The sequence below is a fragment of the Herpailurus yagouaroundi genome, unplaced genomic scaffold (genome assembly GCF_014898765.1).
Source record: "Herpailurus yagouaroundi ecotype Mexico unplaced genomic scaffold, PumYag 190, whole genome shotgun sequence".
NCBI classification, from domain to species: domain Eukaryota; kingdom Metazoa; phylum Chordata; class Mammalia; order Carnivora; family Felidae; genus Herpailurus; species Herpailurus yagouaroundi.
The window spans coordinates 36,040,814-36,111,660 of NW_024412421.1; the positions used below are offsets into that span (position 1 = coordinate 36,040,814).

At 53.6% G+C, this 70,847-nt stretch overlaps 2 protein-coding genes across 2 annotated transcripts in view; both read right to left on the minus strand.

Annotated features, from left to right (window-relative positions):
* Positions 1–31,056: 31,056 nt before the first annotated feature.
* On the minus strand, positions 31,057–45,445 carry CUNH16orf95 (chromosome unknown C16orf95 homolog). Its single transcript, XM_040443277.1, has 7 exons — positions 45,283–45,445; positions 43,901–43,952; positions 43,257–43,394; positions 37,296–37,442; positions 36,493–36,529; positions 33,194–33,404; positions 31,057–31,274 (listed from the first exon to the last, which is right to left on the minus strand). Exons 3-7 carry the CDS (start codon positions 43,392–43,394, stop codon positions 31,256–31,258), a joined length of 552 nt encoding a protein of 183 aa, XP_040299211.1. The 5' UTR covers positions 43,901–43,952; positions 45,283–45,445; the 3' UTR covers positions 31,057–31,255.
* Positions 45,446–53,036: 7,591 nt separating this feature from the next.
* FBXO31 (F-box protein 31) overlaps positions 53,037–70,847 on the minus strand; it is a 45,812-nt gene continuing 28,001 nt past the window's right edge. Inside the window, exons 3-8 of the mRNA XM_040443278.1 lie at positions 70,417–70,584; positions 69,681–69,755; positions 63,157–63,266; positions 61,835–61,988; positions 60,144–60,544; positions 53,037–57,428 (exon numbers count right to left, since the gene is read on the minus strand). Coding sequence (XP_040299212.1) covers positions 57,206–57,428; positions 60,144–60,544; positions 61,835–61,988; positions 63,157–63,266; positions 69,681–69,755; positions 70,417–70,557 — 1,104 coding nt within the window. The 5' untranslated portion in view covers positions 70,558–70,584 and the 3' untranslated portion in view covers positions 53,037–57,205. The remainder of the gene's footprint in view (positions 57,429–60,143; positions 60,545–61,834; positions 61,989–63,156; positions 63,267–69,680; positions 69,756–70,416; positions 70,585–70,847) is intronic.

The window sequence follows — 70,847 nt, forward strand, 5'->3', positions numbered from 1 at the left end:
CAAAGCTTGGTCCCTACTACTTCTGAGCTGTGTGACCCTGGGCCACTTTCTTGACCTCTCTGGGCCTTGGTCTTCTCATCAGCAATATGGTAGAAATATCAGTACCTGCTTTCCAGGTTGCAAGTGAAGACTCAGGAAGACCCTTGCCTGAAGGCTCTGCTTTGGAAATTGTACACAGGATTCAAATGTGAGTTTCACCTATCGAAGGTCACTGTGTTGTGTCTTGCCATCCAAAGAACCCAAATCTTATGAAACACCCAGGTGTTCAATGAGATGTAAACAAAAGACCTTTGTTGTTTTTTTCATAATGGCAAATCCACTGGAACTCAATTCATGTCCATCAAAATTCAGTGTGACCTGTAGCCGTTGAAGAGCACAGGGCAGACTAAGGCCGGCCTTGGAGAGAACACCTACATGTTTTGTTAAGCGGGAGGGACTGAAGGCCCAGCACAACGTGCCCACAGCACACGAGTGGTGTGACAACAGGGGACCATTCCTGCTCATCAGTGAATCTGCAGCTCCTAATAGCACACCTGGCACACAGCAGGCACTCAGAAACGCTAGGTGAACCAATGAATACGCGTCGCAGTATTCAATACACTCAGTGCAGATTGCCGGCGAGTGTCCCTGCCAGGGAAGGAACCGGGAAGGAGATGTCAACCCCCTGAGGGTGTTTCCTGGGGGGAGGGGGGCAAGGAACAGCACCGTGTGCTCTGAACTTCAGAATCATTTGAATCTTTACAACGGACCCTTGAACAAGGGGTTGGGGGCACCGACTCCCCATGCAGTCAAAAATCTGCATATAACTTTTGACTCCCAAAAACTTACCTACTAATAGCCTACTGTTGGCCAGAAGCCTTACAGATGACATAAACAGTTGATTAACACATATTCTGTACGTTATATGCATTATATGCTGCGTTCTTACAGTACAGCCAGCTAGAGGAAAGAAAAAGTTATTAAGAAAGTCATAAGATGGAGAAAATACAGTTACTGTACTGTATTTATTGAAACAATCTGCATATAAGTGGACCCACAGCTCAAACCCGTGTTGTTCAAGGGCTGACTGTATATTCTTGCATGGCTTGTAAAATCTACAAAATAATCTATAAAGTAATGATTCCCCCCCCCAAATAAAAAGCAAGACAAAAAAGAACATCATGGATGACTAATGCCCCTAATTAGATGAAAAGAATTCAGGAATCATTAGAAAAAGAATATTTGGTGACCCATAACTTAAAATTAGTGAAGTCAGAGAAGAAAGCCGCACTGCTCTGACCGCCCACCCCCAGGAGCAGGAACCTGGTGGAACATTCGGAACGGGGAGATACCGCGTCCAGACGATAAACGGACTGGAACTGGAATCGGGGGGCTCCCAGCTTTTGCCTCTGTATCTTTATTAACCAAGATCCCTTTGGTTGATAATAAAGCACCCCCAGCACACAGCTGAGGACAACCCTGGCACGGAGCCACTGCAGGAACAGGGTGGGTGGGGGGTCTGGTTCCCTTGCGTTCTTTCAAAGCCTGCTTCAAAGGAGATGCAGAGGTGGGAGAGGTGCCCTCACCATGGCTGTCCTCACAGTGAAGACACGAGATGGTCGCTAACAGGAGTCAGAAGAACGAGACACTTTCTTCTTAGTTTTTCCACACACACACACACACACACACACACACACACACACACACACACACTCGAACAGCAGCCAAGGAACTTCTAAAACAAATTAATCCCAAAATTAAGGTTGGGAAAGAAATGTCCCCGAGGACAGCAATCATGTTTGAAGTTGGGTTTTCTGTTTGTTTGTTTTAGAGCTCTCTCAATCTCTCTCCTCAACAGTAGGTAAAACTATCTTCGGGGATCAGGCAAGATCTCCTGCTGGCTCTCGGTCAAAACCTGAACAGATGTTCCCACAGCCGGAAAGCCCACCAGGACCCATCATGTAGCGGGGTCTTACGGACTTGCACACCCACATAGCACTCTCCGCACACCTGTGTATCCCATCGCCTCAGACAAGCACGAACACAGGTCCACGCGGCCCCCAGCCATCTGCAAATTGCCCAAGTCTCTGAAGGACGCACCGGGCCATCGGGATCGTGCTGTGGAGACCCGCCGCCTCGCCCCAGCATGAAGCACCTCCACTATCCCCATCCCAAACTCCACCACGCGTGACGACTTTCCCAGATGAGCCATGTCCTACGTGCCTCTCCACCCCCCAAACGCAGTCCCATGTGGGGCTCCTGTGTCTTTGGTGACCTCTGCCAGCTGGTGCAGGCTTTTGTAAGCATCCCGGAGGCTTCAGAGGGGAGGAGAGAATAGTTGCTCTGAATAAGTCTGAAGAAGACACAGATGGACGGGTCCCATGGAAAGCTGTGACACTGCTCAAGACATTTACTGCAAAAGACAGTGGAGACCTGGCACCCAGGCACCTGCTGACCAATGATGTGGGGCGTGTGGCTCTGAAACGCTGCCCGCCCCCCCCCATCCCAGCTACACTCCGCTGTCTTCTTCTGGGAGCTGCTCCTCCCCCAAACCAAGCAGGTGGTCCCGTTAGAAGCTTCCAGAGCCATATGTCCCACCAGGTGGCAGCTGGTGGTGGTGACGGATGAAAAAGAGAAGCAGAAATAAAGGTCGAGTGGGTTCATGACAGTGCGTGAGCCCCTTGCTGTAGTTTGGTTGTTCAACCCCACCTTCAGCCCCACGAGCTGACGGCCTGACCTCCTGCCTGAACCTCGTTTCTGTCGCACACTCCCAGGCCTGCCACACCCGGTGTCCGTGCACACAAGTGTGGTAAAATACACATAACATGCAAGTTACCATTTTTGCCATGTTTCAAGCGTATGACTGAGTGGCGTTCAGCACGTTCTCGGGACTGCGCGACTCTCACCTCACCTACTTCCAAGACACGTCCAGCCCCCAAAGGAAGCCGCCGCACACTGCTGTCACCACCCATCCCCCTTCCCTCCTGCCCCGGCAGCCCCCAGCTTTCCGTCCCTGTAGACCTACCTATTCCGGACATTCCATATAAATGGAGCCGTTCCATATGTGACCTTTGGTCCAGATCTGGTCTCAGGGCGACCCTGAGCAGCACTCGGCCTCCCAACAAGGCTCCCCGTTCCAAGGGGATACAGAAAGCTTCACAGCCTCTCCTCCCAGTGTGCCGTTGGTGTCGGCAGCTTCCATCACATTAACTGTGTGCCTCCTGCTCGCCCTCACTCAGTCCACATTTGTGAGCATTTATGTAGCACTTCCTGGGTTCCAGGTGTCATGTGCAACTGCATGAGATGAACAGGGGCGGCCACTGCCTTCCAAGAACTCACACAACCGGGAGCACCTGGGCAAGCTGCAATCTCTGTGATATGGACTGAGTCCCGCAGTTGGCAAACTGGAATGACAGTCACGGTAAAGTGACGGCCAGGAAGAGCGTGAAGGAGCAAGGAGCCCTGGGTACCTGGTGGCGGGCGGCACTCACTCTCGGGGCCAGGCAAGTGTTGCTCAGGTGAGCACCACCTTCAATTCTGCACACCGGGCACCTGACTCTGTCCTCACCCAGGCTGGGCCCTAACAGTGCCCAGCAGGGCAGGCAAACTGACTTTGGGGGGGCTTCCTACGGGCTGCGCAGAGCATACGGACAGTTTTCTATCTTTTAACTTACCCATTACTGCAAGCCGAGGAGACAGCATGGGCTCCTCCCCTCCCTTCTGCACACCAGGCTCAGAGAGGTGAAGGAGCTGGCCTAAAGCCACAGAGCTTTTGCGTGACACAGGCGGAGCTTGGCCCTAACTCCAAACAGTCACAGGCAGGAACCTGTCATCGTAATAATGAAAATGTGTGACTTTACATGGTGTCTTAAAGTGAGGGAGCTTTCCTGAGGGCCTCACCAGCATTGACACGTCCATTCCCTAGAACCACAGAGTAGGCATTAATCTGGCCCCCCTCCTACACCTGCAGCCCGGAAGGGCTAACCAGCTCACTCGGGTAGGAGCTGGAAAGGGAGGGGGGGAGCAGGGAGTAGCAAGTCCGCACGAACGTCTGTGTTTCATCGCGGGCACAATGCTACCTGCCTCTAATTTGTATTTCGTGCTCACCAATACTTATTTGGCCCTTGTCCTTCCGAAATTCTGGGGTCTACCCAGAAGTCCACTGGCCAGGGTGCCATTTCCCAGGCCCCTCTGTCCATGGCCAGGAACACAGGTGTGGTACCTGGTATCTGCTGAGGTGGCCATGCCTGCCGAAGGAGCACACGTGCAGTGACACCTGTCTTGCACGCCCGTGTTGTGCATCACCACCCCCACGCCAGCCCCCCAGCACAAACACACAGGCTTGTTGGAAGACAACTCAAGATTCCCAGATGGTGCTAGAGAGGCACAGAGCAGCTCATCTCTGGTTTTCACAGACCCTTGGCAGCCTGAGACTGTTGTTCTCCTACAAGGTTCGAGCCTGAAGCCCTGCCCACCTCAGCCAGGGTCAGTCGGGCAGCTCTCCAAAGTCATAGGACTGACAGGAGATACATACAGTTGACCCTCAGCACAAATTCAAACCACATGCATCCACTGACACGTATATTTTTTCCAAAAAATATGGCACAGGACTGTAAATGTATTTTCCTTACGATTTTCTTAATAACACTTGTTTCTCTAGCTAACTATAAGAATACAGCACGTAATACACATAACAGACAAAAGATGCGTTACCTGTTGCATGTTCTCGGTGAGGATTCAGGCCAATGATACGCGACTGCAGTAAAGTTTTGGGGGAGTCAGAAACTATACACAGATTTTTAACTACACGGGGGTCCACATCTCTAGCCCCTGCTGTTCGAGGGTGGACTGGATACATAAAGAGATTTGCCTCAAGCAATTGGCTCACAGGATGATGGGGCCCAGCAAGGCTGAAAACTCAGGCAGGAGCTGATGTTTCAGTCTTGAGGCAGAATTTCTTCATCTCAAGGAAACCTCAGATTTTGCTTTTCAGACCCTCACCTGATCGGAGGAGGCCCACCCAGATCATCCAGTTTATGCAAAGCCTCCTGACTCAGAGGTTGACTGCACCTGCCAAAAAGCCTTCTCAGCAACAGATAGGTTAGTGTTGGACCAAAGCCCAGCCATCTCACAGCCCGAGGGGTCTCCCCAGGCTTCAGAACCCACTTAGGTGTGAGACTCCCTTCAGGGCTACACAAACCAAGAAGCCAGAGTTGAAACACGAGCAGGTGTCACCTGTGGAAGGAAGGGTGAAAGGGTCTCACTTTCTTTCTACAAAATGTTATGTGGGGGGCGCCTGGGTGGCTCAGTCGGTTGAGCATCCGACTTCGGCTCAGGTCACGATCTTGCGGTCCATGAGTTCGAGCCCCGCGTCAGGCTCTGGGCTGATGGCTCAGAGCCTGGAGCCTGCTTCTGATTCTGTGTCTCCCTCTCTCTCTGCCCCTCCCCCGTTCATGCTCTGTCTCAAAAATAAATAAATGTTTAAAAAAAAAATGTTATGTGGGATGCTCTTCCACACTGAGAAAAACACAACGGTGGACATATGTGGACGTGCATCCTCAGAAAGTGCAGACATGAAGCCATGGGAGCCTTCTAGGGTTTGCCATGCCACAAAGGTAATCTTGCTAAGCAGCTGCTTCCAAAAAGTCACTAGGCAACAACAACAAAAAAAAGCCGTGAGTTTTAAATTCTGGTGGTGAATTCTCTCATCTAGGACGAATCATTCTGTAATACAATGAAAACTCCCCAAATGCACAGAAAAACCACCTGACTCAAAACATTGGCAGGGTGACCCCACCCCACAGCAGCACAACAGCACATCATTGAGTCGTCCCCACGAGACCCGAGCCCTGGCGATAAAATGTGTGTGACTCTCGCTGAAGACATGAGAGGTTGGGACGGAAGGTCAGCAAAAAGATACCTGCACAGTGAAGGAAACAATCAGCAAAACTAATAGGCAACTGACGGAATGGGAGAAGATATTTGCAAACAACATACCTGATAAAGGGTTAGTGTCCAAAATCTATAAAGAACTTACCAAATTCCACACCCAAAAAACAAATAATCCAGTGAAGAAATGGGCAAAAGAAATGAATAGACCCTTTTCCCAAGAAGACATCCAGATGGAGAACAGACACATGAAAAGATGCTCAACATCACTCATCATCAAGGAAATACAAATCAAAACCACACTGAGATACCACCTCACACCTGTCAGAGTGGCTAACATTAACAACTCAGGAAACAACAGATGCTGGCGAGGAAGTGGAGAAACGGGAACCCTCTTGCTTTGCTGGTGGGAATGCAAACTGGTGCAGCCGCTCTGGAAAACAGTATGGAGGTTCCTCAAAAAATTAAAAATAGAACTACCCTACGACCCAGCAATTGCACTACTAGCAATTTATCCAAGGGATATAGGTGTGCTGTTTCGAAGGGGCACATGCACCCCAATGTTTATAGCAGGACTATCGATGATAGCCAAAGTATGTAAAGAGCCCAAATGTCCCTGGATGGATGAATGGATAAAGAAGATGTGGTATATATATACAATGGAGTATTACTCGGCAATCAAAAAGAATGAAATCTTGCCATTTGCAACTACGCAGATGGAAGTGGAGCGTCTTGTGCTAAGCAAAATAAGTCATTCAGAGAAAGACAGATATCCTGTATTTTCACTCATATGTGGAATTTGAGAAACTTAACAGAAGACCATGGGGGAAGGGAGGGAAAAATAAGTTACAGAGAGGGAGGGAGGCACACCATAGAGACTCTTAATACAGAGTACAAACTGAGGGTTGATGGGGGTGGAGTAGAGGGGAAAATGGGTGATGGGCACTGAGGAGGGCACTTGTTGGGATGAGCACTGGGTGTTGTATGGCAGTGATGAATCACGGGAATCTACTCTCGAAGCCAAGAGCACACTACACACACTGTATGTTAGCCAACTTGACATTAAACAATAAATATTACAACACTTTAGTAAATACTTGCACACACACAAAAATATATACCTGCATTAAACGAAAACCCAGGCAGCCGAATCCCCCTAGGTTCGGCCCCTGGACACATTCAGGAGGCCTTTGTGTGACTGCACACGCGGGAGAGAGAAATCATAAACACACTTTTCACTACGGCCAGAGGGGTGGAAGTGAGTCGGCTTCACAAGTGGGGTGGGGGCAGGGGAAGGGAAGGAAACGCCGCGGATTACATACTGTCATCTTAGTGGCACAGCTGACGAAAGGCAGGAAATTTGAAATGTGCGCCGACAACCCGCCGGCCCGGCTCTACACTCCAGGCCCCGAACAAAAGCCGCACTGTGCGGTGCCCAGGGACGCGGCTGGCGTGGCCGCCGAGGGAAGGGGCTCAGGCTTCCTTTCCACTTAATGGCTTTTCAGTGCCGGGCGTAGAAACCAAAATGTTTTCTGCGGGGCTGACACTCCAACAAGACGGTTCCGTGAGGAGAGATGGCCCCTCTCTTCGCCTAAGAACGGTCCACTTGCTTTCACCAGCAGGGATGCTGCCTGTCCCCATCTGCACAGAGCCAGGCGGCCGGGACTTCCCCACCCAGAGCCCAAACACCCTCAGCGCTGTCCTTGCCACAGTAAATCACACGCAGCCCCAGCTGCCACCCACCCCTCAACAGAAAGCTAAACACCAGCGTGCAAAGAATCCCCTCGGGAGGGACTCCAGGTCTGGACCGAGTGTGCACGTGAGAGTGTGCACGTGCGGGTGTGCACGTGTGATGTGCACAGAGAAGGAAAGAGCCCCTCAAAGTGGCAACTACCACTGGCTGACCCGAGTTCTGGGGGAAATCACAGAGTTCCTGTGTCTGTTTACCGAGTTTAGGCGACAGTCTTGGAAACGCTAGAAGCCCTCCAGGTAGAAGCCTGGGAGGGTCGGGATGGGCTCTGACAACTCCAGCCTCACTGGCGAGGCCAGGAGGGGGAAGAAGCGGAGGCCGGGAGAGGCACCAGGTCGGGAGAGGCAGGCTGGCCAGGCTTGTGCCTGAGTGAGGGGCCGGACGGCATGCTGGAAGAAAAGGAAGATGTGAAAGATGGCAGGGGGCAGGGGGCAGGGGCAGGGGAGACGTGAACAGTAGATCCTCTGCATTGGATTGTGCCTTCCCTTTCATACAACTGAAGGCTGGAACTCCCAGGCTTGGAGGAAAACCACTAGGAACCTCCACTTCTCACCATGTTTCAGGAGCTCAAATGCTGAAGCAATGTGGTTTTGTCCCCCAGCTCTGAGGGATTTCTTTGTCACGGTTTAGAAGTCACTCCTGGAGGTCCCACCCAGAGCCAGGGTCACGTGGACTCACCCTGCACCCCTGTCCCTCCCTCCAAACTGCCCCCAGGTCAACCCGTGCCAGGCCTGAAGCCTCCCTGTCTCCACACAGCTCGTCCATGATGCCTATGCCAACGACACAGCAGGAACAGATTCCTCTCCCTCCGTGTCCCCCCGGTACCTCGGCCAGATCCAGGAGGGCCATCACACACCTCCTCTCAGGTCTGGGAGGGGGGACTGGGCCTTGCATCCTGGGGAGCCCTGTAAGCGCTGGCTCCTTCTCCCTACGGCGATAAGGAGGGTCTGCGTTCTCCAGCAAAGGCCCTGGATGAAGGGAGCGGGTCAGAGGCGTCCACCATCTCTAGGGATGCCACAACCAGGACAGCCACCCAGCCACCTCACGGGCATGGGGCTAAAGGCTTCAAATTCATCATCTCACAACTTCTCAACTACCCACTGGCATCTGGACTTTAATCTCCACTTCTCGGGTGAGGAAACAGCCCAGAGGGCTCTTGTAACCTGCCCAGGGACGCAGAGCAAGGGGCACGGGCCAGAGGCCACCTTCTCAACCACTCAGAAAAACAGAATCAGGTCCTCATTCCACCAGCCTTTCCTGAGGGATTTCCAGGCAGAACTAAAAACAAGAACAAACAAACAAAAAAACAACTCTTGTAATCTGCAAGACAAGTTCTCCTATGAGCAGAACTCAAAACTCAGATACAGAATCTGAAAGGAAGCTCTAACTCATTTTACTTTCAAGATTCTTTTCTTCTTCCCCATAACCAACCCAAATGCCCATAATTTCCCCCTCATCTTAAAGCAGCATTTTGGGGAGGAAACGTGGATTGCTCTCTGCTCCGCCCCCGCTGCAGGGCCATAAAGGTGGGACAGCGCCACCTCCTGGGCAGCAGGCACGAGACAGCAAGCGTCCAGCTTGGAGGTGCCCAGGAGCAAACTGTTCCTGAGACCTGCTAAGCACCTTAGCCCCTCAGCCCCACGTGGGAGAGAAAACAATGTGGGCGCGGGTGCTCACAAGAAGAGGAGGCTGCACTGGCCTCCCCGGGCTCACTCACCTGCTTCGGGGCTGCACTAATACAGGGGCTTCCAGGGATGCCTACCAGCGTATTTTGAAGGTCGGCTACCAAACGGGCCCATGAGCCAGAGGACGCAGAGCCTCCTGGGGCCGGGAGACAGCCAACACCAGGGAGGACAGCCTGAGGCAGCCCGTCCGTGGGGGCCCCAGGGAAAGAATCAGGGGCACGGGGCAGGTGCTCAGCGTTCACCACAGGACCCGGCAGGAGGGAGAGGCCCCAATAAATGTGTGATGAAGCAAAACGAGGTAAGTCAAGCAGCAAGCAGGCCTGCCTGCCCTGAACCACAGCTGTGGGCATGCTGGGGGTCCAGCCTAACTGAGGACGCAGGGCCCCCACCTGCCCAGCGCTTACAGGACAGTGGGGGACCCCAGAAACACACAAATGAAAACATGGCTAATTTAGTCCCACAAAGTTTATTACAGTAAGTTAAGGTTTTCAGGTAAGATCTCTCCACAGAGGAGGAGCTGGGGTTTCCCAGAGACACAGGCCACTTGAAACCTTCATTTATTCATTCACTATGGACTGAGCGACTATGCAGTGCCAGCTGCTGTGACAGGCACTTGATGTGTATTGTGCCATCAGCTCTTCACCACCGCCCCCCGGGGTAAGAACAGAATCTGCATTCTGTAGATCTGGAAGCTGTGTTCCAGAGGGGCCGATTAGCTTGTCCAAGGTCAGCAGAACCAGAACTGGAGCCAACATTCAAACCCAAAGCCCATGTATGGAGTGTGCTAAGCCCCACGATGGTCCTTCATCCAGAAGGTGTTTGGTGAGTTCCCGTCACGGGGCAGGCACTGAGTCAGGTCCTTGGGACGTGTCAGGGAAGAGAGCAGGACGAGGGCCCTGCCCACCAAGACCAATGACCATCAAGTGAACAAGACAGCAAGACACAGGGAGAAAGGCAGACTGTTCATGCGCAAAGCTGGACAGACCCGCTCTCAAGCCCTGGCTCTCCTCTCACCTCTCTGAGCCCATCTTCTCGTCTGTACAACAGAAAGAGGAGCCGGTCGACATGAAGACGGAACTACCTGACACCCAGGACAGACACCACGGCAGTGGCTGTTTTGGGGAGCAGCTAGGAAGGCAGCACGCCCCCAGGGGGGCCGGCGGGAGGCCCACAGGCAGGGGATGCCGAGAGGGAAGGCAGTCGCCTGGTGCTGAATTAAGAGTCATCTGATGGCCGTGCCGGGGATGCTGGGGCCGGAGGACGGGAGCGGGCCGTGCCACGAGGCCACAGGGCGGCACCGATGCATCCAATGCCCTGTCGGTGACGCTTACCGACAGTCTCAGGTATGCTGTGTGTTTTTCATGGTGGGAAAGATTCTGTCTTCCTGTTTTTGACTTCTTAGTTTGATGCAATTTCAGACTTGCAGTAAATTCAGAAAAGTATAAAAAATCCCCACATGCCCTTAACCCGGATGCCACCAATGTTCACATTTTCCCACGTTTGTCTTATGCTTTTGTCTCTGTGTTTGTTTTTAGAGCCATTTAGAAGCGAGCTGTCATGCAGACACGATGGCCCCCTGACCCATCAGTGGGGTGTGTATGTCCCTGAAACAAGGACACTCTCTTTCTCAGCTCTGGTACTCAGCACAGCACCTCACAACCAGAAATCCACTGCAACACACATCACTAACCTACAAGTGTCGTGTCCTGACAGCGTCCTTCATACCCAAGACAGTCCCAGGCCGTGCCCTGTGTCTCCAGCCCTCCCCTCATCAGCAATATTCCTCAGTCTTCCTGATCTTTGTCAGCCCTGGTCTTGCGTAGCATGCCCTTTGGTTTGGGTTTGTCTGACACTTTGTCCTAATGAGACCAAGGGTAAGCATTCCAGGCAGGAGCTCTGGAAAGTGAGAGGTGTTCCTGCCCAGGGCACAGTGTCAGGAGGCCCACTGCGTGTACCTGTCTGTTAACGGTGACATTCCCACCAAGATGGCATTGACCAGGTTTCTTCATTATAAAGTCCTTTATCCTTTGTGATCAGTTTCTAGTGGGTAGTTCTTTGAGACCACGTAAATATTCTGTTACTCAAGAAAACTTCCACCCACCCGGAGACAGCTTCGGCGTACTAACAACCTCGCCTAAATCAGTGATGGTAAGACGCTTGCCACACGGTGGCCCTCCAGTCATTTCCTCCAACTCTATCAGTTGGTACCTGGCGTGCCTTTTCTTAGACAGATGATCACATAACAGCGGGAAATTCGTCTGCCCGCTTCCTTCTCGCCCCTACAGTCTATTTCCCATATGAGAAGCAGAGAGACCCTTTGAACAAGGAAATCAAAGCCTGTTCACATGAAAAAGGATGAATCTGGACCCCTATCTTACCTCTTACACAGACGTTAACTCAAAATGGAGAAAGAGGCTCGATATAAGAGCTAAAAGTTTCAGCCCCTAAAAGAGAACAGAGGGGTGAGTCTTCCCAACACTGAACTTTCCAACAGATTCCGAGACACGATAACAAAAACAGAAAAACTGATCAGCTGGGCTTGACCTGACATTTCAAAGTACGCTATCAGAAAGTGAACACGCAACCCCATACAGGGAGTGTACGTGGATCACAGCCCTGACGGGCACGGAGGTGTCCCCAGCTCAGGCCACCTTTCCACAGGCCCCACGAGCCTTCTGTCCCTTCCACCTGACAGCTCTGGGCTACCCTGAATGACACAAACCTGCCGCCTCTGTTGCCCCAACTGCTCCTCACTGACCCTGCAGACAGGGCCTCTCAGAGACTTCCACGTGCACACGCATCACCTGGGGTCTTTTAAGTTGCAGGTTCTGATCCAGTGGGTCTGGGGGCAGGCTGTTTCTGCGCTTCAGGGAAGCACCCAGGCAGGCTGCTGTTCTGGCCCGTGGACCACTGCCTAAGTCGCACCAAGTAACGGGGACAGGAGGTCCCTTCCCCAGCCACTGCCTTCCCGGAGCGTTGCAAAGGGCTACCGCCCTCTGCAGCCAGTGCCGGGCAGCTGGCATTTGTCCTCCTGATGTGGATTACACTCCCATACCTTGGAGATGAGGGACAGGAGAGGCTCAGGGACCACAGGTAGTCGCTTCCCCATAATCTTGCAATTCTTGTGTGTTCCAAAGTAGATACTCCACTCTCTTCTCAGGACAATGAGGTAAACAGAGAAAGTGACGTAAAAGCTTACCTGGGTATGAAAGAAGAGATCCAAGTAACAGCTAATGTGGAGCAGAGAGCCAGAAATAGCTGTGTGTGCTCCCTTTCCTCCCTGCTGGCACTTGAGGGCTGGCTGCAGCCGCTGCCCACATCCACAGGACCGCGGTGAGGGGAAGGGACGAAAGACGAGACAGAGCGGAGGATAAAGGGCATCTGAGAGCCACTCCAGGTCTGGCTTGAGTAATGAGGTCACTTGTCCATTTTTTACAGACAAAGACACTGAGGCTCAGGGAAGGCGAAAGGGTTGTCCAAGGGCACACGGCAACCGAGCTGGCAAGAAACAGTTGCCTCCCTGACTCCTAACAGGTCTCCTAAACTGAATATTCATGTCAAGAGGAGAAGAAAGGTGCGAATGGTGTTTGGGGGGATGGCAACTGCCTAAATCAATGTGTTCCAATTAACTTGGAAAAACTCACTGAGAAAACGAACCCTATACTAAGTGAGGAGAGGAGTAAAATCTATAGGCAGACCAAGGATAGTTTTCCAGATGTAGGATCTTAAGGAATGGAATGAATGGTTTAGGACAATCTGTTTGTTATTCGTTTACCTCAATAAGCAATCAGGAGTCTAGAAAGCATTAAATAAGCAGCTACTGTGTGCCAGGCCTTTCAGTAAAGGCAAGCGGGTGAAAGGGATCGTGCATTTAAGCCTTGCGACAATCACCTGCCATTCCCTTTTTATATATGAGGGAGGAAACCAGGGTTCAGAGAAGCCACTACTCTGCCCGGCCGGAATGAGAAGCCAAGTCTGCATGCACCTGTGTCCCCAACAGGCACCAGGCAAGTATCACCCCCCTTCCATCTCAGAAACACCAAGTCCTGCGGCTCTGACTACATGGCCAAAGGATGTATCTAATACTGTTCTCAATGTTGACCTAGAGCCAGGAAAACCACAGTCTTCTGATCCAAGTAAGTGGGAAACTAGTGACATGCTGTCTACAGGAAATAACCTTTAAGTAAAAAGATGCTTCTGGCAATAATAGAGTAATAAGTACCAGATTTTTCCCTTCCCATCTTATACAACAGAAGGGGAAGGAGGGGGAGGGGAAGTAGAAATAGCAATAGTGATACGTGAAGGGCCATTAGTTCAGGAGAGTTGTGCCCGAGACAGTGGAAACAGAGGAGGTGAGTTTCATGAAGGAAAATACATGGCACCCAAGACGGAGAGTGTCTTCACTGAGATCAGCACTAGGCTCTTGCAGCTGGAAAAAGAATTGGTGAAGACAGGTTGATAGAAGTTTTCCAAACTCTTAACACAAAGAGGAAGCGAAGCAGGAAGGGGGTGGGGAGGGGGTCAACGACCATGACGACAATGAGCAGTTTTAAATGCACTTGGGACAATATAAATAATTTAACATACTTGTAACTGAAACCCCAGAAGAGAGTCACAATGATGTAAAAGATATATGTGAAGAGGTGACAGCTGAGCATTTTACAAAAATAATGAAAGATATCAAGTCACAAATCCAAAAAGGTCAGAGAACTCCAAGCAGGATTATTTACTAGGGAGAAAAAAAAAACAGACAGACCTATCATAGTAAAAATCCAGAAAGAGAAAGAGAAAATCATTAAGGCAGCCCAGGGAAATTAAGGAAATATAAGAACAACAACAGACTTGCCATCAGGAACTATGTGGTCCAGAGGACAATGAAGCACTGAGACAGAAAACAACAGGTGACACAGAATTCTACCTCCAGCAAAAAACACCTCTTATAAATGAAAGCAAAATATAAATTTTTTTCCAGAAAAATAAAATCTGAGATGATTAATTACAGAAGATCCCCGCTACCAGATATTAAAGCTAAGCTTTTCAGGAACAAGGAATATAAAACAAGATGGAAACTTGGGTCTACACAGAGAAATGAAGAGCTCTGGAAACTGTTCACACAAAAGGAAGACCTTCTCAATCATTCCAAAATACTGAGTGTCTAAAGCAAAGGCCGGTGGATTTATAGCCTATGTAGAAGAAACATACGAAACCAACAGCACAGAAGGTGGGAGTCCTTATCTGCAAGGAGACTGAAAATGGAGGATGCATATCTAAACCCTAGGACAGCCAACCAAAGTGTCATTAGCTGCTTAATAAAAATATAGTAACAACGTATTATCGATTTGTAACATATGTACTCAATAAGACGTACAAGAAAAAGGTAGGGGCTGGAGGAAACGGTTAGTCACATCACTCTGACAATCCAAGCACGGTGGACCGTCCCCCACACAGGGTCAGGGAGAGAACTAAGTGAGATCGCACATGTGCAATATGGAGCCCAGTCCTGACGTGTGCTAACGCTGCGCGATACCCGTTGAAGGAATGAGTCAGCAGCACACAACTCATTCTTTGTACGACAGTTAGGGGTTCTTCCAAAGCACAGAATCCCAAAAAGCTGAATGTAGACTTTCCATGTGGTGCTCACGAAGAAGAGGGTTAACTGCCAGCTAGATTTGTGTCTTTAAGGCCTGGTCTGGAATATAATCTATAAATGATTCCACCTCCAGGAACTCCGTCTCCCTCCCAGGGCTTGTAAGTGAGACAGTCTCGTTAGCAATGGCAGTCAGGAAAAGTAAGCCAACCACAGCTTATGTTGAGAAAAGGACATTTTTATCCCCCCTACATCTGTAATGCACATTATTTCCTGTGATGAACATTTGTACTGCTGTGTCTAACCTTGGGAAGATCCTAGAGGAATGTATAAACCACCAGCAAACTCTACAGCAAACTAGCCCACAAATACTCTCCAACCTGCCTTGACACCTGAAGATTACTATGAATCTAGTAAATCTAATATTAAATAATATTACTATGAATCTAACAAGGCTAACAGAATAACAAACTCTAGGCTAAAGGCAGTAAATAAAGCCCAAGGAAAGATCTTTAACTGAGACGGTGATCAAAAGAATTACCCGTTTTTCATCTTGCACCCAGGAAACATGACCCAACTTAAGAGAAAACACCTGCAGAAAGAGAATGAGGGGGAGACCGGGGCATGACTGGGGAAAGGCCGGGGGGGTCTCTGAGGCTGGCGTGCTGGGCACTGCATGCCCTGCCTGCTGTCCCCTGCCCCACTGCCCCCCGGTTGGCTCCCACAGTTTCTGCGGCAGCCAGCTGCAGAGTCCCCGGACTGTGTGCATCCTGCTTTCTGCTCAGCTTCTCCGCCACTGCCTGCAGAGGCCCATCTGCCAGAGAAGCACCAAAGGCGCTTGTGCCTCTGTGTCTCAATTTTACGTTCTTGAGAACATGGTCGCAGTCTGTGGAGCCTCAGTGCCTGTTAGGTCTGAGATCCTGCCCCTTCCATAGCTATTCAATCTGTTATTCGTCCCCCTTGCCAAGAGACATACCGGGGCTGAGCCCACATTTGCTCGCTGCCTGGCTATGTGACCTTGGGCAGGTCACTGCAGCTCTGGGACCCTCAGTTACCTCATCTGGTCAAGTCAGGATGAATTAAGATCATGCATGTTTAGAAGTCTGTGGAGCAGGCAGAGGGAGTTACTATTATTACCGTTGGCACTCAGAAACTGTCAGTCCACTTCCCTTCCCCTTTTCCATTGTAGAAGAGCAAAACATTCTGTTAGTCATCAACAAACTGCAGCAAAGGCGGCCCGGCCCGCCAGCTCATCTCTTTTTTTATTTTTTTTAATGTTTATTTATTTTTGAGAGACAGAGCATGAGCGGGGGCGGGGCACAGAATCCGAAGCAGGCTCCAGGCTCTGAGCTGTCAGTACAGAGCCCGACACAGGGCTCGAACCCACAAACCGCAAGATTGTGACCTGAGCTGAAGTCGGACGCTCAACCGACTGAGCCACCCAGGCGCCCCTCCAGCTCATTTGTTATATGCATGTTCTCACAGTCCTGAGCATGCATTTCATCGTTTTCCCATGCGGGGTGAGTGGTAAGTGAGAGAACATCTCTGGCTCTCACTACATACAAGGCACTGTCCTGCAGAAACAGGACAGGTGTATTAGCTACCTAGTGCTGCGTAACAAACTCCCTAAAACTTAGCAGTTTAAAACAGCAAGTGTTGGAGCCCCTGGGTGGCTCAGTCGCTTAAGCATCCAACTCTGTTTCAGCTCAGGTCATGATCTCCCAGTTCAGGAGTTCGAGCCCCACATCAGGCTCTGTGCTGCCAGCGGGAAGTCTGCATGGGATCTTCTCCCTCCCTCCCTCTCTGCCCCTCCCCCGCTTGTGTGTGCTCTCTCCCTTTCTCTAAAATAAATAAAACAGGGGCACCTGGGTGGCTCAGTCGGTTAAGCGTCTGACTTCAGTTCAGGTCATGATCTCGCAGTGTGTGAGTTCGAGCCCCATGTCAGGCTCTGTGCTGACAGCTCAGAGCCTAGAGCCTGCTTCCGATTCCGTGTCTCCCTCTCTCCCTGCCCCTCCCCTGCTCATGCTCTGTCTCTCCCTCTCTCTCAAAAATAAATAAACATTAAAAAGAAATTTAAAAAAATATATAATAAATAAATAAATAATAAATAAATAAAATAAAATAAATAAAATAAATAATAAATAAATAAAATAAAATAAAATAAATAAAACATTAAAAAACAAAGCCAAAAACAAAACAGCAAGTGTCTATTATCTCACAGTTTCTGAGAGTCAGGAGTCCAGGGACAGCTCACCTGAGACAAGGTGAAGGAGGAGGGAGAGAAGGAGGGAGAGGCACCCAGATAGAAGCCACAGTATCTTTTATGACCTAATCTTGGAAGTGACACAGCAAAGTCCAATAGTCACACACACCAAGCCTAGTGCAATGAGGGAGAGGACCACACAAGGGTGTGAATTCCAGGAGGTAGGACCACCGGGCGCCACGAAGGCTGGCTGCCATGACCCACGGAGGTCTGCTCCCAAGGACACCGTCTGGAAGCACAGGCGGGGGCACCCACATATTCCTGTGATGCACTCCCACGTGTCTGCCATCAATCAGGGTGGACAGCAGGGGCCGGCAGTCCCGGGAAGGCTGGCACCTGATGGTGAGTGTTCCCGCTGGCCGGGTAATCACCTCGGCGCATTCACAGATGCAGGCCCTGTGTGCATTTCAAAAATTCGACCAAGAATCAAAGCAGCCCCACGTTCATTTCAGGTGGTCTTCAATTTTACTTATGAAGGGAGAATCTGAGATTGCACAAACAAAGGTCTGTGCTGGACCGGCCTTTACTCAGCTCCCGTCTCACCTGGGATGACAGAAACAAGAGAGGAGCCCAAGAACCCCAAGCACACTCTGTCAGGATGATTTGAGGAGACAGGTAAGGAAAGGACCTATTTTAGTAGGAAAATAAATGAAGTGATAATCGTTTTGTTGTTAATCTTTTCACTGTTTCCGGAAGCAGAAAATCAGAGCATCTGGCTTCCTGCCAGGCCAGCCCATGGAACCTGGCCCTCAGGGACCCCCATGGATCTAAAAGAAGTCACAGTCATGCAGGCAGCAAGGGTCAGTTCCAGGGTCCAGCCTAGCTCCTGCACATTTCACATGTGCATTCTGAGAGGCAAAAGAGCCACAGCGCTCAACCTCAGTTTCCTCCTCTGTAAAATGGGAGGTATCAGTACCTATTTTGGAGTATCCTATTATTGATGATGATGGCTATGGCTACATGTATTGAACACTTGCTCGATGTAGGCCAGGCATAGGGCTAAGTGTGTCACCAACAAAGTCTCATTTGGCAGGTGAAGAAACAGAAACTCAGAAAAGTGAAGTCACTGGCCTCACCCAGCTGCCTAGATACACACGTTGACCCAGAGGCAGGTTAAATAGAACAGTCCTAGTCCTGTAATGGCTGGGTAGGTGGATGGTTAGAAGAAAGGATGGATGGATGGATGGATGGATGGATGGATGGATGGATGGATGAACAGATGAGTGGGTGGGTAGGTAGATAGACAGGTAGAGGGGTAGATGAGAAGATGAGTGTGTGAATGGATAAATAGATGGATGGATAGACAGATGGATAGATAAATGGACAGATGGATGGAAGGAAGAATGGATGAGCTGGTGGATAGGTGAATGGAGGAATGGAGAGGTGGGTGGGTGGCTGGATTGATGAACAGATTAGCAAATGGGGGAACAGGACCACTGTTCTGTTGTGAAGAGTCCCAACTCCTTCCTTTAGGAGAAGCATTGGAAATTTCCATGTGTTTGCTTTCTACAGTCTCTGACAAATGTTTCACAGGAGAACAAGGTTTGGCTGCAAAATACCTCTTCTTTTTCTGAGGAAAAACCAGCACCTCTTTTTTCTTTCTTGCAAGTGACGCAAAACATTTCACATGGCCCCAAACATATCTAGCACCTCAGGGTCAGGAGCTGGGGACTTCACCAGACACATACATCATTAAAGTTGCCCTGAAATGAACGTTACCACTGTTTTGCTCCCATGAATAAAGCATTAAACAAATACTGAGACTGAGACACCTCATTACCCAGGCTTGTTCAGGAACTCAGGAAGACCACAGCTATGTTTGAGGCCAATTAAGAGGCATCACAGTGGGTGTTGGAACCACATGAGGGGCTGGCACGTCCCCTAGCACATAGTAGGCACCTCATAAAACGTGTAGAGCACGTTAACAGGATGCCCCTGTCCCAGAGATTAGCCAACTCCACCAGCGTGCTCTTAGATCCCATCCATCAGATTACCTATGACCACAACACTCAGAGCTCAGGACAACTGTGGCACACAGAGCAAATGACCCACCAATGATAAATACCAACAATGCAGTTGTTTTCATTTCTTTGTGTGTGTGTATGTTTGTGGCAAAATACACAAACATAAATCTTACCACCTTAACCATTTTTAAGTTTACCCTTCAGAGGCATTAAATACACACCTAATGTGCCACCGAGCACCACCATCATCTCCAGAACATTTTCCTCTTCTCCAATTGAAACTATTAAGGGTCCCTTGGGATTCCATGTGAATTTTAGGATGGGTTTTCCATTTCTGCAAAAGACTTCACAGGGATTTTGATAGGAATCGTGTTGAATCTGTAGATCACTTTGGGTAGTACTGACATCTTAAGAATATTGTTTTTCAGTCCATGAACATGGGATGTCTTTCTGTTAATTTGTATCTTCTTTAATTTCTTTCAGCAATGATAGTTTTCAGCATACAAATTTTTCCCCTCCTTGGTTATGTTTATTTCTAAGTAGTTTATATTTTGAATGGAATTATATTATTGACTTCCTTTTTGGATTGTTCCTTGTTAGTATACAGAAATGTACCTGATTTTGGGGTGTTGATTTTGCATCCTGCTACTTTGCTCAATTCATTTGTCAGTTTTAACAGCTTTTGTGAAATCTTTAGGACATCCTACAGATAAGATCATATTATCTGTGAACACAGGTAAATTTACCAGGCTTCTTATTATTACACTGAGTAGAAGTGGTGAAGGGGCGCCTGGGTGGCTCAGTTGGTTAAGCGCCCGACTTCAGCTCAGGTCATGATCTCACGGTTTGTGAGTTCGAGCCCCGAGTCGGGCTCTGTACTGACAGCTCAGAGCCTGGAGCCTGCTTCAGATTCTGTGTCTCCCTCTCTCTCTCTGCCCCTCCCCCCACTCATGCTCTGTCTCTCTCTCTCTCTCTCTCTCTGTCAAAAATAAATAAACATTACCAAAAAAAATTTTTTGAAAAGTGAAAGCAGGCATCCTTGCCAAAGGAAAAGCTTTCTTTCTCTCCCCAGTAATTATGATGTTGACTGTGAGTTTTTTATTCATGATTCTATTATGTTGAGATAGTTTCCTTGTACTCCTAGTCTGCTGAGTGGTTTTTTTTTTTTTTTTTTTTTTTTGAGAGAGAGAGAGAGAGAGAGAGAGAGAGTGTGAGTGAGTGGGGGAGGGGCAGAGAAGGAGACAGAAGATCCCAAGCAGGCTCCACACCCAGCACGGAGCCCAATGCAGGCAGGGCTCGAACCCACGTGAGATCATAACCTGAGCTGAAATCAAAAGTTGGACGCTCAACCAACTGAGCCACTCAGGTAACCCTGCTGAGTGTTTTTATCATGACGGTTATTCGTTTTTATTTAACAAACACCCCCTTAGCATCACCTGCCAGGCACTGTTGAAACTGCTTTATAATTGTTAACTCATTTAATCTCCAAACCAACCATAATTTTTTTTTACTATTTTTACCTCCATTTTACAGATGAGGAAACTGAGGCACAGACTGAATGCACAGGAAGCTGTGGAACCAGATTGCAAACCAGATCATCCAGCTCAGAGCCCATGTTTAAAATAACCAGAAGGCAGAGCACAAGCCAGCAGGTTGAAGAGGAACAAGTGGGGGAGACGGGGGGAGGGGGCACACTGGTTACTGAGTGCTCTCTGCCTGCCAGGCCCTTGCAAAGTAATAACATCATGCCCATTTCTCTGATGTGGACAGCAAGGCTCAAGGAGGTGACGTAATCAACCCAAGGCACACAACCAGCGGGTCTAGGTGACACCAGACCTACTTCTATTGCTACGGCACATGTTCGGTCACAGAGGAACGCCAAAGTATCATGGTCTTCAAGTCCAGGACACTGACTCTTCCTACATGGCATGTGGCCCGTAATTCTGTGATCTAGAACTCCCGGTGGCCAGGACAGCCTGGAGCGTGTGTGTGCTTGTCAGCATCAGGTTCCCAGGTGCCTCCTCTCCTGCTCTCCTACCTCTGGCCCATCCATCAGCCAATCTTGTCATCGTCATCCTTGAGACACAGACTTCCCCAGGTCCAGGCTCATTGCTGGGTGGCAGGGGGCCCTCCGCCCTCCACGGCCAATTCTCAGCACAGCCACCAGAGGGAGCATGTTAGAATCCCAGCCTGATCGGCGACTCCGTGCAGGGGCTTCCAAGGGCTTCCCCAACTCAGAAAAAAAGCTGAAGATTTTCCTGTGGTGCCGGCCTGGAGCTGACCTCCCGGCCCCCACTCCTGGAGGCTGACCGCTTCTCCCTCCACTCCAGCCACACCGGGCTCCTGCTTTCTGCACACTCACCACTTGTCCACCTTCAGGGCCTTTGCACTGCCGCCCTCTGCCCAGCACTCTCTCCCTCTGCAGGGTCTCCCCCATCGCCACCATCCCTCTACTCTGCTTCGCCTTCCTAGCCCTGCCACCACCCAACCCAGATTTATTTGTCCATGTCCATGACCTCAGCCCCCACCATATTGTGCCCCCTAACAGAAATACCCTCTTACAGCACATTGGAGTCCAAGGACATTCCAGTTAAAGATCCATCGCTCTTCTGTTTTGTTTTTTAATATGCTGACTGCCACTGTCAGCTGTCCTTAGCTGGAACCACGTGAGATAGTGGAAGGGACAGCTGGGGTTGTGGACCGACTATCCACAGGAGGAACAGCGCCCAGCGCAGGTGCGGGCAAAAAACAAACTCAAACACTGCTGTTGGCTCACACCCACACGGCACTCCCGGAAACAGCATGTGCTGCGTGCAGTGCAGGGTGGAGAACGCATCCCCCGCCGAATACCACACACAACTCACAAACACAACCAACACTCCTACAAACCTGTGTGCGTGGCTCCATTCAGACACAAGCACACGGAACAGTCGCAAAGGTATCTAACGGTGGAATCCTCCAAGAGTAGCAACCATGCTAAGTGTTCCATGGAACCCATTTTGGTACAAACTGCTATCTGGAAAATTCTAGCAAGAGAGAAGCAACACATAGGCAAAGAAGCGTCAGCATATCCAGGGTGCCTGGTTGGCTCAGTGGAGCGTGCGACTCTTGATCTCAAGGTTGTGAGTTCGAGCCCCATGTTGGATGGAGAGTTTACTTAACAAAAATTTTTTAAAGGGGTGCCTGGGTGGCTCAATCTGTTAAGCGTCTGACTACTGGTTTCGGCTCAGGTCGTGATCTCATGGTTCATGAGTTCAAGCCCCACAACTGAGCTCTGTGCTGACAGTGTGGAGCCTGCTCGGGATGCTCTCTCTCCCTCTCTCTGCCCCTCCCTTGCTCATGCTCTCTGTCTCTCTCAAAATAAATAAACTTAAACAGAAAGTTAAAAAAATTAATTAAAAAAATAAGTTGTTAAAAAAGAAAAGAAATAGCATCCTGAGACAGATCCTGGTTCTGCATGGTCCCGTGTAGCCCTGTGGCATCCTATCCAGCCCCAATGTGGCCATGCATGGCCCTGTGCAACCACAAGAGACCCCCTCTGGGTATCAGTTTCCTTTTCTGCAACAATAGGATAGCAATAATCTTAGCATTTAAGAAGTAAATGTGAGAATTATAAGAATTAAACGGGGTCCTGGGGATACAAGGACATAATTTTATAATTTCTAAATCCACATATTGTAAAACCTTCCCCCAGAGAAATAATGGATCTAGTTCCTGGTTGTCAAGAGATGCTAAGGCCACTAGATGGGGCTCTGCCCAATCAGGCCGGCCCCTCTGGGCTTCCTGGTCAGTCATAGCAAATGAAGAGTGAGACCACCAGGACCAGGAGCCTCCTGGTAAGATGCCACAGGGAGCTCGCAGCCCTGCCTAGGAAGCAGTCTTGCCCAAAACACTGTGCCCCAATCTGTCAAGACTCTAGGTCAGGAAACACAGAACAAATAATTTAATGAGGCACTGTGTTTATATTTTTTAAAAATCTTCATCTTTTTACACATTTTCAGACTCATATACCTGTTTTTATATGCAAAACGGTTTCCAGAAGGAAGAAAGGAAGGAGGGAGGGAGATAGGGTAGGAAAGAGGAGGGTGGGCAGGAGGATGGGAGGGGGGAGGGGGGAGGGAGGAAGGGGGAGGGAAGGAGTAGAGAGGAGGGAGAAAGGAAGAGGGAGGAGAGAGGAGGGAGGGAGGAGGGAGGAGGGAGGGAGGAGGGAGGGGGAGGGAGGAGGGAGGGAGGAGGAGGGAGGAGGGAAGAGGCAGGGAGGAGGGGGAAGGAGGGAGGAGAGAGGAGGAAAGAGATAGGAGGGCAGAAGAGAGGAGGGAGGGAGAAGAGAAGAGGGAGGAGGGAGGAGGGAGGAGAGAGGAGGAAGGGAGGAGTGGGAGCCTGCGTCACTAGGACCAGGACAGAGAGGAGGGTCACGAGAGGGCACAGAAAGAGTCTGAACCGGTAGAGCACACACAAGTGAGAGAGTAGGATTTGCACCCCAGAGGGCAACCCGCCCAACCTGCCAAGTCACCCTCGGTCCCCCACAAAGCCCATGATGCTGGTGAGTGAGGGGCAAACCCTGGCATCGCAGAAGAGGCTGTGGCTCCCGGCCCACCCCATGCTCTCCAACTGAGAACAGGGAGCGGGTGTGCCACCATTCCTGGAAATCCCCCCCTCAAATGTGGGATGTCAAACCTTCCACTGCTCCTGGATCAACCCTGAGGTTTGCGGTTTTCTCACACATGGCTGCTCTGGAAACGGCGAGAGCGAATGCAGGCAGGTCCCATCGTTCCTGAGGCTCCCAGCCCCAACCCACCAGTGGGTCACCCAGCAGAGACACAGCGGACCCCAGAATCAACAAGTCCTTACGAAACACCTACTGTGCGCCAAGCGCGGAGAGAGCTGCCGGGGCAGCAGAGGAAAGCCCCACACCCGCACCCCTCACTGACTGCAGAGCTCTCTCCTCAGGGACCCACATGGCTTCCGTGTGGCCACAGTGCCCAGGCCACAAGACTGACCCCCATGATACAAAGCCCAGTGGGCATTCCTGCAGCGGGAAGGGATGGAGAGGACACAGTGAGCACCCCTACAGCAAAGTGACTTGGAGCCGCCTAGAGGCGGGCAGTTTATTGAGAGGGAGGTGACCTGGATGGAAGGCAAGAGAGCCAAGTTCAAGTCTCGCATCTGCCACTGGCTTGCCATGTGGCTTTGGACACGGCACTGCCCTCTCTGGCCTCGGCATCCCCATCGACAAAGGAAGTGGTTGGGCTAGGTGTCCCCAGAGGCCCTGCCAGCACCCAGGGCTCAGCACACGGGAATGGAGAGCTCTCTGAGGGTGGGGTCAGGGCAGGACCAGGGACTCCACCAGCCACTGTGGCCTGGCCGAGCCCCTGGGGATCTCACTTTCTCCCAGGTGAGAGGCAATACACGGCCGTCCCAGGGAGGCTCACAGGCCCCAGGAAGCCAGACAGGAGTCTGGAGCAGGTGCAGGGTGGGGTTATGTGCGGAGGTGGGACACGAGGCCCCCACAAGACCCTTCCCCAGTCCCTCCGATGCAAGCTGGCCTCCCAAGGCCACACAAGCACCCAGCTTCTGGGCACTGGGCCTATCAACGGGTCATTTCCAGACAAGAGTGTGATATGTCCTGGCACACAGCTGGAGCTCTGTAATTCATGCACCCACTCCCTCATTCGTTCAACACAACGGCTCCTGACTACCACGTCATGTGCCAAGCTCTGTGTTCAGTGCCAGGCATACAAAATACTGACTTGATAAACTTGGTCCAGTAGGTAGAAAGGGACGATCCCGCAAGCAGTATCAGTCCCCAGACACACCACGCCCAGCAAGGGCTGTGCGACTGGAGGTCCCTCACTGCTGCCCAGCAACAGCCCAGCACAGTGCTATCAGACGCCCAGGGTGTGCAAAGCTGGTGTACCATCGGCAGCAAAGTTAACTCAGAGGGACCTCCTGGAATTGGGACCACATTAAGAGAACCGGGGTCAGAAGACGTTTTGCATCCCAGCTCTGCCACTTAGAGCTGTGTGACCCTAAACAAGTTACTCTCCCTCTCTGAGTTTGAAGCTTCTCATGTGAAACACATTTAAGGGCAATACCTCCCTCCCAGGTTGTACATCTGATACAAATGGGTGGCAGTGCGTCTCAGTTACTGAATCCTGGCTGTGCCTCTCACCAGCTGTGTGACCAACAAGAATTAGCCTCTCTGAGGCTCAGCTTCCCCATCTGCAAGACAGGCCTGAGGCCATGACAAGTCCTCCCCAGAGTCCACACTCTTGTCCCCCTAGTGCCAGAGCCAGTGTAAAGCAGGGGGCATCACTTCCCAGAAAGAGGTCTGCACCCCCGCCTCCCTCATCGGAGGTGCAGCCACAGATGTGGGTCTGGCTTGGACCGTAAGAACCTTCCGGAAGACTTACATAAGTTAATACGCTATTCAATACTTCAAGACAGCTGTAGTCAGCAGGTGGCTACTGAATAAGTAATGGATGACAAAGGGCCTACTTGCTGAGTTCTTTGGGGAAAAAAACAACCCTCCCCCGGAACCACTCGCCACTTGAAGGAGCCCCAATCAGAGTCTGGCTGCTGGTCCTCCAATCAGTGTTTTCTGAAGCCCGGACACTGTCCGACTGTCCAGCCACGGCACTCGTTCCGTGGATTCTGCAGCTGAAGAGACGACCCAGACGGCTCCCCTAAGGCTACCGTTTCCTGGCTGGGGCATCATCACCCTCCGGGGGTGAGCCGACAACTGGGAAGCCAGCCATCCCACACCCGACACAAGAGCATGGCGGCAGGCTCTGCTCCGTCCAGGGCTGGGAGAGACCCATCAAACACAGGAAGCTCTGCCAGCAGGAATATGCTGACCATTGTTCTGGAAGCCAGAAGAAATGGGTTCACAGCAAAGAAACAGTTCTCAGTTGGCTGTAAAGGACCTTTCCTGGAAAGGGAATTTAGGGAATTTCCCTCGGGTTGAAAGAGATTCTCTCGCAGGATCCTTTCTAGGCTCAGAAGTCCTGCGGGGGGGCGGGGGGGGGGGGGGGCTCATCGGCATTCCACAAAGCCAGACGTTTTCCCAGGAACTGTTTTCCTCTCTGCTTGCTGCATCCTGTTTTTCTCCATTTCAGTGTCCCCACTACAGGAAGCCTCCTAAGACCTTGTCATAGGCTTGCCCCATTGTCCCCTGTGCTCCCCTCACTCTGTGCATGTCCCCAGTCCTGGAAAGCTCGCTGTTCTGCCCCCCAGCCTCCGCATCACCCGCCACCACCCTGGGACTGAGGCCCGGGACTGAGGCCTGGGACAGGGAAAGGGCGCAGACCACAGCCTCAGGAGGGGTGGAGGGATGTCACCCGTGATAAACGTTGAGGAGCTCTTCAGTTTCATTTGAGTTGGACGTGGCTGCTTTCATGCACAGCAGTGGCGTGGGGTCCTTGGTCCCTGAGTGGGCACCACACAGGCTTCCTCCCAGAAAACCAGAGACACCATCCCCGTTGAGAACAGCCTGCAGGCCACGAGGTCCCTGGGAGCTGGCCTAGCTCTGTGTGGCATGAGCAGGGAGGCAGATCACCTCTCTGTCGGGCCCAGGGCTCCACAGCTGTACCAGGGGTGAGTGCTCACTCCACCTGGCAGGCCGTCATGAGCCATTAGCATCGCTGGGACCTACTGAGGACTTGACATGGAAATAGGGCTCTGGGAGCCTGCTGCCTTTTCCCTCACAGCAGTAATGAGACTAGGAAGGTGAGAAGCAGACCAGCATATCTAAAGTAAATGTTGTAACCAGGCTCAGGGAACATTCTAGAAGGCCATGAAGACTTAGGTCTGTGGCTCTGTCGGCTGGCCAGGGAGGACAGGTTAAAGGCAGCAGTCACAGGGCTACATCTTTGCTGTCCAACATGATGGCTGCTGGGCACAGATGACTATTAAAAGTTAAATTTAAGTGAATTAAACTAAAATTCAGGTCATCAGTTGCAGTGACCATATCTCAAGTCCTCAATAGCCACATGTGGCTTGTGGGTTGCTGTACTAAACAGTGCACATCTGGAACATGCTATCATTGCAGAAAGTTCTACTGAGTGGGGGGCTGGGCTGCATGGTTACTGCTCAGTAAATGGTATGAGAGAGATGAAAGAGGAGAGGACAGTGGGAGTGGGGTGGGAGGGGGTAGGGAAGGCTGGGGGGAGGGGGAGGGGTGGGGGAAGGAGGGAGGGGGTTTGAGAGAGGAGGAGGCATGGGCAGGGGGAAGGGGGTGGGGGGCAGGGGCAGGGGGAGGCAGAGGAAGCACTTTCTCTGGGCTCCCTGACTTGAGTCTGAGGAGCCATGGACCACGGGAGCATCCTTCCCTAAACTCCTTAAACTCCCTGGAACAACAAACACTATGCCTGGAAAATCGAAGATTTCAGGGCCTCGCCCAGAGGAAGCAGCCGTAGGTCACACAGGTGGCCTGAACTACCGCTGGGCCCACCTCCCCTGACTGACCTCTGTGCTGACCTCCTCTGACTTCTCCAGCTTCGCAGAGAGGTTTCCAGAGGGGAGACTTCCAGATCACACCTTCTCGTGGCTGCTCCCGTGGGGCAGGCAGGTGCCGGGGCTCAGGTCAGTGATGACCACAGAGCAGGGCTGGTGTGCACCAGCCCTCCAAGGTGTCTGCGTTCCCGACAAGTGCGCCTCACTCGTGGAGTGGGGTCTGGGGGATTTCTAGGGTCAGATACTCTTCCACCTGGAACAAAACCACTGCCACCACCACAGGCATCCAGGCATCCCCAACAGCATCTCTGCCGCTGCCTTGAGCAGGCCTCCAAGCCCACTCTCACCCTCCTTTCCACTCAACTTGCTTCAGCCAAGCTGGCTTTTCCCAAACACAAGTCTGACACACTTGTGATTCTTTTTTTTTTTTTTTTAATGTTTATCATTATTATTTTTTAATGTTTCTTTATTTTTGAGAGAGAGAGAGAGCAGGGAGCAGCAGAGAGAGGGGGAGACACAGAATCTGAAGCAGGCTCCAGGCTCTGAGTTGTCAGCACAGAGCCTGATGCGGGGCTCAAACCCATGAACCAGCTGAGCCACCCAGGCGCCCCCACACACTTGTGATCTTTTAAAAACTGCCAAGGCCTCCTGCCATCTGGTCCCTACTACATCTCCTGTCATTGCCCCCCCTAAGCATAAGGCTCCTATGTAGACAGAATGCTCCAGACTCTGTCCTGGGCAGGCCCACATTGTGCACCTGTGCCTGGACACTCTGTCCTCGCCCTTCATCGCCAGGATAACTGAACTCGCCTTCAAGTCTCAGCTCAGACCACCTTCTCCCAGTAACCTTCCCTGACTTCAAGACCAGGCTGGCACGCCTTGTCTTCTCTTAGTTTCCTCCAAAAGCAGAGCCTGAGGCAAGGATTGACTGCACATGCTTTACTGAGAGGTGATCCAGGGGGGCGTGTGAGGGAACAAGGAAGTGAGCAGAAGTGAGCAGCCAGGACAAAGCGCATTACCAAGGTGACCACGGAGGGCAGCGAGGTTCAGTCCCGCTAGGAGCTCCAGGAGACCTTACAGAACACCACTCAGAGCTGTCCCATCCAAGGGGGAGGAGGTTGGGTGCACATTCACAACTCCCACCCATCACTTGCTGAGGGCTGCCCCCAGGGGCATCACTCCCCAGGACACCCAGTCTGCCTGCACGGCTCCCACAGCCAGAGAGACCCCAGTCAGGGACTGCTGGTCCCTGGGGCAACATGGGAATGTGGACAGGATGCCAAGAGCAAGTCTGGCACCCCCACCTCCATGCTCATTATGCAACTATCCCTGTGTTACAATATCCCATCAGCCAAAGGGCAGCCTGGGGGTTGGGCACATCTTCCTACGATCGCCCCTGACCATGCCTGACAGTAGTAACACCGACAGATACTTGCTGTTGAGTGAATGATGCTTCACTGGCCCTTGGGCCAGTGAAGATGTGCCCAGGAGAACACCGCTCTGCCCCTGGGGGAAGCCTGGAGGCCCTCCAGGACGACCTATGCTCACAGGGAAGGGTGTGCCCCAAATGCCCCACAGAGCCAGTCCCTGGCCCCAACAGGAGCCTGGTCATGCTCCGTCCTCTTCAGACTAGATCCACATCTCTTCCTGCCGTCACTAAGGTGGACACCCCGGTCCACACATGCCCGAGTCTACTTACTGTGGGAATCTGTCCATTCCTTCCTGCCATAGAGGCCAGCTCGGGGGGGGGGGGGGGTCAGTGGGTCCCACTTTCCTCTCTGTGCTTTTCTGTATTTTCAAAATCTTCCAAAGCAAACTGTACTGCTTTTTTAATAAAACTTTTATTTTGAGATCATCATAGACTCACATGACTGACAAGAAGTAGTAAAGAGAGATCCCATGATACCCCTCATCCAGTCCGCCCCAGCTGAGAACATCTTACAAAACCATAGCATAACATCACAACCAAAACATGACAAGAGTCAAGATATGGGATATTTCCATCACCACAAGAATGCCTCATGTTGTCCTTGGACAGTGGCACCTATAGCCCTCCCCGACCCCCTGGAAACCACTAGTCTGTTCTCCGTTTCTATAACTTTATCATTTCAAAAATGGTTTATGGAACTGGATATCCACATACAAAGAGCACCATATACACACACCCCACACCATATACACGCGCCCACACCATAAACAAAAGTTACAAAACCAACTCAAAATAAATCAAACACCTGAATGTACAAGCTGAACCGTCAGTCTCTTACGAGAAATCATAGGCAAATTTTTGTGACACTGGACTAAGCAGTGGGTTCTGACGTATGACCATCTGACCTAAAGCATAAGCAACCTAAGGAAACAGAAAAATGAATTTCATTGAAATTAAAACTTTTGGACTTCAAAGGACATCATCAAGAGAGGGAAAATCCTTGCAGATGATACACCTGATAAGGACCTACTACCTAGAGCACATCCAGAACACAAACTCAACAACAATGAAAAACAAAGGATGATCCAATTAAAACACAGGCAAGGAGTCTCAACAGACCTCTCTTCTAAGCAGACACGAATGGCCAATGAGAACACGTAGAAATGCTCAATGTCACCAGTCATCGGCGCTCCACACCCACGGGGACGGCTATCACCCAAACAATGGACAGTAAGTAACAAGTGTCCGCAAGGGTGTGGAGAAATCCGAGTGTGTCGGCCTGGCCGGCAGGAATAAATATGAAGCATGACAGTGCAGGGCCCCGCTGTGGAGGACTGCGGTAGCCCCACAGAGCACTGAACAGAGCTGCTGCTCCACCTGGCGTCCCCAGGTACCCACCAGAGAGAAAGGAAAAGGTGTCCACACGGAAATAAAAAATTCAGAGTAAAGCCGACAAGCGAAAACCACCCCAGGTCCATCCAGCCCCACTGCATCCACATAACAGAACATCACTCAGCCAGAAAAGGACGGGCATCCCCGGCTACAAGACACGTGCGCCCTGGAGACCCTGCACTGAGTGCAACATGCCGACGCAGAAGGCCCGCACATTACAGGCCTCTGTTCACGTGAAACATCCAGAACAGGAAAAGTCACAGAGTAGGTGAATGGCTGCCAGACGCTGGGAGGGAAGGGAGGGAGGAGTGATGCATCATATGTGCGGGGTTCGTTCTGGGGCGACGACAAAGGTCTAGAACTAGACAGTGGTGAGGGCTGCACCACCTCATAAATACACCAAAATGCACTGAATCATACTTTAAAAGGTGCAATCTATGGGATGTGAGTGATATCTCAGTTTAAAAACTCAACTCCTATAATTTTACACTACTTAAAGCATGAGCCATCCTAAAGAGGTGCTAAAGCCACTTCCCGGCCCTCATCTGGTGGGCCCGCTGGCCAGGGTAGAGGCGGCCTCCCTCCCACAGGGACCCAAAATGGAGAACGGCCCCTCCCCCACAAAGGAGAACCAGATGCCCTCGTTCAAGAAGGGGCCACTGTGGAGTCTCACAAATAACATTTATTGGCCGCATTCAGGGTCTCACCAGCATCCCCAGCCTCCCGGATGATAAACAGCTTGGATTCAACCCTGGGTGTGAATTATATGACCTGAGACAATGCGGGCCATCACAGACTCCTCCTGACTTGATTACAATTGACATGTTCACGGATGTTCTCAACAGTAGCTGAAGATTCCAAGTTCAAACCCAAAACAACTGGCTGGAAAGCAAAGAGAAAGGCAGTTACTAGGAACAGGGGCCCACGCTGAGCCCACAGTGCCTGGGCAGGACCTGTAAGGAAGCCTCCATGGGCTGGAAGGCGGGGACACACTCACAGCAGAGGGAGGGGTGCCATTCAGATCACTGGTGCACTTGGTTCCCGAGGAGCCCAGGCAGGAAAGGGTGCAGCGAGGTGATGCCAGGATACCTTGCAGCCGCAAGGGCCCTGGGGTGGATGGGCACTCGGCCCCCAGAGCCCACTCTCTCCCTTGGGTGGGAAAGGGAAGTCCAGCCTTGCAGAGTTATGCACGGAAGCCAATGCGAGGAGGCTGTGGCAGCCCTGTCTCGAAGGGACCTGCCTGTCAGTCACGGCCCTTCCAGGGTCCCTGCTGGGAAGGCCCCACGCTCCCCCTCTCCCAAGGCCTCCACAGCAAACCTCTGCCAGGCCAGCTCACGGGCAGCCGGCAGCTTCTCCTGAGATAAGCCACTCATGTAGTCTGTGGGGATCTCCCAGGGCACTCCACAGACACCCCGGCCAGACAAGATACTTCTCCCGAACAGCTGGCTGGGACCTGTGCCCCTGCCCTAAGAGCCTGGTTCAGAGGCAAACGCCTCCTACAACACCTTCAGCGCATCCCCTTGAGCCTGCCCTGCCCATCCACCTCACTCGTCATCTACACCCAGGCTTCCTTCTTTGCTCTTCCCAGAGCGGGCACGGGGGAGCCCTACCTACTTTGATGTCACGTTGGCAAAGATTAAAAAAGAAACAAATCTTTGCGAAAAGCAAAGAAGAAACCATGGCACGATGTCAGGAGCCCTACTCGTGTTCACCGATCACACAAAGCTCACGGACCCCTGCCCCAGCCCCCTTCCCGAGAGCACTTGATCCAAAGAGGATGCAACCCATGTCTGGGCAGGCGCTTGTCTGAAGATGTGCCCCATGGCATCATTTGTAACCACAGGGGCAGAGGCAACACCAGGGCCCAACACCAGGGGAGCGGGTCTACAGGATGTGGGGGGAGGGCCTTCCACCTCTGGCCAGGACGGGAGACAGAGAGCTAACCTCCTATGAACAACCAGAAAACTGGACAGAAGACACCTACAACCGTGTCAGATACTGGACATTTTCTAGAATATTCCTCTTACATGGAGAAGACAGACGAGCAAAGAGCCAACAAGTCAACATATGTAGGTTTGAACTGCACACACTGACATGCTGCCACAGCTTTGCAGATCTTCTATTCACACGTGTGTGGGCACCTGCACGGATGTACACAGGTGTGATGGAAGAGCCTGCGTGGGAAGGTAAACGGGGATGGGGGGGGAGCTATTTCAGAGACTAAAGGAAGCAGCCCCTTCCTGTCCGCTCGGGGAGGTGTCATCCTGGAGGCCTCATGGGGGAGGGACTGGGTGGGGTTCTAGGTGACAAACGCAAGGCCTGCGTGCGGCTAGTGGGTTCGAGGTTGGGGAGAGGGCTTCCCAAAATGGAGCCTCGATGGATGGGCCTGGGCTGGGGGAGAGGTCACAGGTCCCCAGACCTGAAGGGGTGCTTCTACCCCAGAGGGCTGGCTGGGCGAGTGGGCTCCAAGGTCCACTTGCAACCCTGACAGGACAGAGATGTGCGCAAGCTAGAACCAGTGGCAGGCTGCCACAGGACTTGGGAACAGGGAAGAGCCCCGAGGTGCCCAGCCCCCCGCCATCAGCTCTGACGCACCTGGACTGCCGTTCCATCAAGTGTGTGGTGTGGACGGTAGGAGCAGCAGCGTGGTAATCCCGCCACCCCATTCCTCACCCTCTCACGGAACCACAGCCAAGGTCTCCCACATTCTCGGTTCAACTGATCCCGAGGCCGCCGACCGAAACAGCCCGGAAGGGAGACGGGCCCAGGACCCCCAGTGCCCCCACCCTGTGCCTGCTCACCGAATGGCCACCACGACCCTCACGACGGCCTGCAGCAGGGTGAGGAGGCTGAGGCCGAGGGGCAGGATGGGGGCCGGGGGGCTCTCTCCCCTCCCCGGGGCCGGTGGCTCCTGGTGGTGAAGGGCCTGGAGCTGCCGCCACTTGAGGAAGAGGCTCCCATCACAGCAGACCCGCCAGCGGTGGTACCGGGAGCGCAAGTCCAGCGGGGATTCTAGGCGAGAAGGCGAGTCAGGCCCAGGGCAGCGTGAAGATGGCCCGCCGCGTCTGCACACCGCTTGCAGGAGAACCCTCTGGAACCGAGGGCGGGGACTCCAGGTGCCCCAGCAAGGCTGGTCCCAGCCCCATGAGTGTGGATGCCGACCAACGCTCATGGAGGTGAAGGGGACCATGCCATTCACTTCTTTCGTGGCTGACCGTGGGGCTCCTGCCGGCGTTTCTGGAGTCTTTACCCCTCACGGCCACGTGAGGGCACGGTTATGGTTATGGACGAAAGGAGACAGAATCCAGGTGGCATGTGCTTCACGTTAATCTTTGTTTTCAGAGGAAAACAAGTGGTGAAGCCCAGATGAAACCAGACTGGCAAGAGGCTGATAATGACTGCAACTTAGCAATGGAAACATGGGCTATGTCTGAGTGTCTGAAAACCCATGACCCCAGGTAGGGCTCCTGGGCTGCTGTTGCCCCAACGTGAGCTTTTCTGAGACCTGCTTTGGTCATCCTGTGACCCTTCTGATGTCACATCTTGTTTATGGTTTATCACACTACTGACATGCTACTACAAATTATACTTTATTTATATGCTATACTGTACTATATACTACATTACTACTCTAACTATACCAATATGTGTAAAAGCATGATTAATATAAAATACAATAAATGTGTTTTGTTAAAAAATCCTACCGCAAAAGCATGGAGAAGAACACCAGAGGAGCCCCTCTTTACAAGGAAAATACAAGAGGAGAAAGGCAGACTTTCTCTTTAAAATGGAAATAATCCGGATTCGACGCCAAGGGAATTATTTTTAAATCACTGTATATGAAGCTCAAGGGGCAACAGATCCCGCCTGTCCCGGCACCGGTGAGACCCAGGCCCTCAATCCTGTTCTGGGACCACTGGGACCTGGGCTCTCAATCCTGTCCTGGGAACACCCTCTGGCCTGAATGGGTTTAAGGCTTGGCACAAGATCCCTATAAACTGCCTGAACTGTCAACAATGACTGGACTAAAATACTGGTTTTTGAAAACATCAAATTGATGCATGATTCAACAATAAACAGCTTTTAGCTACTCTTGAAGATGCCAAGTATTCACAGCCAAAAACAACCAATAAGAATAAACCCATAAACATGTGATTATACAGTTAAAAGAGCACTTTCTCAAACTGTTCTTGTCCTGCTACTGTGGGTTTTCTTTCATAAAGTGATTTCTGGCTCTTTTCCCTGAAACTTGAGCCAATGTATCACTTGCTCTTGGTTCTTTACCTGTCTTCCTGCCCCCCCACCCCCCACCCCCGTGTGTTGTGTGTTACGTGCAACTCAGCCTAGACACACACCACCTAACCCTTGTCCTCACCCAAACAGGGCTTTAACTTTTCAAATGCACACGCTTGGGGTCCTACAGCGTGGACTGCGGCAACTTAGTTTCTCCACACAGCCACGTGCCTGGGGGCCCCTCCCATCATGCCACAGGCTCTCCGTGGCAGGTGCCACATTTCAAATATACCACCTGCTTTTATGTCCATCCTCCTACTGAGAGACACTTCAGCTGCTTTGGATACCTTGCCGAGGACAGACATGCGGTGGGGGTGTCTACGAGACATCACCCAGACGTGGGCTCGATGGACTAGAGAACATGTGCATCACAAAGCTGACGGATGGGAGGAATGGGGAGTCAAAAAGTACGAACTTCTAGTAATAACATAAGTTAAGTCCTGGGGACCCAATCTACGGCATCATGAGTACAGTTGGTAATACTTCACTGCATATTTGTAAGTTGCTAAGAAAATAGATCTTAAAAGTTCTCATCACAAGAAAAGAAATCTGTAACTGTGTGAGGTGACAGATGTTAACTAGACTTCTTGAGTTGGCTATTTTCGCAATATATTTAAATGCCAAATTGTTACGCTGCGCTCCTGAAATGAATATGTTATGTGTCAATTATACCTCAATAAAAAATAATTTGATAGAGGCCCACACAAAGGCTGTGTAGATTTGTGCCGCTCCTAATCGTGTTACTTTTATTACCAGGGAAGACATGTATTTCTGTAGCATTAACAGGTGGGTGTGCTGGCTGGTGGCCACTCATCCTGGCACTCTCCCAGCCAGACCTGTGCCCCTGGGCTCTGGCAGGCTGCTCAGATCGCCTGCCCATCCCAAGAACCCAGCCCCAGCCCGGCATCCATCCATTCCCTCCTGCACAGATTGTGGCCAGGGTGCTCCCACGCAGAGCAGAGCAGGGGCACGGCTGGGCACGGGGAGGACCTGATACAAGCCACAAAGCGTGCCTGCTGCTTCGCTCACAGGCAACACGGAGGAGGCATACACGTTAGCCGTCAGCGCCGGAAAACGCCTTCCAGAACAATCCAGCCCACGTGTTTGAGGGACAAAGAATGTACCGGTGGGGAAGGAGATGCCATCTCCTCGTGTGCTGAAGGGAATGAATGACACAGCGGGTCACAAACACACAAATATATGCACACGCCCCGTTGCGGGTATCTACTACATCATGAACAGATGAGCATGTGGCATGTACTACAGCCTCCATAAATGTGTGACGATACACGCACTAGGTCTCAAATATGCAAATGTATAAACACACCGCAAGAGGAATACGTGTCTAAATATCACGTCATGAGCATATGGTGTGTCCAGCACATGGAAATGGAGGTACAGGCGCCACGTCGTTAATAAATACGTATAGTAGCCGTGCGTACACATATGTATGTGTGTATATACCCACCCGCCCCCCCCCACACACACACTATGTCATGAACCACAGAAGGTTAGAGCTTAAAAGAAAATACGCTTCAGATACCATCTAACTCCAGGCTGCAAACTGGCTGCATCTTGAGAGCCACTGCAGATGGACTGATAGAGTCTAAGGCTCTCTGGGTTCGGTGGGAAATGGGGGGTGACTAGCGATGTCTGGCAAGAGAAGGGGGCAAAAAGGCGGAGTGTATGCCACACAGCCATGTCTGTTTTACAGACGTGGGGAGGAGAGAAGCCTCCCCATCCCCACCATAAGACCCCGCCTCCCTTGGGGAGCGGGAGGGGATGAGACGCACGTACGCGCTGTTACCTTGCATGCCTTTAAAACCCTGCTGCCTTTTCACCACCTAAAAGAAAAGAATGTCGGCAAATGTATCAGCCCTGGCCTGGTGATCTACCAGAAGGGTGGGCCCAGTGATGTGGCCTAGAAACCAGGAAAGGGCTGTGAGCAGCTCAGGACGCAAGCCAGCTCAGGACACAGCTTCAGGACCAAGCTCAGGTCTCCTTTTAAAAGGCCTTGGAGTCTGAATTCTAGGGACAGTTTGCTATTTGATGACAGCAAACCAGCAACTGGAAAGTGGGTGGAGGCAGAAAGGAAGCTTCTACTGACCACCCAGGGCACCTGAAATGCCGTGGGGCTGAGGAGGACTGGGCCTGGCCAACCACCCCAGCGGGGGCTGGCCTGGAACCCAGAGCCCCGGAGAGGGCCACATAGAGCTGAAGAGTGAGGACAGAAACTCAGAACAATGATCCTTCCCGGCTCCTCCATCCGCCTGCTGGGATGCCCACAGAGCTGGAGCAGGAGGTGAGGCCAGGTGAGGGAGCGGGAGGAGGGGCAAGAGAGGAGGAGGGCAGGAGAGGCGGCAGGAAAGATGGCAGCAGCAATGCTGTCCCCTTCAGAGGGCAGCGTGACCCGCCCTCCGGGCACCCCCCCAGGACACGGAGCCTGCCCCTCCCCTGCACACCCCCCCTCCCCGCCTGCACTCTGCTGCGTTTGCTGTGCCTTCCAGGAGACCCTGGATGAGTGGAGGCCACTGTGGGGAGAGAACCCGGTACCCTCCACCCCATCTCCGGGTCCCTCTCGGGCCTCGCTGCCATGAGCCTCCCTCTTACCTTTGTGTGAGGCCTCAGGACCTGGGGCACCCAGTAGGGCATCACAGCCTGATCCCTAGGCATCGGGAGGCGGCCCCCAAAACGGTGGCATGGGCAGGAGCATGCCTTGGTGGTTTTGGGGGTATAAAACTGGACCATCTTTGGGATCTAACAGAGAGGAAGGGAAGACAAGGTCCAAAGGGATAGTGCCCCAGAAACCTTCACGCTGGAACAGGGCCCTGGGAAGTTCTTCTTCTGTACCCCCACACAAGCACACCCAAACCACCCAGCCGAGGGAGCACAGTCCCAGGGGACCGCCTGCATCTCTGCAGTGCCACAACGCAGGGTGCCACGGCGGGACATGTGGGCTGCAGTCAGGAGGCATGGCTCTGCCCTGAGCTCGGAGGCCACCAGGACTGGCCCCTGGGCACAACATTTAGCCCCTCGGAGTGTCAGCGGTCTTGGCTCTAAAGGGGGCTCTGCCAGATTTCTTAAAACAGAAGTCAGAGTCCAAAACGGGACAGTGTCTGATTCAGCAATTCCACTCTCGGACACACGTGCGTCTGCAAAACGACGCTCTTAAAGGCGGCCGGCATCAGCACTGGCTGTTGGGGCCCAACAGCACGAATGCCATCTGTAAGGGACGATAAAGGTGGGACACGGGGACAGCAGGGAATGGGGCAGACTTTGGAAAGAGCGAGGTGGACCTTCCTGTCCTGACGTGAACGAGTGCAGAGAGGGGACGGTGAGTGAGAAATGCAGCGTGCAGGCACAGCAGCTGCCGTGCGTGGTTTCCACGGAGAACCTACGTGCCCTGCTGCCTGTGCCTGAGTTGTGGGGGGCCATGCCCTCACTGCATTCTGCACCCTCCCACAGCCCTGCCCTTTGCCCTGCGACCCCAGTTCCTTGCAGCAGAGGGACAGCGTGGAGCCCAGCCCTGGACCTCGGTCAGGCCCAGAGAACAAGAAGTGACAGCAGCCAGGGCCCGCACGCCAGCCCCAAGATCAGGGACAGGTGGGGCCGTGGTGCCCAGCAGAGCCCCTCGGACTCCTGTGCAATGACAATGACTGCTGTTTCAAACCAGGCATTTGGGCATCGGTGACATGTTGCTTGTGAAAGAGCACACTCACAGCTCATCTGCAGGCCACATGGGGAAGCCTTGGAGGAGGCACGGGCAGGGGGGCGTGATCTTCACTGTACCCCTTTGTACCTCTGGAAGTCCCCACCATGTGCTCATGTCGCACATTATAAAAGACACTAAAACCTACCTCTGAGTGGACCCTGACAACTTCCTGAGGCCACGGAGGGCCCCACAGAGCACGTGTGCGACATGAGGCGAAGCAGAGAGGACCCCGCAGGGGAGGGCTGAGGGGTCGCAGGCTCATCCAAAGGAGGAGATGGAACAGGTTCTGGAGAACCCCTCCCACTTGCCACCAGGGTGCTGCCCAGCAGGACGAGCACACTCGGGACACTTGTGTCCACCCACCCCCCAGCATGCACCTGAGAGCCCTCCAGATGTGGACAGCACAAACTCCCTGGGCAGACCCTGTGGGTGGCCCCTGCCACGGTTATTCCGCACCACCCACCCCTTGTTAAAAGAACCCAACTTTGCTCAAGGGACCAAGTGCCCAGTCCCAAGGGACCAGCCTCAGCCAGGCAGGGCTTTGCCAGCAATGTATCTGGGGGTGAGAACAAAGAGATCAAAGACAAGTTGGCTGGGGCTTCTGGGAATTTTTTACCCTGGATAAGAAAAGGGAACGAGACAGTAAGCCTTCCATGCACCTTCGGGGGGGGGGGGGGGGGGGGGGGGGAGGGGATCATAAAGGCTTCCTTTGTGCCACATGTATCAGGGTATAAGGAGGAGACCCATGGCCGCCATCTCAAAACACGCAAGCTGGAAGCACCAACACTAGGAGTAAAGGGTAAAAAGAATCTGGATCTTTAAACACATTATCCAGCCATAAAACCAATCCTAGAATAATCCTCTCTCTACCAAAGACCCTGGTTGAACCCACTGTGGGTCAGCTCTCTGTTACTTGCACCTAACACCTCCCCCTGCTGGAACAGGAGCCTGCTGGGTGCATGGAAAGGAGGCTGGAGCCTAGGGGGTTGGGGGGTGGGCAGCAAGGTCAGGAAGGACCCCAGGGACTCCATCAGGGACTTTGGTCCATACTCAGAAATGAGGGGCTATGGGGGAGCGACAGGACCAGATGTACAGTTTTAAAAGCTCTTAGGTGGTGGAGGTGCCAGGGTGCCTCAGTCGGCTGAGCATCTAACTCTTGATTTTGATGGGGTCATGATCTCACAGTTTGTGGGATCAACTCTTGTGTCTGGCTCCACACTGACAGCACGGAGTCTGCTTAGGATTTTCTCTCTCTCTCTCTCTCTCTCTCTCTCAGTCTCCACCCCTCCATTTTCTCTCTCTCTCAAAATAAATTTAAAAACTTAGGAAAATAAATTATAAAAGCTCATGGGGCTTCAGATCAGAAAATGGACAGCCAGAGCTAGCACGGATGGAGGCAGGAAGACGAGCTGGAAGACAGGAGACAGGCTGGGCACCTTGGCCTCTGCACTCCTTCCACCCTGCTTAGGGCCACCTCCTCCCCGACGCCCAGCAGCATAACTCAGTGGAAAGAGTCATGGACTCTAATCCCTCATCGGCTGTGGACTGACCCTGTGACCTTAGAAAAACCCCTGTCCCTCTCTGGACCTCAGTTTTCCCATCCTTTAAAGGAGTACAATCATACCTACCCTGCCCAACTTTCAAATGATACAATGGCCAACAGGAGGGACTGAGGCCATCATCACTGCCTAGAACAATGTGACTCAGTGACCTTGAGGCCACTGACCTGTTTAAGAATCTACTAAAAAACAAGAAATGAGAGATAGCCTCACTACAGATTCTACTGATATTACAAGGGTAATTAGAGAATATTATGAATAACATTATGCCAATAAATTTGACAAGGATACAATGGACAGAATCCTTGAAGCTCACTAAGCAAGAAACAGATAACATAAATAACTCTATATCCATGAAAGAAATTTTTTGCAGTTAAAAACCCTCCCACAAAGAAACTTCTAGCCCCATATGGCTTCACTGGTAAATCCCACCAAACCCTAAAGGAAGAAATAATACCAATTCCACACAGAGTCTTCCAGAAATTTGAAATGAGAGACTACGTCTCAACTTATTCTACATGGCCAGCATTACCCTAGTACAAAGGCAAACAAGGAAAAGGCAGATCAATATTCTAATCAAATTCTAACCGGGGCGCCTGGGTGGCGCAGTCGGTTAAGCGTCCGACTTCAGCTAGGTCACGATCTCGCGGTCCGTGAGTTCGAGCCCCGCGTCGGGCTCTGGGCTGATGGCTCAGAGCCTGGAGCCTGCTTCCGATTCTGTGTCTCCCTCTCTCTCTGCCCCTCCCCTGTTCATGCTCTGTCTCTCTCTGTCCCAAAAATAAATAAAAAAAAAAAAAACGTTGAAAAAAAAAAATTCTAACCAAATATATCAGGAGAACAATACATCATGATTACATGGGGTTTCTCCTAAGAAACAGTTTAACTTTTGAAAGTCCATCAATGTAACAATATTAACAACCCCCCCCAAAAAATTATCATTTCGATAGACATAGATAATACCCAACATTCATTCTGGATACAAACTCTGAGCAAATTAGGAATAGACAGGAACTTCCTCAGCCTGACAGGAACTTCCTCAGCCTGACACAGGGCATCTAAACCAACAGCTAACATCACACTTAATGGTGAAAACCCGAATGCTGTTGCCCTAAGATGAGGAAGAAAACAAGGGTGTCTTGTCTCCCCACTGCGTTCATCAATGTACTAGAAGTTCTAGTCAGGGGATAAGGCAAGAAAAAGAAATAAAAGACATCCAAACTGGACAGGAAGGAAGGAAATCCTCTCTCTCTGCAGATGGCATGATCTTCTACGTAGAAAATCTGAATCTACAGATCCACTAGAATAAAGGAGGTAATGCAATATTGTGGGATACAAGATCAAAACACAAAAGTCAGTAGTATCCTTAAAAAGTAGCAAAGAGGCGGGGTGCCTGGGTGGCTCAGTCAGTTAAGCATCCAACTTCAGCTCAGGTCATGATCTCATGGTCTGTGAGTTCGAGCCTCACGTCGGGCTCTGTGCCGACAGCTTAGAGCCTGGAGCCTGCTTTGGACTCTGTGTATCCCTCTCTCTCTGCTCCTCCCCTGCTCATTCTCTCTCTCTCTTTCTCTCTCTCTCTCTCTCAAAAATAAACATTTTAAAAAATTTTTGTAATAAATAAGTAAAAAATGACCTTCAAGCCATAGGAAAAACAAAATCAACTTAAAATGGATCACAAACCTAAACACAAACTATAAACTATAAAACTTCCAGAAAAAAAAACACAGGAGAAACCTTTCCAATCTTGGCTTAGGCAAAGATTTCTTAGAAATGCTTAGAATGCATGTGCCACTGCTGTGTTGGCAGGGATGGAGGGGGAGAGGGCGCTGGGGCCGCGGGGGCCGGGCCCGCGGGGCGCGGGTGCACCTAAACAAGATCCAGAAAAGATCAAACTGACAAACTGCACTTCGTCAAAATTTAAAACTTATGCTCTGTGAAAGATACTGAGAAGAGAATAAAACGACAAGTCAAGAACACGGAGCAAATATTTGCAAATTAACTATTTCATAAAGAAAGTATATATCCAGAATACATAAACAATTCTCACAACTCAATAGTAAAAAAAAAAAAAAAAGCAAACAACCCAATTTTTGTAAATGGGCAAAATATCTGGAGAGACATCTACGTATCAAGTAAGATGCGCAGATGGCAGGGGCGCCTGGGTGGCTCCATCAGTTAAGCGTCCGACTTCGGCTCAGGCCATGATCTCACAGGTCGTGGATTCGAGCCCCATGTCGGACTCTGTGCTGACAGCTCGGAGCTCAGAGCCTGGAGCCTGCTTTGGATTCTATGTCTCCCTCTCTCTCTGCCCCACCCCTGCTTATGCTCTGTCTCTCTCTGTCTCTCAAAAATGAATAAACATTAAAAAAAAAGTTGGTTTTTTTTTTAAAGTAAGATGTGCAGATGACGAAAGCACATGGAGGAGACCCTTGGCATCACTAGTTACTATGGAATTAAGTAGTGGAATTTAGCCACCTATTAAGATGGCTAAAATTTCAAAGAGTGACCAAACCACATGTCAGTGAAAACGTGGAGGGACTGGAACTTTATACAATGCTGGTGGGAATGTCAAATGACACAACCATTTTCGGAAAACAGTTGCCAGTTTCTCAAAAAGTTACACATACCCCTACGGCATGATCCAACAACTCGCCCAAGAGAAATGAAGGCACGTTCACACAAAGACTTGTACACAAACGTTCACAGCAGCCTCACTGCTAAGAGCCAAAACTGCTGGAAATGATGCCAATGTCCTTCAGGGGGCGAGAGGCTACACTGTGGCTGATTCAGATGACAGAGCACTCTCCAGTACTCCTCAGCGACCACGTGGATGAAACTCAAAAATAATTATGCTAAGGGAAGGAAGCCAGAGTACCCACCACATGACTCCATTTATATAAAACCCAAGGAAACGCAGACTGGCCGCCAGCAACAGAAACAGACCAGCAGTTGCCAGGGATGGTGGGGCAGGGAAGGCTGGGTCCAGTTGCAAAGGGCACAAGGAAACCCTTCAGGGTTGTGTGTACATGTACATTAACTCAACGACGGGGGTGGTTCCACAGTGTGTATCTATGTAGAGATTTAGCAAACTGCCCACTTCACACATGTGTGGTTATCGCATGTCAATCTTAACTCCATAAATCTGGTTTAAAATAAAAATCCCGATTTAAAGAAAAACACCAACTGTCTCCCAGAAATTGTAAAACATCACTCATGTAATATCTATGATGCTGAGATGTGACTGGTCCCCTTAAGTTCACCCTGGACTCAGATGAAGAAACCTGGCTCAAGTCAGTCACCTACCTGCTTTCGGGGTCTCAGGGACAAAGGGACCCAGTAAGGCAGGGCAGCCTTGACCCTGGGCACGGGCAGGCAGCCCCCGAACCTGGCCTGGCACTCACAGCAGATGGGCTCTCGAACAGCGCTGGGGACGGGATACATCTGAGCATGAGCCAGAAAAGACAGAATTAAACACGCTGTTAATTTAGCGATGTGAGCCGAGGAACTCCCTGGAACAGTCCATCAACGCTCAGAGAGCCAGGGTTGAGGCAGGGTGTCCAAGGGCAGGGAACAGGGGCCTCAGCTCCTTCTGCAGCTCAAAAAGAGACAGGCTACCATGGCTCACCCTCCAGAGTCATCTAGACAGAGACCAGCAGAGCTTGCAGACCAGGTCGTGAGGATCCCCGGCCATTTACGGTCACATTGCCATGTGCATGGCTGGGGAAGTACAACCAACTACAATGGGGGCTGTTCTTTTTGTGGTTATGTGAGGGGTGGGGGAGGCAGTGGGTGACCCTACAGAGAGACACTAGGGGCCGGGTGATGGGCCCCATGTCTGACACAGCCTCATGAGGTGTGGCTTTTGGATGCACCCACATTCTCCACTCTCCCCAACCCACGGGCATGTCGGAGTTGGGGCAAAGACCCTGAGTGTTTGCTTTCCTTACCGAATAATCTATGAGGCACACTTCTTTCCCAAAGATTTGAAATGTGCTCTTCCTAGAAAACAAGAACAGGAAGGCTTAGAAAGTTCTGGGCTTTGGGTACATTGGGAGACAGGGCTGTTGGGCGACGACCTGGGCCAGATTTCTTGAAACTGACTCGTGTCACTAAACCCCAGGGAGGGAGGGGTCATCCTTCTGAGACTCAGAGGGTGTAGGGGCTGACAAGAGAGTCAGGTGTATGCACGCTCACATGCTGACATCTAGGGGGTCCCTGAATGCCGGGCTCGTGTAAAATCCCGTGTTCCCAAACCTAGTTGCTTCACGCACGCTCCAGCTAAACTTGTGCTAAGCCCTTCAGGAAAGAAAGCAAGCTCCAACCTGCTGAGAACTTCCCAAGCCCTGGAGCTGCCAACCACCACACCTAGGACATCCCCAAGCTTCTACTTGGGGAAAAGACAGTCAGACCTGTCCATTAAAAGAAAGTCCTTCCAGCATAACCTGAATGCTCTGTCTCTGGGATGACAAAAGCATTTGGGGCTACACAGACCGTGTTACCCTTCCCCATTGTCCCCCCTACCCCTGCGACAAACTGCTAGAATGCCATATGGGGTCTCCAGTGGGCATGAATGGATCACACAGCAAAGCAACTTTTCCCTGACAGTGATGGGCCCGGCGGGGGTAGGTTCTGTAGCATGGAAACCGTAGGAGTGACACGGCGTTTTGGGGTTTCATTTTTACCGTGATCACCACCACTACTGCTATCTTATTACAGCAACAGCTTCGGGTCATTGAGCCCTCTCAGCACACCCAGCTGCCGCCAGAAAACACGGGATGCTGCCCCTGCGCGCATCCTCCCCCTGCTGGTAATGACTGCATCGCTAGTTCCTTAAGGGGCCACCCCTGTCTCCGCCCCCGCCGCTCAGCCCCCCAGCCCAGAGGCTGAGCCCCAGCTCTCTGAGGACGTTGGCTCAGAAGGGGGACATTACCCAAGTCAGCCCAGAGAAACTCATTTGGGGACTGGGGGCCAAAATTTAGGGGAAAAAGAATGTCCTTTTGTGTGGAGGTCGGAAGCCTCAGGTCTCGGCTCCAGGAGGGAAGCCGGCCCGCAAGCAAGCGGAGCTGACAGATGGACAAAGCAGTGTCCGACCACAGTCCCTGAGCATCTGGATACACCCGTGTCTGAAGAGCTGCCCTCCGTTCTCAGCCGGTGGAACAGTAACCCGCCCCCCGGAGCTCCCGTCAGCGCAGACATGCCCTCTGCCCTGCCTACGGGACACAAGCTACCGCTGGGCCGGGGTGACGTGGGGCCCGGGCGCCTGGCGGCGGGGCTGGGGCTGCCCCGGGTGCGGTGTCCGCGGCCCGGCGTGAGGGGCCCAGGCACGCACCTGCCTGCCGCGACGCGCTCCGGGGAGTGCGTGCTGACAGACCCAACGGACACCCGGGGCGCCCGGAAGGGCCCGCCGCGGCTGTGACAGGGTGACGGGGTGGGAGGGAGCGGTGACCATCGTGAGGCGGCTGACGACACCACGGCCGGCTCGCACGCGTGCGGCTCCTCCCTGCAGCCAACGAGCACACGCACGCCGCGCACGGGCCCGCCCACCCCCCAGGTCCCGCCCCTTCCGCCGGCCGGCCTCTCCAGGTCCCGCTCTTCCGGCCCGACGGCGCCGCTGACTGGCCCAAGCTCAGCCAATCACACGCCGTCTTCTAGGTATGTGCCCTGATCTGACGGCTGATTGGCCCCTGGCGGCACGGGCTCGAGGACGTAGGGTCGGCAGGTCGGACCGAGGCGGAGCGTAGCTGGATTCCCGGGCTGGAGCGGGGCTCAGAATCTCTGCCCGGGTCTCCGGCGCTGGATGGTGAAAAGGCAGTGGCCGCCGGCCGGGCGTAACTCGTGGCGCCCTCAGGCCGCCGGTTGCCTCTCTCAAGTTCCGACGGAGCGGTGCGCTCTGCATCTCACGTGGTGGCCGCCTAGCCGGCCCAGGCCTGGACGCTGCGGTCCCGACGGTGCCGGCCTGCCGTGGCCCCGAGTCCCCGCGCTATGCGCGGTCGCTGGACGCGAGACCGGCCGCGTGTCTTTACAGACCGGATGAGGTCTGCCTCTCCGTGTTGTTCTGCTTTATCCCAGACTCCAGTTTCCAACTCTTGCAAACGAGTTTACCCCCACCTTTTAGTATTTTCATGCCGACTGTAATCTCCGTTAATCCTGTGTTTGCCCAAACCAACACGAGTAACTAACCCTGATGGGCGGCACCCCGATGGGCTGCCTCCTAGCCGTGGAGCGAACAGGATGCGCCCGGCACTGCACAGGTTTCTTGGCTCCGCTGCTGAACTGTTAGGGTCAGAACCTATGAACAGGGCTGAACTTCCAGCCAGGGCTCACATGTATGCTGTTTGGCCGGCATCCAAGCTCACTGGGCAGTGCCCCTGCCATATTAGCTGCCACATAGTTCAAACATCACCCCTGCGTGTTGTGTAAGTAATGTCACGTCTCTTTATTAATAGCTCATGACAAAATTGTCCAGGAATCTCACTACTAAACTAGCACTTTATTTACAGCTCTCTTGTCTCTGCCCGCCTGCCTTGGAGTCTCCATTCTCCTTCTGAGCCGACAGGAATATCACTACAGCATAGAAGGCAGGCTCATGCCTTCTGGAAGCTCTGGCACACTGTCTTGCTGTTTCATGTCAAGAATAGCTCATCCCTGCCCCCATCACCTCCCCCTCCCCAGGAGTGGCTAGAAGGTCTAACAAACGCCAGCTTTATTGAGGATGTGGCAGGTGCAACCCTCATACATTGCTCACAGAATTGAAATAACTATTGGCAAACCGTTTGGCAATATTTACAAAACCTAAACATCTGAATGAATAGCCTGTAACCAAACAGTGCCTTGCCCAGGTATACACTCCAAAGAAATAAGAACTTAGTCCACCAGAAGGCACACACAAACCCAGCCAAAGCAACTTTTAACAGCTTCAAACCAGAAATGCCACAGATGTCCACTCGCAGGAGAAAAGATTAAAGAAACCAGAACACTACACAATGACGAATACTACACAACCACAACCCACAACAGTGTAGAAGAAGCCAGACCCCACAGCATGCGGTGGGTGCACTGCATGTGTCACTGTAGTGACTGCACACGGACAACTGCAATCCAGGAAAGCAAATCCATCACCACACAGCGATCCAAAGCAGTCCTTGCCCACTCTGACCTGAGTGCTCAGTCACAGGAGCTTGTTCCCAACTCTGGCCCTGCCTGTGTGTTATCAGGCGGCTCGCCTCACTTCTCCAAGCCTGGGTGTCATCTGTAAAATAGTGAGAGCCATAGAACCAATCCACAGGACGTTGGAGAAGATGAGATTTAAGACCAGACACAGTGTGAGCCTCCCGGGCAGGTCAGCCTGTCATTACAGAAGTGTGGCAGCTCCCTGTATTTTCCCTTTCCCTACCCACTTAAGGCAGAGCTTGGCTTATTGCCACTGCCTCAGAGGAGAGAAGTCAGACCAGAGAAGCCTGCGGCCATTAAACATTTCTCGGTTTGGCTTTTGTTTCCAAAACCCCCAGGTAGGAGGAGGAGGAGGAACAGAGAGAGACCTCTATGTCCCAGAATCATGGGGTAGTTGTGCAGTGAGGTCACCAACCGAGAATCCCTGGCTGAGAGCATGATGAGTGGGCCTGTGTTCCACCTGCACTGTCCCCTGGGCCCGTCCCCACTCCCGACCTTATATGACCTGCATAGGAGCACACCGAGCTAGCAGGAGCCACCAGACCAGAGGGAACAGTCTGGCCTGGCTTGAAGGGGATGCTGAAATGCTGGGCCACTGAGGCAGCCATGGCCAGCATCTGTGTGTCTCTTCCTCCCCATCCCCATAGCACCCACGTGTCCATGGCTGTCAGCTCCTGTAACTGCCCGGAAATGACACCCAGCCACCAGAGAGTCTCCAGACCCCTGTCTGGGGGCAGGCCAGGAGTGTCAGGATTAATGCCCCTGGGAGCAGCCCTCAGCAATGACAGGGAACGTGGATAAGTATCTGAGCTTTCGTGCCCGCAGGTGGCATGTTGCATACTGCCCCCCAGCTTCCCTGCAGGACCGGACCCCAGCTGCCCACACTGCTGCCCCCCTCCCTTGATGATGCCCTTTGCAATGCCCCTTGCTTCTCACCTCCCCATACCCTATCCCAGGTCATCTCCCCAATAATATACCTGCAGGTCCTAGCTCAGGACTGGCTTTTAGGGAAATCAGCCAGGACAGGCCCCTCCTGCCACCCCTGTGACCATCCCTTGCGGCCCGGAGGGGCTCTTTCAGATGGTCACGAAGCCTCGTGCCGCCTGCATCTGGCACAGAGCCTGGGTCCAGGGCCAGCTGTGCCCTCAGAGAGCTGGTGGCAGAGGGGACTCTCCCCAGCCACTCCTGCATGTGGGGAGGTGGGGGGGGGGGCAGGCTGCAACAGCACGGGGCTAAGTGAGCACCTACAAAGCTTTCCAAACCGACAAGCCCTGGGCAGGTGTAGAACAAGTGAAGGAGGGCGACCACAGCCTTGCCGGGGCTCAGGCAAGAGGAGTGACGCATCTCCAAACACCAGCAGGCACGGTCCATGTTCTTGCACGGTCCCTTGTTCCAAACCGGGTTTCCCAAAGATATGGACCTCCTCTAGTAGTCAGAGAAAAGGGCCTGTCCTCTACTCCAGACGAGGACCTGACCCACAGTTACAAGCAGGGGTGGGGCCAAGTGGGGATGCCCGTGTGACATGACAGAGCTGGCTGCCAAGACAGAGGGCCCTAAGGGGCAGGTCACATGCCCACCCCAGTGGGCAGACAGAACAAGGGAGAGGCCACCAGCAGGAAGGACACTGTCCTCAGGACCACCAGAGCGCTGCCGCCAGGGCTGTGGCTGGGGTACTGCAACCTCCCACTCCTCTTGGCTTGTCCACGTCTGTATCTTTGAGAACCTTGTGACTACAAAAGCCTGTATTGTGGCTAACCCAGAAGTTGTGATTTTGTTTTGAAGTTTGCTATCACAGGATAACCTTGCCTGACTGACCCATGACAGGCTCAGGAAAGGGGTTCTACAAAGCTAAGCCCGTGGGTTGGGTAAAAACAAGATTTAAAAATATTTTTTTCAAACTTTTTAAGTAGGCTTCGCATCCAGCGCAGAACCCAACACAGGGCTTGCACTCAGGACCCTGAGATCAAGATTCGGATGCTTAACCGACTGAGCTACCCAGCTACCCCTAAACTTTTTTTTTCTTTTTTAAGTAATCTCTACACCCAAAGTGGGGCTCAAACTCACAACTCCAAGATCAAGAGTCACACGCTCACGTCCCTCATTAGGAACACTTTGGGGTCTCTTGAAGTAACCCTTCTCAGCCTAGTCTGGGTCAAGGTCATGCCAGGTGCCACAGACTCTTGCAGTATGTTGTGTTAATGGCTCCCTGGAGGCAGAACTCACTTTTTCACTCAGATTGGGGCCCTGCATGTGACCGGCCCCACTGGTGGGCATTATTCTGTACAAGTCTGCTGCCCCACATCCTTACCCTTCCTTGTGGGGTCACAGGCTCCATTGTCACCCCTTACTGTCCCTGCCTCTCCAACCACACCATTCTGGAGCTCTCTCTTCAGTGAGCTGTGTACCCTCAGCACCTTGGTCTCCCTTTCCTTCTCCCTCACCGTGTTCTGCACTCTGCTGAGATGCCACCACCACCACCCTTACCATCATCAGAGTGCCATAGGAGGGACGCAGCCCAAGCCAGACAACCAGGCTCACAGAGAGTTTGTTCATTTCCAGATGCCTGTCACTGTCTCAGCCCAGCACCAAGGACCCATGTCCTAGTGCTTTCCATGAGATCAGAGCGTCCTCTGGGATGGGCTCCACACCAGGTCTCCCCATGCCCATGGCGCTCTGGAAGCCTGCGTCCCAACAGAACTATGGGATGTTGGCAGCAGGGCAGAGAAGCTCCATGGTGAAAAGGGCCATCTACCTGGACTCCGTAGCCTCTGTCCCCATCCCAGGTCTTGGAAGGAGCCTGAGGAGACAACAGGAATTGGGTCTAGGTACTCACTGGCCTCTGGTCCACAGGGGTGCCCAGCAGCAGCTCTCTGAATGACAATCTGCAGAGGGGCTGACCTGCCCCATCCCCTGCAGGCTTAGGGCTCCCTGGCGGAGATGACAGCATCCCTGAGCCAGTGTCTGGGCACCTGCTGTCCAGAGTGGTCACAGCGCTCTGCTGAGGTGGGCCCCAGGGCCGAGTCACTAACAGGTGGGACTCCCGAGACCGCAAGCAGCACACCCAGACGACAAATCAGATCTACTTCCCAGGCCAGGCCTGTTCTAACCCAAATCCCCACGGCAGCCTCCTGCGCAATGCCTCCCACCTCCACCAGCAGTCCCTTCTCAGCTTGGCAGCCAGGGCTCCTGGGGGCTCTGAATGCAAGACCCAGGCCTCCCTCTGTCCCTGGGACACCACGTGACCTGTGCCTGTGTGAATGCAAGCACACGCACATGCAGAGACACAGACCCACACGTAATGCACACGGTGTTATCTATGGTATTCAAAGGTCACGGGGAGTATTGGAAAAGAGTCTAAGAAGGCTCCTTGGAGGGAGATGGTGAAAGAAGCCAGACTGGCACGCTGCGTGCTGTGGCTCTATTCTGGAAACTTGACGTTCTGAGAAAGGCAGAGCCACGGGATGCAGGCCAACCAGCGACCGCGGCTTGGAAAGGGGAGTAGGACTCTATCCCAATTGTGGTGCTTGTTCACAGCTGCGTGCACACACTAAACATTCACATAAATCACAACGAACCTAACCAAGAAAAGGAAAAAGGACAGCTCAACCATCTGTCACCAAAGAGCAAGGGACAGCTATTTGCTAAAAACATGTTCGGGGCGCCTGGGTGGCGCAGTCGGTTAAGCGTCCGACTTCGGCCAGGTCACGATCTCGCGGTCCGTGAGTTCGAGCCCCGCGTCACGCTCTGGGCTGATGGCTCGGAGCCTGGAGCCTGTTTCCGATTCTGTGTCTCCCTCTCTCTCTGCCCCTCCCCCCGTTCATGCTCTGTCTCTCTCTGTCCCAAAAATAAATAAACGTTGAAAAAATAAAAAAACAAAAAAAAACATGTTCTTCTGAGCCCTCTTCCCAAGATACTGGGAAAGGAGATAGTTGTTACACAGCATGGAGGACAGCCGCGGAAGAGGTGTGCTGCATGCAGCACCAGAACCCTTAGCGGGGTTGGGAAGCTATGGATGCTCAAACCCTCTCCCCAGAGGCCGTGGTTCAGCATCCCAGGGCTGGGCAGGCATCTCCCTCCCTAAACTCCTGGTGGTGCTGAGCTGCACACCCGGCCACCCCACGGGCCCAACGGCAGGCAGCACTACTGCCCACAATGGCCCTCGCCTTCTCCTGACCACCAGGGGCCAGGACAAGGGTGCCAGGGACGGTAGCACCGGTACCAGGAGAAGCCAAAACTCCGGAGCACCAGAGACCCAGCTCCCGGGCCCCTGCCGAAGGTCCGGGAGTGACGTCCCTCCTGGGTCGAGGGAGACGGGTGAGGACACAGCACTTCACCCACAGACTAGGCCCTATAGGTACTGGGCCAGGCATCACCCAAGCCAGGCACCACAGTCCATATGCCTGCTTCCGTATTGGCCTTGACACTCCACCACACAGGGGATAGACCACACTCTGATAGGGTACCCCCGAGTGTCCAAGGGAGGCCCCTAGGCCCATTTGGGGGACCATCTTGTGCTGTGACCTGTGCAGGCCTGAGACCCTGCCTCTTGTTCACTGCTGTGTCTACAACGTTCAGCACCACGTGTGGAGCATGGAGGTGTAGGTACTGACCCCATGGTTCCCCACAAGGTGACGACCCACAGGAGACACCGGCCATGTCTGCAGGCATTTGGGGTTGCCATGATGGGGAGATCAGGGAGGATGTTCAATGCCCTACAGCATCGGATGGCCCCAGCACAGAACCCCATGCCCCCACACACACATGGGAGACTGAGCACCCAGCCAGCTCCAAACAAGCAGCTAGGGCTTGGGGACAGAGCAGCCCTAGGAGTCAGGAGGTGCTGAGCCAGCAGTGGGACTGGTCCCCATAAAGATCTTGGGTCTGTGGCTGGGTCACTGCAGGACAGCAAGACCGTCTGGGAAGGGAAGGCTGGGTCTGCTTCTGAGACCTCCCTCTAGGGCCCCCCAACACATGAGGGCAGTCCACTACCTCCTTCCCTCTGGTTCTGCTCCCCAAGAAACACCTGTTCCTCCCAGAGGTGGACATCCACACAAGGGCCTATGGGTGGAGAAAGGGGCTGCAGGCACTGCCCTCCACGTGTGCAGAGCATCTGGCCCCTGCAGCCCTGTTTCCAAAAACCAGGTGCTGGGAAGACAGCCTTCCAGCACTCATGGATTTTCAAGTCATGCTGGCTGGTGTCACACGTGCATGCAGCCACCCTAAATCCCCCAGCAGAGGCCAGGCTACAGAGGGCCCCAGGAGGGAGCACAGGGAGATACATGACACACACACGGTGCTTGGCCAGGGCCCTGCCAGCCACAGCCTCCTGGGGGGGAAGGATCAGCCAGCCCTCCTCCAGGGGACCAGTGGGCCTAAGCCAGTGCCCAGATAGAGGAGGGGAGTGCTCCTGCCCGAGTGGGAACAGAAGGTTCTTGTACTTCCTGTATTAAATTCTTGCACTGTTCACAAGATAACTTTCACAAACAGAAAAAAACAAACCCGAAAACGAGATCCTCAGCTGTGTGCCCACCACAGAGCACAGCCCCAGCCCTCTTCTATTCAGCCAATCTTATCCTGTTCTCAGAAAAAGCAAACTCTTTTTGAATTTAGTCTAAGAAAATCCCACAGTGGCTCCCACTCCTTCTGGGCTACCGCTCGGGGATGGGGCCATATATCAAGCCAAGGTCAAGAGGGATCCAGAGACCTACCGTGGTCTGGGTTCCAAGGGATCACTTACCGCTTCATTCCACGACAGAGAAACCAAAACTCAGTCAAGTCCTGATGTGAGAGGCTCCCAGAGGGCCCCCCAACCCCGCCAGGATCCAGCCCCCTCCTTTGGCTGTCAGCCCCCCACCTCATATTGTTTATGGCTCTGGATCACATCCCAAGAGAAACAATTACAAAGCACACAACAAGGTTTCAAAAACTGGTTTATGGAGAAACAGCCCCACAAGGTCCCATCCGGTGACAACGCTGGGCACAGGCTCACAGCAGTGGCTCCTCGGGGCGTGGCCCTGCATGGCCCCTGCTCCAGCCCACCCTACACCAGAGCAGAGGCCTGGGGGGGACAGCGACTCCCCACACCTCACCTGTGGCTGTCAGGGCGTGGGAATTGAAGATCAAGCAGCATAAATGTGCTTCTTCTCCAAGTAGGCTATGTGATCTCAAATAACAACCAAAAGTAAAATCAGACTAAAAAAGCACAGGTTCGGAACCCTTCCTAGGTTTGGTTGGTCTCCCTGTGAGCACACAAAGGACCAAGCCTCGGTGCTGCCGCTGGTCGCCCACGCCACCGAGCACTTGGTACTTTGGCACTGTCTTGTCCCTGTGCACAGCTTCAGGCAAACCAACAGCGTCATGGCTTTCTCTACTCACTCAACGCTTCTGAGAACGTGTAGCCAGGTGACATTCCGGATCTCCCAAACATAAAGACAGGGACGTCAGCGTATGTTAGCACTGGGATTGGCCACGGACTGGGGCATGCTAGCCTCAAGCCAGGGAGGGCTGCACAAGAACATTCCCATAAGCATTCCTAGCACTTGGAGCACGAAGGCAGAAGACGGGGTGAAAGGTTCTCACACTGCAGGACAACCTCCTCAAAGCACTGAGTCTACACGGGGCGCTCGTCCTCAACACAGCAGACACCGTGGGCACGAGGGGCTCAGAAATCCCAGGAATCCCGTGACTGAGTTGGCCAAGTAAAGGGACTGGACAGGTTCTTCTGCATCACCGCTCAGGAGCACTACAAGGTGACCACACCCCAGCAGGGCGAGACACCCGGACAGCCCGCAGATAGAAATCCAGCCCCGAACATGGCAGCTGGCAGCTGTCGAGCACAGCGGATCAGCTGGCTGACGGAGGGGCCTTGCCCGACTAGGCCCCAGCAGTAAACCACGCCAGGTTCTCAGGGAAAGAGGAAGTCTGCCATGGTGGCTCCGGCTCGAAGTCTGTTCCACATGAAGTGGGAACGCAGGCCTGGCCTGCTCCTAACCGTAGGCCACCGTGGCAGCCCTCCCACCCTCCGCCTTGACCAGAAGGAACGCCGGGGGTACAGGCACCCACCCAAGCCGCCTGGATCAGGACGAGAGGGGAGGGAGGGAAGGAGGGAACGGCGGGTGGCTGTGACCCTGAGCAACAGCCACAGGGAGCCAGCTGCCCAGACAGAGGGACCGAGGGGTGAGGCCAGGAAGCGAGGCCCCGTCTGGACCGTGGGAGGGAGGATTCTGGAACTCCCACCACACCAGGCCTCCAAACCTGCTCCCCAGCAGCAGACACTGCAGGTCTAAGCTGGGCGGGCCAGCGTAACCAGAGAGACCGCCAGGCCCGATTCGCACAGGCAAGAAATCAAGGCCGTTTGCCGCAGCCTTATGCAGGGAGCCTTCAGCCCCAACACAGAGGAATCCAAAGACTCACATCTGAAACCTTCAATCACGTGCTTCCGGGTCAAGTCCAGAACAGCACATGCCCAGGTGTGCACAGACACACCTGAGGCTCCTGCCTCCATAAAGCACAACAGACGTCCCCGGTGTCACGGCAGCTCGGTGGCGAGTAAAGGTGACATCAACCGGGGGAAAACGTCCAAAGACCAACCCGGATCCACCTGCCACCTTCCCCCAGTCAAGCTCCACAAGGGCGTAGACAGCCCCTAAATTGGGCCATTCAGGTTCCTTTTTGGGACCTGCTTTATCAAAACCCCAGCTGCCTTTAGGCTTCCAACCACAACTTCAGCCTTGTTGAATCCTCACCTGCAACAAATTAACGGGCTGGAAGCCGCCCTGACGAGTGGGGTGCGCACTCTGCCGGAAGGGGCGCCTGCTGGGACTGGTTTGCACGGACCCTGCACACTCACCTACAAACTGGAAACCAGAACCGGCCACGGATACGCCAAGTGGGAAACAACACGTACTCTGGGCCCCCGGCTGCGCAGGTGACACACTCTCACCGTCCACCGCCACGGACCCCGCCTGGCATTACCCAGGCCGCTGCCCACCCTTCGGCCCCACAGGCCCCCGTCTGACACCAGAGACGGGACGGTGCGAATGTAGCCAACAGCCACTGCCAGTGGAAACCACGTAAAAAGGCCCACGCTCCAGAGGCAGGTCCCACAGTCTGGGTTTGAGACTGGTTTTTCATCAGAAAGGTTCATCTTCGATCCAAATGGGTTTCAAGGATGAGGGGAGGCCCAGGTGGAAAAACCTCAGAATGAGCCTCCGAGCGAGCCCCAGGCTCGGGCAAAGTGGGACGCACAGCGGCCACACACCCAGTGGGCCTTGCCCCGTCCTGCCCGAGGCTTCGCGGATGTGGTTACTGCCATGCGGGAGCAGCCACAAGGGGCAGGGATGGGAACGCTTGGAGGCTTGCTTGGTCCTGCGGAAGACACGAACACAGACCACGCCTCAGCCTGACTCCAGGTCCCACCAGAAGCATGTGAGGGGCGAGCTCGGCATCTCCGACAGCCGGCCAGGAGGGACCCCCCCGCCTTCTCCACTTGCCTCCTTCCCGCGTCAGAGTCTGGACAGAACCTCCTAGAAAGTCTGCCTTTTAGGGGCCGGGCCCCAGAGCTTATCAATTCTATGATTCTGGGAAGCAAAGGAAGTTCAAAGTTGCCAAATGTACTGAAGCTACAGCAATAGGGATTTTTATTTAAAAAAAAAAAAAAAAAACAAGGCCAGTCAGGGAGAAATTCGTCAGGAAAACAGGACATGTTTCATGGGACATCTCAGGTTGGTCTCTACATGAAGGCACCACAAAGCTGCCCCCTTCCCTGGGGACCCTTGGCCCCAGCACAAGGGCTCAGCACAGTCCACCCGGCAGGGACGAGCCACAGACAGGGGGACGAAGTCTGCCCCCCGCCGCGGTGGAGCGCCTGCCATGGAAGGGGAGCATGGTGACAGCTCTCTGCAGGCTGGAAGCGGGAGCAGGAGCTAATTCTTGGGGGTCTACGTGCATTCAGGGCTCTGTTCTTCAGGAGACACTAAGGTCAGCAGAGACCTTACAACAGTGGGTCCCCAAACGCAGGTGTCCATGGGATACGGGCACACCACCGGCAGAAGCGTCCATGCTCAGGGTCTCCACACTGGAGGATCCCGAGATGCCCTGGTCTCCAAAGTGCATTCCACATGTATGGGGTGACTTTTCTAGAAAGCTGCCCTGTTACCCACAAAGGGGCTCCAAAGTCATCTTGTGCAACCACTCTGCTGCTTTAACACTTCCGAGAACAGCACCTGTGTATACTAAGCAAATGGGAAAAGGCAGGGCTGGTTCAGATGTGGCCCTGCAGAATTCTGAAGAAGGTTCTGGGACAAGTGGCTCAGCTCAGGGTTCTGACACCAGAGCATGTGCAGGAGGTGGATGGGGGGGTGTGCAAACAAATGCCCTGCCTCGAATTGGCTGCCGCAAAGGTCTTGATTCTAAAGCTGGAGAGAGGCCAGGGCCTCCAAGCTGCCCAAAGGCCCACCGTGACGTTTCCTACTGACCCGTATCACTAACCCCACTGCGCTGATTCACAAGCCAATCAGAGGTGAAATGCTTCTGTCCAAAATCCAAGCAGGTTAGTAAAGACACAGGAATTTCAGTCCAGGGTCCTGGCCTGATACACCCGACCCCCTGGAGCTCCCTCACTGCACACCCTGTGCCCCACCCAGGCTGTAAAACGCTCACCTCACAGAGGCCCTCGCCCCAGACCCTGGCCAGACCACAGCCACGGTCACTCGCCTCACACATGATCCCGATCGTTAGCCCCCAGGGTCGCTCTGCCTGACCCAAAAAAACGTTCAGCAGGCCCAGGACAAACCCAGTTTCTCCAGCTGAGTCGTTCACAAAACTGTGCAGCCAGCCCTCTCCATCAGTTCTGTCCTGGGTCATTCTTTCTGTGAGACAAGCTCAGTCAGCCTTCCCATGAGCTACTGACGAGGACACAGGCATACGTCGCACACTCTGTACAGAGTTTTGGGGTGGCTGGGCCGAGACTCCTACGAGGTGGGTGTTCTGGTCAGAAGGCCGAATCTCCAAAGTGCATGCTGCTTCCTGTCCGGGGCGGCAGGGTCCGGGGCCCCGGGAGCCGCCCCACAGGAAGTGGCCCGTCAGGAGGTCAGGGACTGGATGTTCTTCAGCATCTCCTCGAAAGCCTGTGGGGACGGCGCCTCTGCGTTCCGGAAGGTGGCCCGCACCCTGCTGTACAGGCTGAAGGATTTCAGCTCGAGCCAGATGAACCCGAAGCGGTCCTCGTCGAACAGGATAAAGACTCCAGGAGTGCGCTCAGGGCTGGTGAAGCCGTGGCCGGCGATGAGGCCCGTGCCGTAAAAACTGAACAAAGACAAGAGGAAAAGTGCATGGGGAGGGAATGAGAGGGACCCAGAAGGAGTGCACCGGGCCCCAGTCCTGCCCTGTCCGCCTGGGCTGTTGCAACGCCCGCCCCCCCGCGCCCCTGCCAGCCCCTCCTCCCGCCAGCAGGAAGCTGCAGGCCTCAAGGCCCACGAGAGCCCGTCTTGCCCGGACCACCTAGCAACCCTAACTGCCCAATGCACCAAACCACGGGCCGACGGTTGGGCTCACGCGGGTAAAGGAAGAGGGTCTCCAGCAGCCCCAACCACGTACCGCTGTCCCAAAGGACACCTTCACAAAGCTGGCCCAGGTAACCAGGCTTAGTTCCAGGGATGCTTATGTTAGCACATCAACGATTCAAATACAATCAATAAAGACTTACTGTCACGAACCCAGCAGGCAGAACATCCAGATTTCCGTAAGGCCAAGTTTCAAGTTTCAAGACCAGGGTCAGACTAAGCTACGTTTACGTCTTTCTTGCCAAGAATTTGGGGCTCCTACAGATAGGTAATAGGGATGGGGGGCTGGGCCCATCTCCTGGGGCCCCCACCTCCAGCCCCCACACCAAGGCTCCCCTGGGCGGGAGAGGAGAGCAGGCCTGTGCCTGAGGGTGTGCACAGGAGGGTGTTTGGGGAAAACCTCACGTGGGAAAGCAGCACCAGAGGCCACAGGGAGGCCAGGTCCTGACTTGGTGCGGCGGCAAGGCCTCGCAGACACAAGAACCGAACAGGAGGGACCGCAGCACGCCCCTCCCAGGTCACAGAGCCCAATATTCAGCAGGTCCTGCGTGTCCACCGCAGGGCTGGCCTCAGAGCGCCCTGGGGAGCCATGGCTGAGCCACAAAACACTACGAGTTTTCCATTTCCTAAGGACAGCAGAGCCCTATTTCATGACCTTTGATAAATTCACATCGGTCGAAATCCTACCGGAACGCGATTTGCATGCCTCCTCCAGGAAAACCCAAATTCGGCCACTTTGGTGACAACTGAGCAGCATGAAGAAATGGAATTGATTTTCCCAGTGGGAGACAACAGAACACACGCTGATCTCTGCTCAGGTTCCTGGAGCCGGGCTCCTGAAACCCACGTAAATTATTCCGAGGGGATAAGAACACTAGGAGGTGACCGAGGTGGCTCCCGGATGGCAGGTGGATCAGAAGCCTGGAATCCTCGGCTGCTCCGCAATCCCCCAGAGAGGGGAGAGGGCTACAAACGGAGCTAATGACCGACCAGGCCTACAGGAGGAAACCTCCAGAACAACCCACAGTATGGGGTTCAGGGAGCTCCCAGTTGGGGGAACACGTCCACCCCAGTCCCAGGGCGGGTCAGGGTCCCACGCATCTCGTCGTGTGGCTGTCCATCTATGTCCTTTGTCACCGCCTTCAGCAAGATGGTGAATGTAGTGTTTCCCTGACTTCCATGAGCCGCCCCAGCACATTCACTGAACACGAGGAGGGGGTCGCAGAATCCCCGACCTACAGCTGGCTGGTCAGAAGCACGGAGACAAACTGGACTGGTAACAGGTGGCTGAGGGGGCGGGGCAGTCTTGCAGGGTCTGACATCATCCTGGGTGCACAGTGTCAGGACCCAGTCGAGTGGCAGACACCGGCTGGCATCATGGAGAATTGCTTGCAGGTGGGGCACTGGGCGCTCAGAACCAATTTAGCCGCCCAGCCCATGCAGACACCTCAGTCCTCCTCGGGGAGCTCAGTGCCCTGCCCACACTCTAGTGGGCACGTGCAGTGCCAGTCACAGGGCCCAGGGTTCAAGGCAACAGACCTCTGCACATAACTGGACACACGTGGAAGCCAAGCGGCTATGATGCCACGGGACGGGTCATTCCCTCAACACGTCCCCTAGGGCGATGGTCCAGGAGAACTTCCTGCAATGATGGAACATTCTAGACCTGCAGAGCCCAACACACCCGAGGCTGCCGGCTGGGGATGCGGCCAATGTGACCGAGGACCCGAGTCTGTCCTTTTAGGTCATTTCAGCTCCAGCAGCCCTGAAGGTTAGGGCTGGGGCGAGGGTCTCCTCATGTGTCCTCCAGGGCTGGGCCCGGGGCGGATGAAGGGAGAGGCCTGAGACAAAACCCTAAGAACATGAGTCAAGAAGCAGGAAGCCGGCCCTGCGTCAGGGAACCTCCCAGCCCCTGTGGGGAGGACAGTGCACCACCAGCCCTTTACACATGCTTTCTGAGTTGGGAGGGAATCCACAGGAAGAAATGAAGGACCGACGCTGGAGTATGTCCAGCAGGAGACGGAGGGAGACCCCCAACAGGCCTCACCGGCAAGGACACCAGGTGAACTCAAGCCGGCTTCTAGGGACACAGGTTGGGGAGGGCCCCCTCCTCACCGGCTACCTTTGCCACCGCCGGTAGACTCAGTTGTCTACCCTTCCCCTGACTGACTGTGCAATGGCAGGCATCTGAGAGGAGGCCTCACGCCCGGCGGTTCTAATAAGCCCCCTTTGAGGCTCCCCAGGGGTGAGAGCTCAGGAGCCCCCGAAGTCTGAGATGTGGCCGTGCAGCCCAGGGAAGGACGCTGCCCACTCGGGCCCGAGCTGGAACCCAGAGAGAGTCGTCGGAGGTTCCCCGCCCAATGCAGCACGCCCTGCGCTGGCCCCACAGCCCGCGTCCACGCTGGCTGGGCAGGGGGGCTCTCCGGAAGGCCTGTCGCGGCCGCCCTGGCATCCTTACCACATCCTGCAGGTGCGGGGGTAGTCCTCGTTGCGTGAGCTCACGCCCACAGGCAACACGAACGGCTGCCCCTGCCCGGACTGGGCCTGCTGCTCGGGTGCAGGCGCCGCTGCGGCCGCGGCCTCTCCGTCTGCAGGCCCCCCGCCCTTCTCGGCAGGCAGCTCCACGCTGGGCTGGGCAGGACCCCGCTGGGGCTCGCGGGGGCTCTGCGGGGCACGGCCCTCGCCGTCCTCGGCCCCGTCCTCCTGCTGCTGCTGCTCCTGGCGCACCTGCTCCCGAACCTCCAGGACGATGCGGGACAGCTCGTTGAAGCTGCGGAGGCTCTCCACGTCGGGCAGCTGGATGCGGTGCATGAGGTCGATCTCCACCGTCTGCTGCCCCGCAGGGATGTTGGGGTCACCCTGAGGAGCGAGCGGGCGGCCGTCAGCGGGGCTCAGAGACCGGCACAGACACGCTGCACGGTTTCCAGCTCAGAGCACAGCACGCCTCTGGCCAAAGGAGCTCACTCCAGCATTCCCACTGACTTAGCAGCAACTCCTTACGAAGTAAGAACGTCTTAGATGCCCGTAAAAACTAAGTGCCTACGGCAGGCAACCCATCTGTGAAGGGGTCTTTGAAAACACGGACCTGACAGCATCCGAGTGACCTTGTGAGGTGCACAGGAACCTGGCACAGTGGCTTATGTGTGCTTGAGACCTCCAGGTGTAAAAACCTTCCCGGTCTGGAGGGGCTAAGACTGGGGCTTAGATGGGGCACCTGGGTGGCTCAGTTGGCTAAACGTCTCTTGATTTCTGCTGGAGTCACAATCTCACGGTCGTGACATCAAGCCCCATATTGGGCACCATGCTCAGAGTGGAGCCTGCTTAAGAGTCTCCTTTCTCTGCCTCTGACCATCTCCCTCTCTGAATAGAAGAAAATAAGATAAGATAAAAAAAAAACTGGGGCTTAGAGAAGCGCACAGGCCCTCCTGGCCTGAGCGCCAGCCCAGATCTGTCTGCCCTGGACGCAAACGCTCCTGAGCCTGAACTCAGGAGCTCCTCCGGGCCCTGCAGCTCCGCACGGGACCCCAGGGCTGCGCTCTGCTCACGAAGAGCCTTCCCAGAGCACAGGGGCCCTGGCCGACCAGGATTCAAGAAGAAGGCTTGGTGAGAACCAGGAAGAGGCATTCCTCCCCGGGACGCTTCAGTGCACCTGCCAGAAAGGCGCCCTGGCTGTGCAAACGACAGGGGAGCACGGTGTGACCGGTGTCGATGAGGCAGGGACAGAGGGCTGATTTGTTTAAGACCCGCCCCCCGCCACCTTCAGCTCAACAATCCTCCGACTGTGTGCACCAGCTGCTGAGGTCAGGACAGGCAGTGGGAGCCCGTGTAATAACGCAGGGGGCTCTGATGTGGCAGCGCCCTACTGTCACCTGGGGCACTCCCGGAGCCACGCACCCAGGTCGCCCTCCATGGATCAGAATCTCTAGGGCCCTACATCAGTGTTTTCTCAGCATCTCCAGGGACTCTGGCGTGTGGCGAGGACCGGGTGCCATGGGGTAAGGCCACCTGAGAAACGCTCCCGATCCCCTAGAGGTCTTGTGAAATGCAAATCCTGTATCAGTGGGTCTGGCTAGGCCTGACAATCTGCATCCCCGGCAAAGCCACGGCTCCAGGGCCCACTGTGAGTAGCCAGGGTGGCGCCAGACTCACCGTGATCTTCGTGCCCCTGGCCCGCTTCCCGTGGAAGCTGAGCATGACGATCTCTAGGCCGTGGCTGCCATAGGTGCCTTTGAAGAGCCCGGGTCTGATGAGGTCGTCCGGGTGGCTGGGCGGGAGGTAGATGCGGCGGTACGTCAGGCAGTTGCTGTGGGGGGAACAGGTGGCTTGAGAGCAGCTCGGGCGGGGGGACGGGGGGCAGAGTACAGAGCTCGCGCACCTCCCTGCCTGGTGACGGAGGGCCGGCAGGGCAGGGCGGCCCGGTACAGCCCGGTTAGGGTCCTCCCAGGCCAGCGGGGGGGGCAGGAGGCACGCCGCGTTACTGAGCCACAGTCGTCGCCCCCTCAAAACACACGCAGGGCACACGTCACACCTCATCGGATTCCACCGGGGCTCACGCTCTACCGGGCACTGCAGGGCAGCTGCGGTGGCGGGTAGAGCTCTCTGCAGAGGGGGAGGGGATGCCACTCCTGCTCTGTCATCCCGGCACAGGATGCCGACCCGAGACTGCGGAGGGGGCGTTCGCTGCACCAGGGGTTGTTTACGTGGGACCCGGGGACAGGGCCCAGGGGCAGAGGCCAAGGCAGGGAGAGCAGCTAAGAGAGGCGGAGCCTCCCCCAGCAGACGTGGGGAAATGCCCTGAGGCTTTGGCACACGGGCCAGGCTTGTCAGAGCACGCCGCTGCTGGATGCTGGCGACAAAGCAGACAGAAAACAGACACCAAGGTAAGGCACGGTGGGGAGGATAGAAACTGTACTCACAGTACTCCGGGAGAGACTATGCTCACAGTACCTACCAAGAGAGGGTCTGTATTCACACCACCCACAGAGGGAGCTGCACTCAGTAACCGTGAAGGGGGACTAGGCTCACAGTACCCACAAAGGGAGCTGCACTCAGCGTGCATAGGGACGGAGTGTGCTCAGTACCCACAGAGCAGGGGTGCACTCGGTACCCACGGAGAGGGACTGTGCTTAGTACCCACAGAGGGGGACTGCATTCAGTACCCACAGAGGGACTGTGCTCAGTACCCACAGAGCAGGGCTGTACTCACAGGACCCACAGAGAGGGATTGAGCTCAGTACCCACAGAAGGGGACTGCACTCTGTACCCACAGAGAGGGACTGTACCCAGTACCCACAGAAGGGGACTGCACTCAGTACCCAGAGACAGGGACTGTACCCCGTACCCACAGAGCAAGGATGCGCTCACAGTGCCCACGGAAAGGGACCGCGCTCAGTACCCACAGAGAGGGACTGTACCCAGTACCCACACAGCAGGGCTGCGCTCACAAAGCCCACGGAGGAGGATGCACTTACTCGTACTGACTAGTGTAGATAAACTTCATCAGGATGAGCTCCTGCATGTGCTCGTGGAAAATGTCCTCCAGTGTCCGCCCCCATTCTTCCCTCAGCCACGTGCGGAATTCCTTCCAAGAGAACACGGTCATGAAAACCACCATGACTCACACGTAAGGCCATTCCCTGTGGCACTGAGCAGATACATGCAGCATCTTACAGCTTGGGCACGCCTGCACCACAGTCCCACTGGGGTGGATGGGATGGAGATTCGGCTGGCCAGAGACAGGGGCTGCCATACTGTGGTCTCCCGGGACCTGGCCTCCCTCCTGGGGGGTGAGTCACCAATGAAAAGTAAGGGGCTCTGGCCCCCACTTTCCCAAACTTCAGGAAACAAGAGGGACCGTGGGGTCCCTTCAGGCAAGGCTGGGGCCACAGCCCACGTCCGGAGCTCCCAGGCAGCAGCCACATAAGCCTCGCTTCCGAGGCCGCCATGGGATATGGTGTCTAGTCGAAGCCTGGTCCTCAGGCTTCTGGGCTGCAGGACTCTTGTCGCTAAACCCCGTGCTGGTGACACTGGCTCGAGCTGCTTTCACCAGCTGCCGATGAAGAACAAGATAGGTGTGGCCGGAGGAGAATGGAGGTGCCTTCATAGCTATGTTATACGTTCAAAAAGTTTATTTGCAAGAAGGGAGGTTCTATAAACATGTGTCCTCAAAACTCAGTAATTCATTGTGGAATCAAACCATGTGAAGGATATTTAGTGCTTAATAACTTCATGGTGTGTATTTAACCTAATCCCCAGCTCTGAGTTCTGAACTCAATGTAGCATTTTTAATGACCGTCTAAAATTAGCTTTACAAACAGAAGCAAGAGAGATTTAACAACAACAACAAAATACAGAAGAGCTATAATCCGTCAGTTGCTTTAACACATCACTGCCTAACCTCGAGCCACAGTGACTGAAGCACACGGCTACTAAACCACAAGCTCAGTATATACAAATCAACTGGAAGTATCTCTATCAGGAGCACAAAACTGGAAAACGAACTTTTACATCCTATTTGCAGCAGCCTCAAACAACACAAGACCTGGGGTCACATGTTAGGAAACACGTGTGTGGCCCCTGCTCCGACAACCACAGCACCGAGAGGGTGCGAATGAGCCTCCGCGACAGGGGTGCCTGCAGCCGGGAGGGCTCAGACCAAGCCAGCAATTCTCTCCGAATCCATCGATAGACTCAGCGCCATGACAGTCACAGTCCCACCAGGATTTCTGTAGAAAATGACAAGCCGATTCTGAAATTCATATGGAAATGAAAAGAACCTACAACATCCAAAGCCATCTTTCAAAACAACAAAGTTGGAGGACCTCCACCAGCTCACATTATGACTTAAAGAGAAAACCACAGTGATCAAGATGGTGGTAAGAGCATCGGGACTGACAAAAACATCGATGAAATGAAACGGAGAGCCCAGAAACAGACCCATTTAGCTCGTCAGCTGATTTTTGACAAGTATGTCCAAGCCACACAATATGAAAAAAAAGTCTCTTTCACAAATGATGCTCAAACAACTGGACAGCCATGTGGAGAAAAGGAACCACGATCCCGGCCTCACACCACACACAAGAAATAATGCTGGATGGGCCACAGACCCAAACATAGCATGAAGCTATCATGCTTCTGAAAAGAGCGAGAATCTTTGTAACTTAGGGATAGGCAATGTTTTTTGTTTTTTTGTTTTTTTAAGTTTGTTTTTGAGTGAAAGAGAGCATGCACACACGTGCACACAAGCGGGGGAGGGGCAGAGAGAGAGAGAAGGAGATACAGAATCTGAAGCAGGCTCCAGACTCTGAGCCTTCAATGCAGAGTCCGAAGCAGGGCTTGAACACACGAACCTCAAGATCATGACCTGAGCCGAAGTTGGACACATAACCGGCTGAGCCACCCAGGTGCCCCTAATTTGTGAAGGTTTTTCTTTTACGGTTATTTTTCTGTATCTTAATAAACACTGCCTGTCCCAGGGCGCCTGGTTGGCTCAGTCACTTAAGAGTCCAACTCCGGCTCATGATCTCACAGTTTGTGAGTTCAAGCCCCACACCAGGATCACTGCTGTCAGTACTGAGACTGCTTCGAACCCTCTGTCCCCCTCTCTTTCTGCCCCTCCCCCACTCATTTTCTCTTCTCTCAAAATAAACAAACATTTAAAAAAAAGAAAACTGGGGCACCTGGGTGGCTCAGTTGGTTGGGCATCCAACTTTGGCTCAGGTCAAGATCTCACAGCTTGTGGGTTTGGGCCCCACATCGGGCTCTGTGCTGACAATTCAGAGTCTTGAGTCTGCTTGGGAGTCTGTGTCCCCCTCTTTCTGCCCCTCCCCCTACTCACACACTGTCTCGCTCTCTCTCTTACTCTCAAATATAAATAAATATGGGGGATAAAAAAAAACACCTGACAAATTATACTTTACCAAAGTCAAAAGCTTCCACTCAAATGGCTGAACTCATGGAGGAAAGGCCCTCAAAAACTCAAACCAATAAGCAACAGATAAAAATGGAACTGAAGTATAAATGAGCAAGGACTTTGATGTTACCATGGTGAATAATCGGACTTGAACTAAATACCACGGAAGATGGCTTGTGAGGAGTCGTAATCTTATTTACTTTGCATGAAAAGGTCAGAGTCATTAGAAACAGCAACCAGGCCCAATTACTCAGAACAAAGGCCTTTGAAATATGTTTATTATGCAATTATCTCATGAGAGGTGCATGCACAAGGAAAACATAGGAGCCCGGAACACAGAAGACAAGAACAATATTTCCCAGAGCTTGCTCACCACGTGCTGGCGCCATATAACCATCGTGTTCATCTTCACAGCAGCCCGGGAGACAGGTGCTAGCGTCTTCCCCATCCTACAGAGGTGTGGGCCTTCGGAAACCCTTCCTATGTCACCAGGAGTAGGTGGCAGAATCAGACCTCATCCAAAGTCCACGTGCTCCCTGGCCTTGCTTCCACCAGGGCCACCGTCAAGGACGGGAGGAGCGCAGGAAGCAGGGGGCTTACCCGCCCTGGTGGGTTGTGAACATGAACCAGCAAACAGACGACACATAACAAGAATCTGGAACATCTTCAGGGCCTTTTACCTGGCAATCCCACAACTGTATGGTCCAAAAACCAGGTAAGGTTTTTGCACAGAGTTCAGGCAGTTCAGTTCCAGGAAGAAGCCTGGCGTCTCTCCCAGGCGGCCATGGCCAGGCCTGGTGCTAAGACTTTCACATGCTGTGCCCTACTCAGCCCTCCAACTCATGTGGGTTCTGCGGGTAACTGCATGGCCCCGTTTCACAGGTAAGGACTGAGGCTCTCAGAGAGCAAGTCACTTGAGCACGTGGTCAGGAGGGCAGTGGGGAAACACAAACACCTGAGCACAGACCCCATGCCCGACTGCAAGAGAGAGGATCACACTCATAGAGTCAAAGACCTCAGGTGACAGATGGGATGTTGCGGTCAAACTGAAGTTTGTAAACAATTCTAATGAGACTGGGAAGTATTTCTGGAACAGCTAAACAGCTTTAAAAAAAAAAAAAGACCCAAATTAGATAGAGTTAGATTGTAATTACATAAAAAAAACAATTTGGAAAACATGAAGGGATAACACAGGACAAGCACAGGGGCTGACCCTGCGTGGGGCTCCAATGAATTCGTGTTTGATGATCAGAAGGTGACATTTCAATGCTCAGGTGAAAAAGTACAAAAGACAAAAAAAAAAAAAGCAAAACAAAAGCATCTTGCGTCCCGTTCAGGAATGTAGGGCGAGAACCTCTCCACACGACAGAGCGCCAGGAGCGAGGCCAGGTCGGGAGGGATGACGGACACCCACAGCATCTCAGGGGTGGGGCCTGCCCATCCTGCCTCCCCCCTCTCTTCCCCATCTCTGCTCCTCCTCGCAGCCCCGACTTCCAGAAACCTCAGGCTGGGGGCTGGACAGGCAGAGGGTGGGCAGGGAAGACGGCAGCTGGGCCTGGCTGTCATCTAGTGACGGAGGCCAGAGGAGGCAAGTCTGCGTGGGCCCAGGAGCCTGCCCTGCTCACAGGACCCAGGAGAGGGGCTGCGGTTTGTGGAGCACGCACAGGTCCCCCGGGGCATGCCATGAGGAGCAGGCTGAGGGCATCGCGGCCTGACTCGCGTCTGAACTTGGCATTCAGAGGTGCACACGGCGGGCAGAAACCCCGGGCCTGGAGCTGGGTGGGAGAAGCGGAAGGGCTGGTGAGCAAGACTCGGTCTATGAGCCAGAGACCCACGGGGCACCTGGAGTTAGCACTTCTCAGACAGCCCAGCCGCCCGGCATCCCTCACGGGCTCTTGTGGTGCCAGAGAGAACGGAGGAGAGCAGGGTGCCAGGCCGGCCCCTGGGGGCGTGAGGACTCCCCTGTCCCTGGGGAAGACTGCACTTGCTGCCATGGTCCCCTGCTAGCCCTCTTGGCTGCCAGGAGCTCTCAATCCCCTGGGAAGTGCCCTCTGGGCCCAGAATTTTATTTTATTTTTCATATGTTTATTTAATATTTTTGAGAGAGAGAGAGAGAGAGAGAGAGAGACAGCACAAGCAGGGGAGGGGCAGAGAGAGAGGAAGACACAGAATCCGAAGCAGGCTCCAGGCTCCAAGCTGTCAGCACAGAGCCTGACGCGGGGCTCGAACTCACGAACTGTGAGATCATAACCCGAGCCGAAGCCGACGCTCAACTGACAGAGCTACCCAAGCGCCCCAGGGCGCAGATTTTTAAATGACCGTCAGCCATTAGAGCACAGGGCAGCCAGAGTCCGGGGCTCAGCCCTTCGCCTCAGTGCTCAGAGCTATCAGGACACATGGCGATGTCCCCCCCCACGGCCTGTCCTCTCTCCCTGGAGCCTGGAGCCATCCTCTGGATCCAAAAGACTGAACGAGAAAGTGAAGACATCACCGGCTGACACACAAATCCATAGGAGAACCCCATCCCCACACAGCTGAGAGGAGACAGAGACAAGCAGCAGACAGCAGAGCACCTAACATGGACAAAGTGACCACAGGGCCAGACGGCAAGCTCTCCCACCACAGCAACTCCAGGCTGGCTCACTGGGGACCTTGAGGTCCCGCCGCTCTGCCTGGGGACGGTCTGCCCATCCTCTCGGATGGGCCGGGCAGGGGATAAAGAGATACCTCTGACCACATAAAAGTTAAAAACACATAAACATTAAAAAAACTCCTGGAGAAAAACACACTATAAATCAAACCAAAAGACAAAATAATGAATAAGAAATGACTCGCAACTCACACCTTGAAGGATTCATTTCCCCAGACGATAAGCTGCTACGAGTCAATTAGAAACATCAAGCAGAAAAAGAAGCAAGGATGTTTCCTAACGTTCAGAGAAGGAGCCACGGGGAGCCCTTGCTCATGCCCCTCACCTCAGCCTCGGCTGAGGTCACGGTAAGGGAAACGCAAAAGGACCCCAGGGCCAGGAGACCAGCAAGGCCGTGCTCCTGCCTCACACGCACTCGTTCCTAGTTTCCATCCACAAAGGACTGGTGTCACTGCTTTTACAATCGAAGTTATACCATTCCACTGCCCGACTGGCGAGCCCACACACAGAAGGCGGCGGCCAAGAACTTTTCCCGACCCCAGCATATGTCCTTCCAGAAACACACCGCACGGTCCCTTTACAGTCTCAACAACTGAGGAGCGTCTACTCTCGGGAAACACGCGGACGTCTTCTGCTGAAACGTGAACTACAGCAACACCTGCGTGTTGTGCGTGCGACGTACATGCAATCGTCGGTGACACTGTTGTGAAAGAATAGAGCATTTCCATCACGTGCCACATATTTGAGGAAACAGGGACCTCCTCCGCCTTCAAGGGATTCCAGTGAGCATGTGCGTGCACTCTTTACACAAAGACGCGTGTACGTGTGCGCTTACGTTCAATCTCCCTGCACTTCTCAGGCTAACAGGGAAGCGACCGGACTCAGAACCTGACTGAGAAATGCAGGCCCAACCAATAACCATCAGTTCAGGGAGCATCCGACACTTTAAAAATTCAAGTTTTCCTTAGGATGTTTTGAAATGGCAGTGTAACTTAGGTCCTCAGAACACAGAAACTCAAAGGCAATATGAAATTACTTGTGCAAATAAAAGGAAGTCCAAAGAAACTCACGAGTGAAGCTCAGAGACAGGCCTCCCCTCTGTGTGGCCATGACGTGGAAATGTCAGCCACGAGGCCCGTCTGCCGGGAGAACACAGAGGCTCCAGAAAAGCCGTCCGGTCTCCCCACGCACGCACACGCGAGAAGAATCTCCAACAGCACCTGGACTCTCTCGCCAAAGGGGCAAAGGGGAGCCACTCAGAGAAAACTACTTCTCTTCGCTCCGCCTGTTCTCAGGGGTGGCGGGTAACGAAAGCCCGTGGCCGTGCACCCGCACACACAGTGCCCTTTCCGACGGACGGGGCAGGGGAGACGACCCTCTCACAGGGGGCACGCTGGCGACGTCAACCCGCGAACGGAGGGGTTCGGGCTCACCTCCTGCCTCCCGCCAGACATCCTGTGGTGGTCCGTCTGGTTGCACTTGGTGGAGAACTCGTCCTTCTTCACAATCTTGAGGGTTCACGACAAAGGAGAGGGGAACGGGTCAGTCACGGCACGCCGGGCAGGCAGCCGGGGCAGCGCGATCAGCCTCTCCGGCACAGACACCCCCCGCACGCGTACGGAAGCCCAAGAGCTGCCGAATCGTGGCCAGTCCCAAGAAGGGAGCTCAGGGCTGCCTGGACGCACACCTCCTCCTCAGAGGACAGTGCATCTGGGAGGCTTTTCCAAGGCGACACGTCACAGCACAGCTAAGGGGCTGCTGTCTCACACGGGCTCACTGGGGTGGCGGTTCGCCAAGCCATTATCAGAGAGCAGAGTGTTTTATTCCACGTTGATACTCTTTCAAAGAGGAAACCTGGGAGCATTGAGGAATCATGGCAAAAAGGACGGTTCCGACCGAACACAGAATCCCTGGCAGGTCCCAGTGAGTGAGTCTCTGAGGGGCTACATCACAGCACCATCACGTCGGGAACACACCCCAGGGGCGGGGCTGAGCCCCCACTTCCTCCCCTGTCTGCTGCTCTGTGTGCACACGGGCCTGCAGCTGGGAACCCCACAGCCAGCTCAGCCAACACCGCACCCCCGCTGCCACTAGGACCGGGGGCGACAGAGGAGCCCAGCCCCATGCCTGCACTCGGCTACTGTATGTAAGGGAGCCCCAGGCGCTCACCTGGATGTGGCCATTGTGGGGCCCTCTGTGGCCATACATGCACTCCACCGTGGCAGACTTTCTCTCCATCAGGTGGACCCTGAACAAGGGCTTGAATCGCATGGGGTCGTCCACATGAGGGTCGTGGGGAGGCAGGTACATCCAGCCAATGATGAACAAGCCGTCCACCTGTGGTGAGGAGGAAGGGCACAAGTCCACGTGAGATTTAGGCTGAGGGGCTGAGGCAGGAGGTCTCCACCCCACACTGCCCTCGAGGACCACCCTCGTCCCCACACCGCAGCCCCGCCCAGAATCTTGGGGCCAGGGAACATACAGTCTAGCGCACCAGGATCCAGTGCATCAGGATAAGCATGGCCCACCTACCAAGTGCTTGTTGTTTAAAAAGTAGTTACTTTTCATAAACACAGTGACTGAAATCTTCTAAAAGAGTA

Coding starts and splice junctions, on each gene's coding strand:
- CUNH16orf95 (XM_040443277.1), bottom strand. CDS start 43,394: ATGTATCCCGTCCCCAGCGCTGTTCGAGAGCCCATCTGCTGTGAGTGC. Junction 37,443..43,256: donor CCCTGAGACCCCGAAAGCAG/GTAGGTGACTGA, acceptor CCTCTCTGTTAG/ATCCCAAAGATGGTCCAGTT. Junction 33,405..36,492: donor GGGTTTTAAAGGCATGCAAG/GTAACAGCGCGT, acceptor CTTCTCGCCTAG/AATCCCCGCTGGACTTGCGC.